Genomic DNA, 72,089 nt, shown 5'->3' on the forward strand with positions numbered 1-72,089 from the left:
ATGTTTGTATGCCCAACTTTCCATTTTCTACCATTTCAATTTAGCTCCTGCACCTTGTTTCTATGGCCTCACACATCAGCTTGTTTCTCCCCTTCTGTTCTTGTCGTGATCCCTTCATTCACTTCACTCTTTCATCGTCACTTACCTCTTTCTCTAGCTTTTCTGCTTTCTTACAAAATACTCTACAGAATTTGTGTTGTCACAGACCCAAAAAGTTCTTCCTTCTCCCCAGGAATAATCTCCTTATTGACTTGCCTCTCATCTTAAGTTAAGCTTAAATATTTCAAGGCTCTTCGGGGAAAAAAACCAACCCCATTTATATAAATGGTATGGCTTCAATAGTACTCAGAAAACAAATAAATGAGTAGAAACCTTTTTCCACAGGGAAGGCAATTTAATTCTATGCCAAGCTAATTAAGGGAACTCATGAAGATAAGGGATGCCTTCTGTTCAGATGTTGCTATATTTTTGTCTGCAGCCTATACTGCTTCTGTATGTACACTGTACATCCGCTCACCAGGTGCAAATGGAGATCAGACCTCAAGGCTTTCAATGTCCTTAGCTGATTTATTATAATGGTTCTATTGCTAATCCAGCAAAATGAGAGTAAAATTAGTTTGTAACAACAGATTATTCTGGAACTGCTAATAAAGCAATAAGGAGGACAAATGAAAGAAATTAGTGTAATGTATTTGCTTGTTAACAAACTTTTGATGCTATTGTGCACAGAGAAAATCTGGCTTGGAAAGGCAGTTGGGACTGTTCATACACATCAAGCCTTTCCCCATCTCATGCTTCACCAAACTTCTTGCAGATGCTCAAGTGACTTACGCAAACAAAGTACTACAAGGAACAAAAACATGAATGAAAAAGTTGCCTGCATTTCTGATTTTGCAATCAATGTCTGGTGCTTCAATGCAATGTCTCTCTGAATGCTTTGGTGTACTTTCCATAGCAGAATTATTAAATTTAACTCATCATAGGCTTATACAAAAGTATTTCTTCCCATATAGTCAGTATTTCCCTAGTCAAATGTGTCAGTTTCCCAAGTTCTCTCTCAAGGAAGTTTTCTCCTCTCCTTAAATCCAACTAATTACTCCTAGGTGGCCCTGCCTTGTTCCACCCTAAATAATTCCTGTTGGTATTTATATACTATAATTGTGGACATTTATCACTGGCTGTTCTCTAGGCAGTCTTGTGACTCGGATAGCAGAATGTAACTGGTGTTTAGCATTTGCTTCGCTTCCTACATTTCCAAAGCACCAAACAACCATTCATTACCTGCATTTGGCGGCTGCCCAGAAAACTTCAGCTTTTCAAGCCCTTGTGAGGATGGGAACATTATTAAAGTAGTATTCTCAGAATCCTGGATCTACATGACTCCTGCTGCAATTTAAGTATTTCTGCATATTTTCAGACAGGCAAGAGCCCCTGTTCCTTCCCCTTTCTACTGGGTATGTTGCAGTGTTGCACATCTCCAGCACTTTTGTGGATAAGTTGAAAGAACCGGAGAGCTATGGTCAGCATAGTATTGAATCCAAGGGAAGAAGGTGGGCTTAGAGGGTAGAGGTATGAGCTTAGGCTCCAGGCTGCCTTCACATGATTACACGGTCCCAATTAGAGTGAGCTCAAATCTGCCTAGAAAAGATTGAACAGGAACATCTATTGCTTACTTCATCCAAACGTGGTCAGGTGAAGAAAACCTTGCAGCACAGCTGCTGGTCAGCTGGCAAACTGGAGATGGACAGCAATACCTTCAGAAGAATCCTTTAGGTAATCAGTCAGTTTTAGAGGACAAGGTTTCCTAACGGCTTAAGGTTTTCCATTTTGCAGAATCCATGTAACATAAGTGTATTTATTGTTGTTGTTTTCCAGTGAAATAGTTTAATGCCTTCACAGGAAAAAGTGATTCTTTCGAATTAGTCATTAGAGAAGGCCACAGTCTCTGTACATTTCCAGAGATACAGGATAAATTGCAAATGCAGGGAGTTCAGTGATCTATCATTATGTTACATGTTTTTCCAAGCCCTGGCTCACTCACTGCTTAAAAAACAAACCAAACAGGTAAACAAAAACAACGCAACACACAAGAAAGCACAGAAGAACAACAGAGAGCTGGGTAAATGCCTGAAACACTTTTTGGCTTGATGTGTTTTTCTGGTTTCACACTGCTGTCGTCTCATGCCTTGAGTGAAGCGTTACTACATATTATTACCACTAATAACAATATATAATGACATTACCAAGATCAGCACATCAGAGAGAAGAAAGAAATCCTAGAATACAATCTTGTCACAAGAACAAATAAGTCTAATAAATTTGCTATGACTAAGTTTATCCTTAATTACAGATGATTTTTGCTCATCAAATCATAGGTATTTTTCTCCTATTACAAGCAGCATGGGCAATGCAACTCTTTCATTGATGTGTTTAAAGGAAAAAGGGAGGATTTTCACCCTTTTCAATTCTAATGGCTCCAAAGATACTTGCATGTGCCTTTAAAAAGCAAAGCTGATGAGGCCATTGCCTTGGAACAGTGAAAGGCCGAAATTCCCAGCTATCTGTGATGAGGGAAACTCAGATTCAAGCACCAATTCTGAATAAGAAAAAGCAAAGAAATGAACTTGCACTTCACACATCCTATAGGAAATCTTGACCACCGGGCCATTTTGTCCTGAGAAAGAAACTAATATAAAAATCATCCTGGGCTTTAGGATCTTTTCTGACACAAATTTCAACACAGTTGGTATGCTCCTAGGAAACACTTAAGTTTTGACAAGTCCACATGTTTAGTGACTGCTAATTTAGTTGAAAAATGTTCATCTTGCTCTCGTTAAAATCTCTGTAGTTCTACCTCAGTGTTTTAATTTTATGCTCTGCCACACACTTCAGTATAACTTTTGGGCATTCATTTCATTCCCACATACATGGGCTCTTGCTATGATGCTGTGATAAACTTTTCAGGGAGATGGAGTGTCTGTAACTGTGACTGTAACTCATATCTCCACCTTCACATCTCAGATTGCTACTGCAGTAAAGTTCAGGAGCACTTAATACAAGAAAGCAAGCATTTCCTGATGCCTGGAGAGAGCAGCCTTGTTCAGAGTTCTTGGTTTGAGTATTACAAAAAAGTTTTTCATACGCAATGATCCCGCGGATTGCACAATGCAGCTCCCAGTACCTTTAGGATCCCAACTGGGTCACACCCATTCATCCAGAGCCACGTATAAGTCAGCAGTAATAGTCTTCCCAATATCCATCTCATCATGAAGATGTAATAAGCTTACGTGAACTTCAGCTGTGCACATAGCCAAGCATGTGAGAACAACACACACCGTGTCAATGTCTCTTCATCCACTGAATCATAACAAACTGTTGGCTTTCAATAGCTACACGGTGCCTCAAAATTACTGCATTATTCATTCAAAGCTATGGTGCAACTTCCTTTATTGATTCCGGATTTAATACTGGCTCCAGCAGAGGGAAGGGTCAGATAACAATTACTTATGGCTCCACAGAGACCCTACAAAGCTGTGTTAGGTAACGCAATGAGTCATTCAATGCATTTGCCCCTTAATCTCTGCCTGGGGCCACCAGTAGTCTCCCACTAGCCGTGGCAACTAAATAGGGATTTTTACACCTCTAAGTGTGTGAGGGCATGTGTACATGAGAGCATGCATATAAGAAGGAAGGATGATTTTGGTTTTTTCCTATTGCTATATAGGATCTCAGCATTTTCTGGGAGAAAATGTTTAAATCAATGGTGTGTCTTAAGATGAATTTCACAGGCAGAGGCTTGTACAGTACATTTTAAAATAAAACACCACTAAAAAGTAATGACCAACAGCAAAATAATCTGCTCTGTACTTGTAATCCACTTTCACATCCTCATTTAGTGAAAACAGATGATTTAACACCTTCTTATAAACAACATTAGACCTCTTACAGAATCCAGTTTGTATTTCGTAATTTCTCACATCCCATCAGTGCAATTCTTCAGCAGTTTTCAGATGCAGAACTAAACTCCATTGGCCTCAGTACATCTTTACATACCCTCTGAGACTTCTGGTGCTGCAGACTTATTGCTGAGAGTATGAATTGCAGTGAGAACTGCCGTGACAAGAGTATAGTGTGGAATTTCTCTAGCAGGATTGTCACTTAGTGCCCAATGCATTGTAAGCTACACTGGCCAGATTTAACAAATCACAACTAAATGGCAGGCTTTTTATTAATAAATCTAGTAGATATAGTAGTTACTGAGAATTAAGCACAGACATCACTAATTGTGCATCATAACAGAGCCACATTTTAATAATAATTTGTTCTTAATCTACTGAAGAAGTCGGAACAGCAAAGCAACCTCTAAAAATCTTACTGTAAACCAGCTTTCACTTACTTTCTGCCACTTTACTCCTAAGGCAAAGCTACCAGTATAACCTTGGATTTCTTCTGTTTGAGCAGCTGCATTATTTCTCTCCTCCTAAACTTTTCATAGATTCACATCAGATTTTAATTTCTTGACCACAAAGTAGTAGTGTCCAAAAATTCACTAAAGACGCATAGGCCATCAGAACTCTTTATGACTTACCTTTTTCTGCCTATCTTTCATTAAAATGTTAGTCAAGAACTCCACATTCAGCAAGGATTTGGGACAGTCATCTAAGCAGGTTTCAATACGGGACGTGACTTAAGACGCATTTCATGGTTTATTTAGCTTTTTAAATTGAAGTGAAAAGACTAACGTCACAAAGCTAGATAAGAGTCAGGTTTCCTGATTCCTAATGTCTAGCCTAAAAACTGTCTTATTCTCTCAGATAACTACTTAAATATTCTACAACACAGTAGAAAATAGAAATAATTTTACTTGGAAGGACTTAGAGAAATCTGCAGCCTACATTACTGTAAAGTGCAGCAATAAGGGTGTTCTTCTGCAAGTTCTTGGTTCCGGTCTCTGCTCTGGCTCAGTTGGAAAGGGATTTAACTTTGCTTCTTCCACCCACAGATCCGTATTGGAACCATGAGAACAGAACTATCAGAATCAGAGAGAGCAGACCAACCTGCTCCAATTTGCTTTGGCAATTTAGCCTCTGGAAAGGAGGTGGAGGTTTCTTTACCTCTGATGGTTAATTAAAAGAAGTTTGTGCACCCATGGAATGCCTTTGGTTCCTTGGGAATGTAAGATGCAGTTGGATGTGTCAGATACTCCATAACACATTAGCTTCTTCTCTACCTATTCCATGGCACTCCTAAATGTACCTTGCCAAACAATAACAGCTTCTTGAAATGAAAACCGGACTTTGAAAGACAACCTAGTGCTCAGTGCTCCAGCTCTTGATCTATAGGCTTGATACTGAAAAAAAATAAAAGGTGAGACAACATGCATAGATGCAGGCACAAGCAACAGAGTGGGTCACCTCACACCTTCCTGTGTGCTTCAAAATGTTTGCACGCCAGCTGCCCAAGGCACCCAATCACCAGAGACAAACATCAACGGCATCCTAATCCAAACTAATCCTTGGCATTATGGATGAATGACAGCTATTAACTGTTGTGCTGATGCTTTAACTGAAATTTTGCAACTCATTGAGCACACCAGTAGAAGCAATGCTTCACTGGCCAGAATTAGAGCAGTAATATAGTAAGCTTTTCTGTTGAAAAAGGAGACGAGAACTTACTACGACAGAAAGAGAAAGCAGGAACTGTAGTCCACACTGTGAGTGCTATAACAAGTTGGTCTGCCTTCTGTATCTTAAGTGTGGTCTCTTTTTTGTATTTTTTCTCTCTGAGATACAAATGAGATAATTGAATTGTTGCTCTGCATCACTTCGTGATTCCCTAGAAACACATTAGGATAGCCTTTAGTAATTGACTCCACCGCAAAACAAATGAAAGTATCTAAGAGTTGCTATTGTATTATACAGGAACCACAATTTAGCAAGATTGGAATTATTTTATTAGACAGTAACACATAGTCTGTCTGAAATGCTACCTGTTTTAAAATTCAGTCATTATCTGAAATGGTATTTTCTTTGTTACTTAGGAGAGAGGCAGTATTTTAAAGGGTCTAAAGATAAATAAGTATTGCTTTTTCTTTTTCTTTTTTTTTTTTAGTGACACCCAAGCTGTCTGATTTTCTTCCTTACAACTTAATTGTGGGAGAAATTATAAATCTAATCCTGAAATAAAATGAAAATAAAACTTGAATATTTGCACCAGATAAGTCTACTGGATGCTTGTGACTGCAGCTCAGGCAAATACAGCTCCCTAGGATTAGCAGTATTCCCACAATTTTCTGGTTTTCTTCATTTAATGCATCTTCACATAACCTTAAACAAACTCTCTTTACAATACAGAGGGGCTCTGAACTTTTCTTACAACTTAATTGTGGGAGAAATTATAAATCTAATCCTGAAATAAAATGAAAATAAAACTTGAATATTTGCACCAGATAAGTCTACTGGATGCTTGTGACTGCAGCTCAGGCAAATACAGCTCCCTAGGATTAGCAGTATTCCCACAATTTTCTGGTTTTCTTCATTTAATGCATCTTCACATAACCTTAAACAAACTCTCTTTACAATACAGAGGGGCTCTGAACTTTTAGTGACACGTCTAAATCCTACAGCAATTTTTGTAAATAAACAATTACACACTCATTCCTCTTTGCATACACAAATCAGCTATCAGGGTGCTACCTGACAGATGGGGCACTTCAGGAGACAAAACACGTATGCTTCCACTGAAATTACAACTCTATATGCAATGTGAGCTTTATAAGTGTTGGACTAAAACCTGAAGCATATTCAGAACACAACTAAAATCCCATTAAAATGGAAATGAATTTTCTGACTCCTATTCTTTTATCAAAACTTTCTTCTTTTCAGTTTCCTTCATCTTCAAAGTTACAATTTAGTATTTGTAGCTTCTTATTTAGTCCAGTAGAACAAGCAGTGTTAGCAAGGTGAAAGCTTATATTAACACATAAAAGCCTGGGCATTTTTAATAGAGTTGGGAAGGGAAACATAAAGCTACAACAGCACAGCCTCCTTTCTAGTCAAGTAACAGCTTTTGCAGAATAACTTTTTCTGTACTGTGAGGTTCATAGAAAAAGGATGCTAAAGTATTCTGTTAATTTGAGACTCTCAACACTTTATTTGCCATACCCTGGTTCAGGTAACAAGGTCTTACAGAGAAAGAAAGCAGCAGCACAGAACCAGCAGCTCTAACTTCCCTATTCAAGCATTCATTCACCCTCTGTCTTTCTCATTATACTTACCTGTCCAAGGTAAGATGAAGTGGTTCTTGTGTGTCTAGTCTATGCTTTAGAGGTCATCACCAAGTAGCCTGGAAATTCCAGTCCTTTCTCCTGTCACAAACTTCTTATAGACTTTCAAACTTCTCACTTCTTTCTCCCTAGAAAGATTTTCTAACCTCTTTCTCACAATACATGCATAAATAAAATCACTAACAGAAGCAGGGACTTCTCAGGGCTAACCATAGATCAAGCAAGATCACTGTCAGGTTAGTTGTGCCTACCTTAACTGAAGAAAATGCATTAAATGATCTTCGGAAGTCTCTGTTTTCTGTGGCTTCTCCAGTTGTTTTTTCCTATTGAAGGAGGAGGACCACTATTGACACTGCAATCAGAAGTCACTGAAATCTGTAAACCACCAATATAGACATATCTTATTATCTACTTTCATATATGCACAAACCCACACCATCACCTAATCTGGATTCAGCTAGAAATCAATATTTCTAGTTCTTGCTCTGCCAAGAAGGTAAGAAAAAGAGACAGATGAACAGGACACATCAGCAACTAAGGGCAGAAGTTGGAACAAGCAGCATTTTGAACAAAGTGCAGTGTGAAAGGGCAGAAGTAAAACCAGTACCTTGCTCTGTAGGGTCTGATGTCCCACAGTATCTGAAGTGAATTGTCCCACTGGGGCAATTGCACAGGAGGTTGATGGTGGACTAAAGCAAGGACACAGAGGTACCGCATCTTGTCTGGGAGCAGAGGGATTTCTTTAACCTTAGCCATGAAAAAGGGAGGAAAAAAAACATAGCAAGAGAAAATTACAATGTACAGCTGAAGTTTCGTTAAAGGAAAAGGGTTACTTCAATCTGCACTACTAAACTTCCATTCAACTAGTCCTCTACTGAAAAGGAGCCTGTTATTTTCAAGTGAGGTCATACACTTCCACTTTATGCTAAAGGCTTGCCCCGGCTGACACAGTTACATGGGTGGCAGCATGTGCTTTACATATTTTTCAGTACTGGAAAGTATTGGAAACTTTCAAACATTGATAGAAGTGTTGCAGATGATGAAAGACCAAATCTAGTTGAAGATGGCCAGTTCCCACTTTGTCAGAAGACATACTTCTTCCCATAACCTCAAAGAGCTTACTTTGTAGGTCAGGACCTTTCCTAGGCATTTCATTTCTTTGACAAATCTGCTACTCATTCCAAACTTCGGAGCTTTACCCAACCGCACCTGTGTTAGGCTCCTTTCTGGAACAGGATGTTTCAGTGTTTTGCAATTCCCATTAAATCCACAAACCTGTTGTCAGCTCCCAGCACTACGACTCTGCTGCATTTTCCACCTCCATTGTGCAGACTGGATTACTGACAGACCCAGAACTGGATAAAACCATTCAAACACTTGGATGCTGCAATGAGAACAGCACAATAGATTCTCCTTTGTCAGGCATCAATATTCTTTCTCTGCATAGTGCTAGAGTACACACATAGCAAAGAAAACCATGAAATAACTGTCAAAGGTAGCTAACATTGATTATGATGGACTGCAGGTTAAATCGCACGCGACGCTTTTTCAAAGCAAATCACCTTCTCCTATAAAGAAGTTCCTGTGTCACTTTAAAATTCTAATAATTTGCTGAGAACTCAGAATCAGGAAAAAAAACCCCAAAAATCAATTATCTGCTACAGTTGGCCACTGGAATCAGATGCAGCCATGGTATGGATGGGGCAATTACAGTGACATGGCTTTTTCCCACCCTGTTAGTAGGGATTATACTGCATGAGAAGATATTAAGAGGGTGGAGAACTAGAACGCTCCTAAGACAGTGATGTATCATAGAACTTGAGCTAATTTTAGACCATTTAAGCTCAGAAACTGGCAGCAGTTTTTCTGGGAGCTCAGTTAAGTCTAATTTACCTTGAATCGTGTACTGAACTCATCCTGTGGATCACAAAAATGTAGATTTATCATGCACTTAGAGGATAGAAAAAAATTGTGCTAGTTCCTGCAGGTTGCATAATCATGCTTTTAGAAGCGGTAATGCCAAGAGGACATGACTTGCATTTTTAGACTTATGAATGCTCTTCCACAGTAATTAAAAATGACATATCCTATTAAATCACTTAGTACATACCTTAAAACATATGATGCAGAGGTTCTTGAAAAAGCCAATTACACAGTATAGCTCTGTCCAAGGCCAATGCTTCAAAGCAATTTTCAGATTTTATGAGTTGCTTGTGCTTCAGAAAGGGAGAAGCTTTATTTTTTTTTTTTTTACTGCCAATAAGATCCACCGTAAATAAGTTACAGGTTGATGGTGGACTAAAGCAAGGACACAGAGGTACCGCATCTTGTCTGGGAGCAGAGGGATTTCTTTAACCTTAGCCATGAAAAAGGGAGGAAAAAAAACATAGCAAGAGAAAATTACAATGTACAGCTGAAGTTTCGTTAAAGGAAAAGGGTTACTTCAATCTGCACTACTAAACTTCCATTCAACTAGTCCTCTACTGAAAAGGAGCCTGTTATTTTCAAGTGAGGTCATACACTTCCACTTTATGCTAAAGGCTTGCCCCGGCTGACACAGTTACATGGGTGGCAGCATGTGCTTTACATATTTTTCAGTACTGGAAAGTATTGGAAACTTTCAAACATTGATAGAAGTGTTGCAGATGATGAAAGACCAAATCTAGTTGAAGATGGCCAGTTCCCACTTTGTCAGAAGACATACTTCTTCCCATAACCTCAAAGAGCTTACTTTGTAGGTCAGGACCTTTCCTAGGCATTTCATTTCTTTGACAAATCTGCTACTCATTCCAAACTTCGGAGCTTTACCCAACCGCACCTGTGTTAGGCTCCTTTCTGGAACAGGATGTTTCAGTGTTTTGCAATTCCCATTAAATCCACAAACCTGTTGTCAGCTCGCAGCACTACGACTCTGCTGCATTTTCCACCTCCATTGTGCAGACTGGATTACTGACAGACCCAGAACTGGATAAAACCATTCAAACACTTGGATGCTGCAATGAGAACAGCACAATAGATTCTCCTTTGTCAGGCATCAATATTCTTTCTCTGCATAGTGCTAGAGTACACACATAGCAAAGAAAACCATGAAATAACTGTCAAAGGTAGCTAACATTGATTATGATGGACTGCAGGTTAAATCGCACGCGACGCTTTTTCAAAGCAAATCACCTTCTCCTATAAAGAAGTTCCTGTGTCACTTTAAAATTCTAATAATTTGCTGAGAACTCAGAATCAGGAAAAAAAACCCCAAAAATCAATTATCTGCTACAGTTGGCCACTGGAATCAGATGCAGCCATGGTATGGATGGGGCAATTACAGTGACATGGCTTTTTCCCACCCTGTTAGTAGGGATTATACTGCATGAGAAGATATTAAGAGGGTGGAGAACTAGAACGCTCCTAAGACAGTGATGTATCATAGAACTTGAGCTAATTTTAGACCATTTAAGCTCAGAAACTGGCAGCAGTTTTTCTGGGAGCTCAGTTAAGTCTAATTTACCTTGAATCGTGTACTGAACTCATCCTGTGGATCACAAAAATGTAGATTTATCATGCACTTAGAGGATAGAAAAAAATTGTGCTAGTTCCTGCAGGTTGCATAATCATGCTTTTAGAAGCGGTAATGCCAAGAGGACATGACTTGCATTTTTAGACTTATGAATGCTCTTCCACAGTAATTAAAAATGACATATCCTATTAAATCACTTAGTACATACCTTAAAACATATGATGCAGAGGTTCTTGAAAAAGCCAATTACACAGTATAGCTCTGTCCAAGGCCAATGCTTCAAAGCAATTTTCAGATTTTATGAGTTGCTTGTGCTTCAGAAAGGGAGAAGCTTTATTTTTTTTTTTTTTACTGCCAATAAGATCCACCGTAAATAAGTTACAAGCCTCTCTACTTGATTGTTGTTGCTGTAAATTTAAAGCCCGCTGCATATCTAAGCTTGAGCATAAATATTCACAAATTATTAGGGAGGTCTTTTAATGGGAGAGGCCCCTCTTTATACTGAACTTTTGTGTAAGTAAAGCAGTGGTAATGATTAAACCATGCATAGGTATGATGCAGTTTTGGTATTGCTTGCCTATTCCCAACAAAGAATATTTCTGGTAGAATTCATGGGTAGGGGGAACCTCAAGTCTTTGCCATATAGCTGTATTAATCTTGTAAGACTGCAAATTCTAACTGTATACATCATATGAAACATTTTGGGTTCTTTCCATTATCTCTGTTTAGCCAAACACTGTTGTGCTCTGCTGACAATGGAAATCAGCCCTGGAATGTCTGTCTTCCACAAAAAAAATCTGTGTTCTTTTCCAACTTTGAAACAACAGCAGTTTTAGAAAAGTAGTACACAGAAAACTCCTGTTTTATCTGGACAAGGTAGGATCAAGTAGAAGTATCTCTCAACTTCAGCACCAAATCAGACTGTAGGAGTTGAAAAGCAGACCTTGTGTTAGCATCTTAAACTCTCACTGAGCAGGGAGTACACAGCACCTCAAAACAAAATCCTCCTTTAACATCAAAACTCACAAATTCATTATATAAATATTTTCCCTTAAAGAATCACTTCCTGACCCTTGAAATTCAAGCGAATACTTCCTCACCTCACAAACACCTATAAAACATTGGCATTGTATTCTTTTATGTAATCTTACTGCCTCATCCAAGGATTCAAACAAACAGAAGTGAAGTATTTGGGTGGAAAAGATGATGTGTGAAAGCCTAGGTATGTCCATGACATGTTCAACCATTCTTTTTTATTCCAGGATTTTATTGTTTTTAATAAAAATAGTATCAAATCACATAAGTTAAGATTAAATCCCAAGGAAGATAAAGAATATTTCCATCCAATTTTTTTTCCTGATAACACCATTAGAAGACAGACAAATCACAGGATAAAGGAAAAATTAATTTTTGTAATGACAAAAAAAATAATTAGAAGTCGGCTCTTAGCCAGAGGGCTTTTAGTCCTCTAAAAAAGTTTTTTAAATGCCCAAGACCATTTTTTCCTGCTAAAGATCACAACAAAATCATAACGTTGTCATTTTTCTAGTGTTTAGCGTTAGTTTTGACAGTAACAACCAGATGTTCCTGCTTATTAGCAAATGCAAAGTCTGGGCCAGCCTACGCACAAGTTTATCAGAAACACTTCAATGCAGACATCTGAGAGGCATAAGTTTATGGGCGAGATTCTTGGGAGATGACAGGCAATTAAAAATATTGGCACCTTATAATAAGTAGTTGAGAAGATAATTGAAAAATACAAAACAAAATAACAGATATGTTAAACATGTCTGAGTTAGGGCATGCTACATTCAATTTGTTCAGTGGCCAAGTGCTTTCACTGCCTAAGATTAGTAACTTACTATTGTCCCAGAAAACGAATCCTGGATGTCCTTTTATAACAGCACTTTTGCTGGGTCAATTGTTAATATACAAAGGAGAAGAATATGACTTACTGAGCAGCTGGAGCCGAAGGAGAATTTTTAGCAACATTCATAAGAAGTGAACATCATACATCATTTGGGTTTCAAGTATTTATAGACTCATCTGATCTTTATTTCTGAAAATTAGAGGAAATACAAATGGACTGAGGATCATTGATTCCAATGCCTGTCCCTCTGCCCAGACTGTCTTGAAAAGCTGACTACAGTCTGGCATACGATAGCAGCCACCGCTGTGGTTACATTTAGAATTACAGCAGATCAATCCCAAAGAATGGTAGCTCGGTAAAATTGTGCCACTGTCACCTAATAAAAAATGTGAGGTAGATGAAAAAGTGCAACCCACAGACTCTAGCACATACCTTTTTAACTTCAGGGTCCTTGGAAAAAGACCAGAGCGTGATGAATAGGCACAGAGATGGTGTTCTGATGGGCAGAAACAAGCTGAAATAGTGTATTCCCTGTGCTTTCATAGCAGATGCGACATTCAATAGAAAACAGTAAGTTTCAATATGCTGACAGTAAACTATGTTCATACACCAGATGTTAAAGTGCTGAAATTGTGTTTTATTTAAAAATAACATTGGTAAGATCAGATCTGTGCAAACTACAGTAGAATATATAATAGCACAGTTTAAAAGGCCGTATTGATACCCTTTTATCATGGCAATAAAACTTAGTTCTGTCTCCATCAATAGTTTATCTCATCTTCCCAAATTCCAGTGAAGGACTTAGAGTACACTGTTACATGCTGAAATCACCGCATGAAAAATAGCTGTAGTACACATTATTACTCAGTCTTTGAAACCAAATACCTCATTATCAAAGGCCAACCCACAACTCTCTTTAGAGAGTTAGTTTTATAGCCATAAAACTATTTTAAACACTCATTCTGTGCTTCAGACCGCAACACCTCAGGAATTGCCAAGGCAAGTCCTTGAATTCCCTGAATATTTGGAAACATTCACTTTCCAAAGACATAAAACTAACTTGATTGTGTTTTAATAGATTTTAAACCTGGACATTTCTACGTACCAGAAGAGACAGCTTTGGTATTGTCTGTTTTATGTCTTTTTTGAGACTGTATCACTACACTATCACTCAGGTCTACTATCCCATGTCTGGGTGATCTGAGACAAGAACTGGTTTATGGCTTTTCAGAAAGCCAAGCAGGACTGGGGAAGATTTACGAAAACACAGACTGCCACTCCTTTGTTCATTCTCAGCTTTCCCAAATTCTGCATAAACAGCCCAAGTCTTAAGATGCAAGATATTGTCTTACATTTATGCCTCTAATCTGTTGTAATGAGATCATCATTAAGCTAGATTGAATACAGTAAGCATCAATACAAGTGACCATGATTTTGTATAAATAGATCTCTTCATGCTCCATATAACGTATGTTATTAAACTAAAACCTCGGGCCACAAACTCTGCCAAAAATTAGAAAAAGGGTGGGTGGTTAAGGACCTGAATCCAGTAAAGCATTTAATTCATGACAAGAGAACTGATGAAGTAGGAACATACTTCTGTAAAAATATATTCCCCAAAAAGACTTGCTACAACCCTTATTAGAAGCTTGTCTTTATGAGCAGATATACTGTTAAATCCACCACCTCCCACCAAGAGTTGAGGATAGCCTAACATTTCTAACAGGTTGTTTCCTATTTGCACAACATTTCCTATTTGTAACAACAATAGCAATTTTAATTGCTACAATGAGACTTCAGAGATGTTTTCACACCAAGATCATGCAAAGACAATAATATGTGAATCCCTAATATATCCAGTAGATGAATTTCAGTTAGCCCAGACAAGCACACCATTAGCAGTGCTACAGAAAATTTCATTATGACTTTCGTACAATTTTACTGCTTTCTTTGCCTTTAGGCTGAAAAAGAAAAGCAGCCTCTTTCTTAATTTCTCGTGTCTCCATTACTTAGTTTATCACGTTGAAAAAATAAGTTTGACTTGACTGAAGTTTAAAGAACTCTCTCTACCACAGCAGTAATCCAAGTTTCTTGCTCTTTCTTTAGTTTGTTGGACTCTGCTTTGGCACAAATGCAAATATGCAAAGCCTTTAGGATAAAGCCAGAAGTAGGACAGACAGCAGCTAGACCGGTTAATAGTATTTGTCTCCCAACAGCTATTAAAAGTTGTAAAAAAAACCAAAGAGAAGGCTTTTATCAGGAAGACTGCAGCTATTTTGCATTATTTTCCTGGTGCCTAAAGGCTGGATGCTACAGGCCTATACACAGGATTCATGGGCTTTCCCTCCATCTATAAATAATTCTTACCTTCAGAGAACACAATACAGAAAAGGAACCACCCCCCACCTCGCCACCAATCCTAGGTAACCATAAGAGATTTTACTTCAAGCAAATGATCTTGTTGCAAAATACACATCCTATTTTTCCAAGGTTATGTATCTTACGGTGTTGATTTGGCACTCGTTGAAAACCACTTCCTTTTTGCCAAATAAAACAAAAGATCGATATTCACAAGTTAATACATTTCAAGTAAGCTTGTGTTCTTTCTGAGCACAAAAGATTGTATAATCATTTAACCTAAATTTTACCTACGATTTTCCTAATTATAAAATATAGCCTATGTATCCTTTACCTTAAGAACTTGTCTCGTTTTATGGCAACGCATTCACAAAGCATTAATTCAGGATATTGGAGTTTTCCCATTGTGGTATCATCAGGGAGACAACATACACCTGACAGGCTACAGAAACCTTCACAGACACACAATCAAGAAGTTTATAGAAAGAGTAATTCTTTACAAGGAGGAGTCTAATTCTATACCCCATCAGGATTTTTCAGTCCTTCTCCTGTCCCTCTTTGGGACTATGGCATGTGTTAATCCAGGCATTATTGTTTTAATAGCAGCCATAGAAAGATACCCTTGTAAAACAAAAGTTTGCTTATGCATTTTGCTCTTGTACAGAATATTCATTTCAGTTATTGTAAACATACAGTTTGACAAGGCATAGTTGGGAAATTGGGAAAACAGTAAACACCCCTGTTTTGCTTCGAGTGAGACTAAGAGCCAAAAAAATCAGCACTGTATGTTACGATCTAGCAATCAAGTTAGACTAATTTATGCAGTCTGCTTTTTCCTGAGATCCCCTATGGCTTCGTAAGCCAGAAGGATCGATTTCTTATTCTACACTAATTCTACAAAGCTTTAAGCATGAGCGCTGTGGGTTCCATGAGAGCAGAACATTCCTTCAGGACGTCTTCTGCAGTTCAGGCATACGAGCTCTAGACTTTTCAAGCAGACTAATTCTGCCCTCTGCATTGACTGCTGAATCTCTGAGGAGAATCAGCTTGAGAGGAAAGAAGATTTTTAATGGCTACTTGAGCTCACCTAAGAAAACAGGAAAAACAAAGCAACGGCTGAGGCTAGAGGGCTCCATTCAATTTTTAATCTTTGCTTAGGCCACTGGCATCCTGATTTTAGTGTAACACAAATTAATGATAAAGAGGTATTAGACTTATCGCTTAGTTTCTTTCCTGGTAGGTAAGAACTCCTCAAATTAAAGGTTATAATTTTTCATGTTGTAATAATTAATGAATACATTTAAAGTATCATCACTCTAATAAAGGATGAATTGGGAAACCACAAGAATAAAAAAAACCAATCTAGTACAAGAGTTACCTTGACATTTTTATATTTCACTTTGAAAATCATTAAGTTTAACTGTATGTTACTATTTTTAGGGCTAGCTGGAAAAACGGGTTTGATCTTCAGGGTATTAATCATCTACTTACAGCACAGAAGCAATGAAAAAGCAGCAAGGTGAGCGCTCCGTACAGCTCAGCCCCCAGAGGAGGCAGCGATGGGCAGCTCCACGGTGCTGCCTCCACTAAGACCGTGGAAAAACCTGCAGCCCTGACGGGCGTCAGAGATGAACACGGCTTCTCCCCATTGTATATTGTATTGCTTGCTTCCTGACACAAATCAAATACCTTTGGGGGACAGATGCATTTAAATCAATCCTTTGCCATATACTTTCCCCTCCTTGCTTCTATTTCCTTCAGCTATTCCATCTCAAAAAAAACCCAAAGCGAAAAATCCAAGTAAAACAATGTAACAGAAATTTATAGGGGATGCACAAGTATGAGCGACTAATCCAGTCAGTTTATGTTAGGTTTAGAGATGAAAAAATTATTTTTTTTATCTCACATTTTGTTATACATAAAAATCACTAAAAAAAAAAAGATAGGTTTCAGCACACTTCTTGTTACTACTATCTTTTTTTTTTTTTAGGCAGAACAGAAGAAAAGAACCATAAAGAAAACACGCCCAAACTGTACTCAGCAGCTCATCTTATCTTTAGAACTTTTTGAATTTTGAGATGTATTGATTTCTCAATGTCTGAGAAATACAGCTGTCTTTCCTACTTTACGGGAAGGAAGTAGCTCAAGGCTCAACAATCTTCTGCAAGTTTTGGGAGCAATCCATGCTTGCTATCATATGCCACTAAGATGAATTGTAAAGATAATTTAATCCCTGATTACAGGTGCTGACTCTTGGAATACTGGAGCAATGCACAGATGGTGTGATACCAAACGTAATAGCTCTGCCCTACTAATACTATTTTGTGGACAGTAGCAGGACCACAAGAAAAGTGCCAAACCTTAAAATCACAACTCAAAAGCATTAACTACTTATTTGTACCTGATATTAGAAAAGAAGTGGAAGGCAAAAGTGTAAACATAAGTGTCTGTGGGAAGAACCCACGTTAGAGAAGTTTGTGAAGGACGGTATCCCCTGGGAGGAGCCACACACAGGAGCAGGGGAACAGCATGAGGAAGGAGCAGTGGAGATGAAGTGTCATGACCTGACCACAACTCCCCAGTCCTCAGCACCACTGGAGAGGAGGTGGAAGAGTTGGAAGTGAACTTAAGCCAGGGAAGAAGGCGGTTGTAGTTTTGTTTTTATTTCTCGCTATCTTACTCTGGTATCAATTGGCACTAAGTTAGTTTTCCACAAGCTGAGTCTGTTTTGCCTGTGACAGTAATCGGCGAGTGGCCTCCTTGTCCTTATCTCAACCCATGAGCTTTTTTCCTTGGCTTTTTTTCCCTTTTCCTGCTGAGGTGGTAGAGCAAGAGAGCAGCTTGGTGGGCACCTGGTGGCCAGCCAAGGTTAACCCACCTCACCTTGTTTATAAGAATTTGCATAGGGAAACCTAGGGATTCAGTTTCTCACAGGTACCCTAACAAGACCCAACACAACCACTGGTGATCAGCCAGAAACAGATCTGCACCAAACAGATCCTGTCAGTAACATTGCTCTTAACACATCTCATTTTATAACTTTTAAATGCCGTGCAAACAACAACTAATCCTCCACTCGTGCAATATGTGCTTATCCTCGGAGGCATTAAGCAACTACCACAGTCACACCACAGATGCAAGAAAAGAGAAGTCCTAACCTTTACTGTCACTGCCCTGAGAAGCAAACCTGAGTACCAGACACAAACACATTTTTAAGTGTGCATTACCTGCTGCTTGGGGTCAGGACCAGTCAGGAGAACTTAAGCCCCCTGCAGAATGTGAACTAAATTAAATGCAAACTTCTCAAAAACAGAATCTTAGGCTTCCTAATTTACAAACTAAACTCCTTTAGTAAAGGGGAGACAAATTGGAGCCTGAAGGAAAGGGGCTGGTTAATCGTGCTTCATACAAGATGGGAGGCAGGTAGCCTGTTTCCCAAGCTTTTTTTCTTCCACCTCCCTGGCCCAGCAGAGCCCTTGAATGATATGGAGATGCGGATCTGGTAATCAAGGAGCACCTTTAATCACCTTCAAGAGGAATAATTCTGCTGACGTTTGCCCCTTAGCTGGCTGGAGGGAGGAGTCAAAGGTCAATAAAATTAACATTCAAAACAACAGAAATGCAATAGGGAGACGACAGTTGTAATTGAAAGCCTGGAAAGGGATAGAGGAAGGGGAAGAGAATTAGGGCAATTTTGTAGAGGTGTTTGCTCCAGAGAAAGTAGCAACAGAAATGCAATAGGGAGACAACAGTTGTAATTGAAAGCCTGGAAAGGGACAGAGGAAGAGGAAGAGAATTAGGGCAGTTTTGTAGAGGTGTTTGCTCCAGAGAAAGTATGGGGCTTCTTATTTTGGGCAGACTAGGAAGATCTCATATCCCACAGGGTAGGTAATAATCTTTGTCAAGAGGGATACATAGGAAGAGAGTGAATCAGACTGAGGGAAGTTCTGCTTGCAAAGGGAGGGAACAGTGCATGGTAAAACCCTTTGCTTCCCAGTCCACTCACTTGCCGGTATCACTACCTACACCCAGAGAAGATGGGGTGGAAGGAGCAGACACATCACCTTGCAGCAAACCCGGCTGATCGAACCCCAGCACAGTGTTTTAACCCCATGGTGGTAGAGGCTCTATCATGATTTTTCTTCCTGTTTGAAGCATGGGAGAAAAGCAAGAATGATAGGTGAAAAATCCCAGATGAAGCCAATCCTTCCCAGCCCCACCAATTCCTTCCTCTTCTGCCCAACCTTTGCCAGCATGGGCTCCCTCCCCTGCCAGTGCACAACGCCAGCCCGTGACTTCCACTCAATCACCACCTGCAATAGTTCAGACCCCATCAGAGCTCTAAATTGTCCCCCGCCCACACGCTATGCCAGCCCCAAGTCAGAGCATGTCAAAGGGAAGGTTGCGTAAGGAAGTCAGTGCCAGGTTTCCAAGAGTCACATTTTTACAAGGCAAGGTGGTGGTGAACCATGCCAGCATCTACCCACAACTGCTAAAAGCAAACAGCAACAACAGCGTAAGTACTACTTAAAGGGAGTTTCTTGCCCAGATGCTCTCAGGCTCACAAAACCTTGGTTCTCAGTCCATTTGGGTACAACTTACATGTACCTGCAGTCAGCAGGGACACTGCTGAGAGAGGCAGAAATAGGCAAGTCCAATCAATCTCAGCTGGGGACTCTGTTGGCAGGGTGTAGTGGGAAAGGGAGACAGTGAATTGCATGAAAGACAGAATTCCTTGTAGGACACCATATATACAGAAAACCCCCTACTCTTGTATTTCAGAAAACACTAGGAGGCTGCAATAAATAATTTTTAATGAAGTTAACTATAGAAATAGCCTTTTGTTCTTTCAATAGGCAAAACAACAAAAGCTGCTAAACTGATTACAGACCTTGTTTATAACAAATTAAATCTTAAAAAAAAATTTCTTTAAGACAATTTTTTCTCTTTAGAAATCAAAGATAAACTTTTTAGATTTTCACCACCATAATGCTTGGACAGTAAGTATTGCAAGAGTAGCAAGTTATTTAAAGAAAAGATAGTAGAAAATACTATTGCTCAAACCCTTCAAACTGTTATCTCTGCTTGAATCTCTAAAGAAGACAGTCATCCTTCTTTCCTCCCTACCCATATACATCTGCTGCAGACAGATATACAGCTGGGTTTGGTAATTTGATTATTTCTCCCCTTGAGGAGCAAAAGCACCACAATACACACACAAAGTCATATTTTCTGGTCAAAAGAAAGCACAAGTAACCAGCAGACCATTGATATCGGTATTTTCTATGCAGCCTTCCAGTTAACAGGCAATCAGTGCTGCCTCTCAAACACCTTGTCATTATAACACTTTAGAGCACAGGACTGCTCCTGTTTTTTTTTATGCAAATAAATTATCTTAAAAGATGGTTGCTATTTTTAGAGGCAGTACTGGGAACTACGCAACTCAGCTCCAAATTGTGAGCTCGAATAGCTTAATGGAGGTGAGAATGTTCAATCACACATTCACATACCACACCCTCACTGTATAATGTCAGTTTAAAAAGGTCATTCAAGGAGTTCTTAACCCATCTCTTAATTTACTTGAATTACAAGCTTGAGAATAGATTATATAGTGCTGCAAACCCACAAAAAAAAAGTTATTTCCTTCATTAGATCCACTGTTTGTTTATTTGAATTAACACACTTGACAAAGCTTGAGAATAGATTATATAGCACTGCAAACCCACAAAAAAAGTAATTCCCTGTTTGTTTATTTGAATTAACACACTTGACCTTTCCTTCCTCTGCTGTTCCCACCTCTTCTAAGGCACATCCAGGAATTTTTCCCTTGCCAATATTCGGAAGAGACTTGACAAGTGCAAGATTTAAATACATGGGAACTCCAGTTTGGAGCTTAAAAAAAAAAAGTATTTATTTTTAAAGTTTTCTTTTCTTCTAGTATTTGAGATGTGCTGAAGAAAGGTAAACACTTCAAGTCTTTGTCAAAAGCTACTCTGAGGGGAATAGTGAGAATTCGAAGCTTTAAGTAGTACAGTTACTCAGGAAAAACACTTTTATGTCTTATTCTGGCATTTCAAAGCTTATTACAGAATATTCAACTCTCCCTTTTGTCTCTGACTTGCTCCCACAGTTCTTGCTCAGGCCAACTAGCTGATCATGTTACTCAAAACAAATTATAGTGCTCAAAATATAATTAAAATTCATGCTATGAGGAAAGTAATCTACTAATTTGATGATCAAGTGTTTTCCATGTTTACAAAACTATAATCATAACCACTCCTAGACCTGAAAAGGATACATTTCACCAATAAATTAAAAAACCACATGGCTTTGCTGTTTATCCACTGTCTCAAGAGCTACAGTCCAGATACAGAGTGCCCTCATTATCAGTGATATAGACACAACATTGAATCAGCTAAGAGCAGATTCAGTAAGCAACTGAGCATTTTCAACTACAGCCTATAAAAGGTTCCTGCTACTACAATATGAATAAATATCAGGGTATTTATCACCACCTGCAGAATGTGGTGAACAACATTTATGACAACAGAATTGTAAACACACCGTTTTGCCTTCCGTGTCACTGTTGGAGCGTCTGTACTACTCACACTCACTAACGATTTGGAGCAAATGAGTTTCAGGACAAGGCATCTGTTCCTTGTTAGCTGGAGGGAAGATTGTTTTAGAGCATTCTAAACCCAGCTAGACCTGCATTAGCTGAGCTTCCATCGAAGCAAGTTTGATAACGGAAGACAAACATAAGCAGATATTCATTTAAATGCTACTTATGTAGCTTAACAATCAAACACTCTTCCTGTAGTTTTGTCTACTCCTGTCGTTCAAACAAATACATAGAAAGTGCTAGTCCTTACTACCTGCAGTTACTTGGCTTATTGGGGATTATTTAATCAGCTTGTATAAACCAATGTCTGTTTCTCACAGTTCTTTTATCAAACTAACAACTCAGCTGTTATACCTCATTGCAGTGCAATGTACATCATTCCTCATTAAGTTTCTTGTCAGAGGGCAGACGAGCAGAAACTGTAGAAATTGCAACGTAATGAAATTGGCAAAAGCTGTCTCAAAGCCTTTTCAGAACTACATCAGGAAACTCTCCCCACACATGGCCACTATACTGGGCCTGCAATTAAAATTTATTTTCAGTTTTATGCATTAGCCATTACTATTAGTTTCATGCATTTTCAGTTTTATGCATTACTAAGGTACAACAAGCCTGAAAGGTGCTGGGCAAAAGAGAGCTTTGAGAATAAGAGACAATATAGCCCCAATAGTTGGTACAACTAACAGCTTGAGCATTTAGGGTCACCTAACAGCTCGACTCCAAGTGTTATAATACATAAGAAAGGATACTTTAGAAACGACTGAAGCAGGAAGCCATTCTACTTATTTAACTCAGCCACAGACCAAACAAAAAAGATTGGAAAAACAATGTCAGACTGTACATTCAGGAGTATTGGCTGTAACAGGGTTTTACTTCTCAGATTCTTTTTTCTCCAACATCTACTGTCAAGCTTAAAATTTTGGTTTTTTAACTATGTCTTGTTGTCCTGGCACCTTTTACTTTACACATGAGCCTACTGAAACACAGGCAACATGTTAACTTAAAACACTACTCTTGCTATTAGCTACTTTTTGTGTATTTTAACTGGAGACTTTAAAGCTTAAAAGACTAACAGTATAGAGTGTTCAGTGCCTGTGAAGTACCACTTAAAGAGTTGATAGCCCGGGCAAGTTTGACACAAGAAACATCTGCAATTAGTACACAGTTATAAATATGCAAGTGGTAATTACTAATCAATTAACCCAAACCTGCAAATCAAATCTGAATTTGAAATACCTTTCCTTCCTCTGCTGTTCCCACCTCTTCTAAGGCACATCCAGGAATTTTTCCCTTGCCAATATTCGGAAGAGACTTGACAAGTGCAAGATTTAAATACATGGGAACTCCAGTTTGGAGCTTAAAAAAAAAAGTATTTATTTTTCAAGTTTTCTTTTCTTCTAGTATTTGAGATGTGCTGAAGAAAGGTAAACACTTCAAGTCTTTGTCAAAAGCTACTCTGAGGGGAATAGTGAGAATTCGAAGCTTTAAGTAGTACAGTTACTCAGGAAAAACACTTTTATGTCTTATTCTGGCATTTCAAAGCTTATTACAGAATATTCAACTCTCCCTTTTGTCTCTGACTTGCTCCCACAGTTCTTGCTCAGGCCAACTAGCTGATCATGTTACTCAAAACAAATTATAGTGCTCAAAATATAATTAAAATTCATGCCATGAGGAAAGTCATCTACTAATTTGATGATCAAGTGTTTTCCATGTTTACAAAACTATAATCATAACCACTCCTAGACCTGAAAAGGATACATTTCACCAATAAATTAAAAAACCACATGGCTTTGCTGTTTATCCACTGTCTCAAGAGCTACAGTCCAGATACAGAGTGCCCTCATTATCAGTGATATAGACACAACATTGAATCAGCTAAGAGCAGATTCAGTAAGCAACTGAGCATTTTCAACTACAGCCTATAAAAGGTTCCTGGTACTACAGTATGAATAGATATCAGGGTATTTATCACCACCTGCAGAATGTGGTGAACAATTATGACAACAGAAGTGTAAACACACCATTTTGCCTTCCGTGTCACTGTTGGAGCATCTGTACTACTCACACTCACTAACGATTTGGAGCAAATGAGTTTCAGGACAAGGCATCTGTTCCTTGTTAGCTGGAGGGAAGATTGTTTTAGAGCATTCTAAACCCAGCTAGACCTGCATTAGCTGAGCTTCCATCGAAGCAAGTTTGATAACGGAAGACAAACATAAGCAGATATTAATTTAAATGCTACTTATGTAGCTTAACAATCAAACACTCTTCCTGTAGTTTGTCTACTCTTGTCTTTCAAATAAACAAATACATAGAAAGTGCTAGTCCTTACTACCTGCAGTTACTTGGCTTATTGGGGATTATTTAATCAGCTTGTGTAAACCAATGTCTGTTTCTCACAGTTCTTTTATCAAACTAACAACTCAGCTGTTATACCTCATTGCAGTGCAATGTACATCATTCCTCATTAAGTTTCTTGTCAGAGGGCAGACGAGCAGAAACTGTAGAAATTGCAACGTAATGAAATTGGCAAAAGCTGTCTCAAAGCCTTTTCAGAACTACATCAGGAAATTCTCCCCACACATGGCCACTATACTGGGCCTGCAATTAAAATTTATTTTCAGTTTTATGCATTAGCCATTACTATTAGTTTCATGCATTTTCAGTTTTATGCATTACTAAGGTACAACAAGCCTGAAAGGTGCTGGGCAAAAGAGAGCTTTGAGAATAAGAGACAATATAGCCCCAATAGTTGGTACAACTAACAGCTTGAGCATTTAGGGTCACCTAACAGCTCGACTCCAAGTGTTATAATACATAAGAAAGGATACTTTAGAAACGACTGAAGCAGGAAGCCATTCTACTTATTTAACTCAGCCACAGACCAAACAAAAAAGATTGGAAAAACAATGTCAGACTGTACATTCAGGAGTATTGGCTGTAACAGGGTTTTACTTCTCAGATTCTTTTTTCTCCAACATCTACTGTCAAGCTTAAAATTTTGGTTTTTTAACTATGTCTTGTTGTCCTGGCACCTTTTACTTTACACATGAGCCTACTGAAACACAGGCAACATGTTAACTTCAAACACTACTCTTGCTATTAGCTACTTTTTGTGTATTTTAACTGGAGACTTTAAAGCTTAAAAGACTAACAGTGTAGAGTGCTCAGTGCCTGTGAAGTACCACTTAAAGAGTTGATAGCCCGGGCAAGTTTGACACAAGAAACATCTGCAATTAGTACACAGTTATAAATATGCAAGTGGTAATTACTAATCAATTAACCCAAACCTGCAAATCAAATCTGAATTTGAAATAAAACTCAATTAGCGCTTACGAATAGTAAACCCAGGAAGTTATCATTCATTGACTTGATTTGTTTCCTCCTTCACTTCCTTCACTTCCTCTGTAACATGCTACACAAGCTAAACTTTGCCATTAGCAGTCGGTTTCTCACCATATAAAGCCTTCAGAATGTTTTGTTTACTAAGTTTCATTTCAGCTGTTGAGATTGTGCAAAAGCCTGTAACATTAACTGCTACACTAGCTGTCCACCCTAATCTCCCCTGACTTTTAAAAACAGCTCAGATGAGTCTCTGGTTCATCCGCTTCAACTTTGAGATTAAGGTCACTCCTACACTCCTATTATTCCTACTTTACTTCAAAATATAACATCTGACCTAATAAGAGGCAAACTTTCAGGCACGCAACCTCCTGGCAGTGCCACTCGAAGTCACTGCTGCAGAAGCCATTGCAGGCAGGTGGCTCTATCCAGTATTTCTCTGAGACCCAAACAAGTAACTCGCCAGAGCTCTGCAGCAAAGCAACACTAGAAGCTCAGCAAGTGTCCCCACTGTCAAGTGAAAATATTTCGCACTACTACTAGGCAGGCACAGCAAAACCTCAAAGTCTCCAAGAGGTATTATATTTGAACACCTGTGAGATTTGTTGCTAACACTCTAGCTACATTCTACTGAGCATCTTCCAGCTACATTGCGCTACAACATCTGTATTTAGGATCTCCTGGAGAATACAGGAGTGGTATAAAATTGCATTCTCATTTTGAACAGAGAGAATTCTACATACTGAAATAGAATCATGTTAGATTTCTCAAGCAAGTCCCCAGATGTGGCAAGAAAACTTGTTTCTCCGTTTGAAAGATTACAGCATGCACAACTCTATGCGGGTTTTAGTATTGCGTGTGATAAACAATATAATTGAAGCACAACAAAATTCCAAGTGTGCAATAACATAAACCATGAGGTCAGACACCACAAAATGTTGCATGAGTTGTTTATTGAACTTCAAATTCCATGATACATCATAGATTAAATAGTTAAAAACTGTTTACTATGATACAATGTTCAGAGTAGTCTTTCAAAACATCTCTTCGGACAAAACTAAGAGCCAAATTCAAGCACAATTTCCCAGAGCAGAATGCTATGGGTGGAAGAAAGCGTCAGAGAACTGGCTGTACACAACACTACACAAATTATAATAGCACACCAAGTCATTGCTCTCCGCTGTGACACACGCTCCAAAGAAATTCTATACAATGCTTATTACTATCACGGGCTGGCACCTATTCTCACACCCTGCTCCTCTCAGACTTCACTACTCCACGTAGGAGCACAGACTTACAGTGCTGGGTTGTGTGCTGTTTCACACTGCAGAGCTGAAACCAGACTTGAGACTATTAGCACTAAATATAGTCATAAACAGCAAGAGCAAATTGACAAGGTCTTGCACTTATGCTCTTCAACCCTGACACAAAAGATGCTTGCAACTGAAATTATTATCTTAGAGACAGGATATCACCCGAGGTCAATCAACTATGAATGTGAACAACATTGTCGTCTTAGATTACTTTAAAGTTTTAGATCGGTTGAGGTGGGAAACTAGTGCTTGAACAGCACTACTCAACATTGCATCCTATTTGTGCCATCCTGCCTCAACTGATTACACGATTAAGTAAAACAAAATGCATCAAAAAAGGTAAATCAGTCAACTGTAAACTGTTGGCAAGAATCATTCAGTCATACATTTGTCTTCTATCTCAGGCATTTGTACAAGACACTGGAGCCTAGAAGCATTAGCTTTAATTTGTGCAACTTAAGAATTTCCTTCAGGAGGAGTTCAGTCATCTGACTGGACAAAGAGATCTCCCAGCCTTGCATGGTAGCCATCAGTCGTAGCTCACCTCACAATAAGGTTCCGAGCTAGAACGTCAAAAAAGCACAGTAGTGCTGATTCCAAGCAAAGTCAGGATTTAGAGTTCAAGGTTTCCCTGCTGTATTACTGTTTCCATTTGCAACACTATTTACTGAGGAAGCCTCACAAAGACACCAGTCCCAGCTGCAGGATGTACAGTGGTACTGATGCAAAGGCTTATTTCGCTGCAAAGCTGTTGGATGTAGTAGGGCTTCCACAGAACCAAGTGTGCACAACATGAAAACATGTAAAACAGCAGTCTTAACCTCAGCAGCCCCTTTGACTGATGTCTTGTCCTGAGGCTTTTGTAATATCCATCGTAGTGAACACCTGGAAGACAACAAAAGAACAGCTCTGTATCATCATCCACATGGCTATTAGTCTCATCCTGTAAAGTAACAATACTTGATTCTTTGGACTCTTACAATGGAAAACAAGGTGCAGTGCACAATTAACACCTTTCCTATCACATAGGTTAGAAGTGGTTAGAAGTTCTAACCATGTTATGGTTAGAAGTTAAGCAACTACTAAATAAATCTCATAATACAATGTAGCATTCTTTCCTTGCATCTAGGTAACCAAAAGCAGGTTTTAAATCAAGTTGTACCCTCGCCTTTCCTTACCTCTGCACAAGTTGGATGGATACCAATTGTTTCATCAAGTAATTCTTTGGTGATACCACATTTTATTGCGGCAGCAAAACCTTGGGTAACTTCACCAGCATTAGGTCCGAGAACATGAAATCCTACCACACGATTCTTTAAGACAGGTGAGAACAAAACAAGAGTTAATACCTCTGTACTCTGGAAATGAGTAAGTTTACTTCCTCTTAGCTTAAAAGCCACGCTATTTCATCATATCATTCCTTCTCTCCAAAGTAATTTTAAACACCAAAAATCTTCCTTTGTTCATCTGTTCTCTCAAGTGGCTTCGGGGGAAAACACTGGACAGCATCTGCACTTATTTTTTGCAACAGCAAGAACCTTCTGATCACTAAAAATTCCCATTTCTCATCATTGAGTTTTCTAGGACCAAACACACGTATTCCAAATTTCTACTAAACTCCGCACTTTCCAAAAGGCAAAACCAACAAGGTCCAGAAACCTAAAGCAAGACATCAGATCGTACAGATACTCAAAACCCACTTGGAGGAAAAATCGTGCCGAATTTCTTCACAAGTCTATCCTTAATATAGGAATTCAGGATGAGGTTTCAAAATGTATAAAGCTACCATTTGCTCAAACAGCTGTTACACTAAAAAAACTCCACCCAAACAAAACAATCAGCTTTCTCCAAACTGATCAGACCTCTTAAAACAAATACTTATGTTAAAAGAATGGGTACAGCTGGCCTCAGACAGGCAAAATAAAAAAGATAATAGTCTTTTGGCTAGTCTAAAAAGACATTTCCAAGAATACAGACAGCGTACCCATTCCAGCTTGCTACTTACGTTGTCATGTTTACTGCAGATAATCTTTGCATAACAAGTATTGTTATCTCTGCCTGGTACTGTCCATTCAAGGGGCCAGAACAAACTGTGATAAACCTGGGAGGATGACAAGAAAAAGAGCATTAGAAATTGATGAATTAATTCAGTCAGACATAAATCTAATTTTTAATGTTTTTACAAATAGGTAGTTTCACACTTTACTCACTAGATTTTCATATCATATACTAGTGAAGCTGGTGATTTTTGTTCCCCCCCGGCCCAAAGAGTCCATCTCTAAAAGTCAGTAGAGGAAGACTTGACTCAAAACCACATGCCTCTGATTTAAATACTTGATTAAAACAGCAACAACTATAAGACATAGCATTTTAAGATTGTACTTTCAGAAAGAAGTGCTTTAGTCATACAAAAATGCCTAGTTACTATAATATTATACCTATTTGGCAAGACAGTAACAGCAGAAGCTAAATAATGCCAAGCGTATTTGAAAGATTTAAGGAGTTAAACACAAAGCATGCTAACAGCTTTAATGAAATTCTTCAGAGAGGTGCAGAAGCCAGAAATTACCACAGAACAGGGAAGTTATGCCCGATACTCCTACTGCCATAAGAAAAGGTTAGGAAGAAATTAATTCCCAATTCAAGTACAGTGAATAAGCAGAGAATAGACAGTTCTTCCCAAGAGTTTGGTATACTTCAGCAATAAGTCTTATCCAGGACAAAACAAAAAGTACCCCACACCTACAGTTTTGCAATCTGAGTTTGGCCTCCTGAAGTCAAATTCTTCTTGGCAGCATGCAAATAGCTACACACAATTCTTAACATTATCAACTCCAGTCCTGGATTTCCGGGAATCTAATACCTTGTTAGGTGGATGACAACACTTCTACAATCAAAGACCTACCTAGCTAACCTTCTAACAGTGTTCTAACACTATGCCTTGAGTGTAAAACAGCAAGGCCCAAGAAAAACATTCTCAAGCTACAAATTTAACAAATCTTGAGTGCTCTTACCTCCAAATTTTGCTTTCCGTATACTTCTATGGCTCTTTCTTCTGCTAACCCACAGCAGCCATACTCTAAAGGAGTAAACACTGTCGTTGGTACATTGATATAGTCACACTAAAAATAAAAAACAAAATTTATATTTAGATTATGCAAGTTCTATACAGTATACAAACAGAAAAAGTTGTAATAGCACTTTTTTTTCTTACAAAACACTTGCAGTGCCCACAATCAAGTGGATGAATCAACTTGTGTTATTGCAATTCTCAGGCAAAATGCATAGAAATAAGTTGTATTTTTATAGCTTTACCTTTATGGAACTACCACCATAAAGCCTGCGGGCTAGCAGTTTCCCTGCTTGAATAGCAACTGGAGTAAGTTCAAGCTTTCCATCCAATATATCTCCAATAGCGTAAACATAAGGCACATTGGTTTGTTCTTCATCATTTACAGGTACTTTCCCATTTCTGTAAAACAAACGGGAAAGACAACAGAGTACAGAATCATAACCTTCCTCAGAGCTCAGGAAATTACAAGGGAGAAGTTCTACTAGAAAGATGTTATTCTAACTACTGAACACATTTTATTAAATAAGCTTATGCCTTTTTTACTTTGACTGCAAACTCTTCAGAGCCGAGACCTCCAATTTTGACACATGGCTGAAGTCAGGATTCAGTGAGCCAGTTTTGACCTGAGCAACAGCGTGTTCAATGATAAGGAAGTTACTCAGACATCTTTGGACTTACGATCTTTTACTTGATTATTATACAGCTTGCAATGTACACTTTCCCCTATGGGGAAAAAGAGCTGCAGTATCACTCACATGTTTAAGTAAGTTGGCTTAATATGCTGTTAGCTGCTGCAACCTGATCTTAATTTTTCTTTCTGCTGAACAACATAATCCTGCCTCTTATTTTGCATGAGTTTTGCACTGACAGCAGGCAGAAACAAGAAAAAAAGCTATGCAGGAAGCAAGTAGTTTGCTGCCTCTTTAAACCCCTAGATAAACTTGCCACATGAGCTTGTTAAATCATTTAATTTAACAGAATATTAAACTGTAGTTTCTAAGTAAATATATTAAATCATTCCTTAAGCACAGTGGTCAACAAGTAGGTATTAACTCATTCAGAATAGTTCTTTTATGAAATACGCATTAAAGAAATGAAGTTAACAGACAACAGTACTCAAATCCAGGAGAGAAAAGGTTTAAAGGTTCACAAAACTGCCAGGTATAAGAGGATTTTAAAAAAAAAGCACCAGTGTCATTAGGTATTGTTAAAGAAGTAAAAAAAAAAAATAAATCATCACATTCAGTGGTTTAAGGGAGTTGAGCAATACTCACTTCTCGTTGATGTTGACACCAATTGTCTCTAAACCAATATTTCTGGTACATGCATCACGACCAATGGCTATCAAAACCTAAAAAAACCAAAATTAATTACAATAATTTTATGCAAGAGAGGTGTAATCAATACAAGACTTCCTTTTGGTCTTGTTTTGGAAGAAACCGAAGCATATGATTGACGTGACTTTTCCAAAGTTTTTTAAAAAGCCACCAACAGTTCAGGCTTATCCATGTGCAACTTCAGAGGTGCAACAAACAGTAAAACGTTAATATCACAACAAAAATAGAAGCAACAATACTGTTCATATGAACTAAGTTCCAGGCACATACAGTTTCACCCATTCTGATTACGGGGCTCAGTTGAAAATGAATATTGAGTTTTCATATATTTTCTTCTGCCAATAATTTATGTGAACAATTTTTCAAGAAATATTTCCTTTTACTTTTTTTCCTGAACAACTTATAAAGTATTTTAATACATTTTCACGTGCTGCTATACTCGGTTATTTCAAATCCAGAAATGCTTACAGTGTTATATTCTTCTTCAAAGATTTCTTGTCCCTCAGTAGACTTTGCTGTCACTTTCAGTCTTCCAGGCATGCCTTCTTCCAGCTGTTCAACCTGTAGAAATATTTGCAAGCTTAGAACGACCTTAAGCAGCAGAGCTTGCTCACATTGTCACTTCAAACCTTGACTATTGTATCATTCAGCAGTACAGAGTCAAAGCCTTCCCAGACAGCATGTGCATTTGCATTCTACATGTGCTGTTTAACGTACCTTTGCATGGAGAGAAGAAATCTAAAGGTTCTACACGTGCTGTTTAATGTACCTTTGCATGGAGAGAAGAAATCTAAAGAAAGCACTTGCCTGAACAGGTACAAACTTCCTGATGAACTTTACGCCGTGTGTTTCCATGTGAGCACCTATTTTTTCTGCCATTTCTTGGTCAAAGCCCCGAAGGAGTATGGAACGCACCATCACTGTGACATCCAGACCCAGACCAGCAAGAAATCCTGCACACTCCAGAGCCACATAGGAAGCACCCACAACTAGAGTTTTGCCAGGGCAGTAAGGCAGGGAGAAGAGGTCATCGCTAAAAAGAAAAGAAGTACAAGTTAAAGGGTACTTTCAACACAAGCTTGTTTGTCTTTGTAAACACTGGAGGAGACAAAAATTCAGTCTATTTTACCTTTTCATCTCACCTTGTAATACAGAATTCTTTATCTCCAGGGATACCCAGATATCTAGGCCTTTCTCCTGTTGCCAGGACATAAGTCTCTGCTGTGTGATAGGTCACTTGTCCTTTCCTATTAGTTGCCTGTGTACATAGAAATAGTTAAGGAAGTTTTTACTATAAGAATAGGTTTTAAGATTAAAAAAATAAGTAATCCTCTCTTTAAATATTGTGGATTTGTTTAAGAACCAAGAACACGCAGTTTCAGTCAAGAACTAACGCATTTAGAGAAGTCATGCAAGTCACTGACAAATAACAGGTTTAAATCACAAACTATCAGGCTTTTCCCATATTAGTTAGAACATTTAAAACATTTACTCTTTGAATCTTGCCCATTTCAACTATTCATTTGGATTTAATTGTTTGTAACAACGTTACTTTCAAGTTATAAAAAAGCTACAACAAATTAAGCCCCTCCCACCTCTCACTTCCCATAGAAGGCCAACACAATGCTACTGATGCACTAACATCAATTAGTTCTAAGGCCGCCAATGTAGAAATTTAAAAAAAAAAAAAAGTATCTAGTTAGATGATTTCAGAGGGCCTAGGACCCAATCTTAAATAAACTCAAACTAATATGACCTTTAGAGGCCCTTGGTCTTGGGAAATTTTATCTTCCCAATGCATCTTTCTTGAAAGCTGACATTTAATCTTGCTCTTTAGTTATTTTCCAATACACATGATGGAAACTTCCTCCCTTTGAATCATCAGGTAATTCAAGTTGGAAGGGATCTCAGGAGGTCACCTAGTCCAGACATGATGGAAACTTCCTCCCTATTGAATCATCAGGTAATTCAGGTTGGAAGGGATCTCAGGAGGTCACCTAGTCCAACTTCCTGCTGAAAGTCTTTTTGTTCTACTTCATTCATAGACTAAGGACACTTCAGTAGATGACCTGCATACCTGTACACTAGAACAGTTGGTAGACAAGGTAAGTTGAGCATACTACTATCTTTTCGGTGCTAGTCTCTTGGTTTGAAAAACACGTAGCTCAGCTTTCATAAACTCATACTGAAAACAATTACACCCACTGAACCTAACAGTTGTCTTCAATATGCACTTCTTCTAAGTTAACCTTGCTACAATATGATCACTAACAGCAAGATTGCCAACACGTGTTTGGTCTTGCAAAACTGACAGTTTAATTCTTATGCTGATACAGCATAAGGTTCCAGCAGCGCTGTTACACAAGTGCTTAATCGAATTTAATTTCAATAGGTTTTATGCTTTAGTGTGATGATTTTCCAAGTTGTAAAATCTTACAGCTAAAGCTTTTTTTTCCCCCCCCTTTTCCCCCTCCTCACTCAGGCTGCTGACCTCAGTCATGAAGTTAGCAACTGAGACCACTTCATTTGTGAAAGGCCTAAGTTTACACATATTCACATCACTCTTACGTAACAGTTACTAGGTTTGCAGACACTGTGGCATGTACCAAAGTACAACAATAATTTGAATCAATAAGTTACTTCACAAATGAGGTTTTAACTTCAATTGACTTGGCAATGTAAAGATGAAGCCTTTTCCTTGTTGGATTTTAAAAGGCAGTTTTAGAAAAAAAGTTTTCTCTCCCAACTAGATGTTTTAAATACAGTACATACCTTAATTTTGTGTGGTTCAACGAATTCTGCATAAGAATTGAGGTATGTCACAGTCTTCTCTCTTAAGGACACTCGATAGCCCCAGTTTAAAGAACCAATGTAGTTTTGAATTGCTTCTACCATGACCCCCCAGTTGTGTTTAACTGAAACAAGATATTAATTTTATATTTAAATAAATCAAAGTGCAATGAACCATTAAAGAAAAACTTAAATTTTATTCATTGTACACCATGCTAAGAAAACATAATCATCATCAGTAATGAGGATACATATTAAAGTCTTGTTTCACTATGCTAATATTTATCTGACTTGTTACCATCTGAAATAAACCCATTCTAGAAGTTTTTTTATTTAATTCAGATAATATAGGGAACAAAACACAATCAGTTTTTAATCCTAAAGGTTTCTATGACTCAAGGAGGAAGATGCCTTCTGATTCACCTAAGAAAGCTACTGAATTCTGCCTCTAGATTGCTAACTCTAAAGTACAAGAACAATCTTAAGCTCAGAGACTCACTGCACATTGTTTTGGTCTGTCCTCTGTGTTCTCACTAACCTTGTTCTTCATACTGCCACCCGTATTTCCTTGAGTCTTGGAGTGCCTGACCCAGAAGTGCTGCTTGATGCATTAGCTTCTTAGGAATGCAACCTACATTTACACATGTGCCACCAAGTCCTAAGATGGAAAGAACCACGTTATTACCTGCTTGAACAGAATATGCATCTTTTCCTATCACATATATAACCTCCCATGTATCAGTCGGTGATGTCTGCTATAGTCACATAAGTAACATGAAATTTCTGTTGTAAGAGACATTTTAAAATACAATGAACACACTAAACTCACAAGCTTGTATTCCATTTAAGAGGTTACTTCACTCACTGAATGAAGACGACTACAGAGTGTTATCTTAAACATAGACCCAGGATACCTGCCCCAGAGGGCTACAGATTTTAGTTAGATTGGCAAGTAAGCAAGGCAAAAAGCCCGGAGTTCCTAGAGTTTAGTATCACCCATTATGTGGAATGTGATATATGGATTTGTTTGAAATCTCAGCTATGAAAAGACATTCATACCTCAACTCAATAAAATTTGACCAATGAAGTTTCTTACTCATTCTCAACTGCCAATAGCATTAATAAGGTCAGAGAGCAGCTGCCTTTAATTACGTAAAGGTGAGGCATGTTTAGCCATATAGTCACACTGTTCTAAAGGTAGCCTAGATCAGTTGTCCACAAAATAGAACTACATGAACTAAAAGGCAAAAAAAACCCCACAAGCATGAGAATGTGAACATACAGACACACTATCTGGACACGATCTGAAAGTGAACAGATCTAGAACACGGACATTTGATATAGAACTGAGAGTTAGCAACGCATAAAACAAAAAACTGTCCAGAAAAGCAGGCATGCCAGGAAAACTATTCCTTTGTTATTTGTGTTCCAGAACTATAGGAATTCAGCCACAGCTTCTAAGAATACAAATCCATAATATCTAATGACTCGGTGTGTATCACTGGCACTCACACATCATAAAATACAAGTTAACAGAAGCTTACCCCATGAGGTTCCAAGAGGCGTTGGAACAACATAATCTAATACCATTACTTTCTTTCCCAAGACAGCAGCTTCCTATAAAAGATGGAGAGACAAGTCAGCACTACTGAACCCTTGCCTAACCAAGAAAGACTGTGCTCATTTATGGTCACGATATACTCCGTACTAATAGAAAGCTCCTTTGCTAGTTAGCCTCATTATCATATACGGCTCTTCTACCTCCTTCACTAGATAAAAATTGAAAACCCTCAAAAACTATTATTTTCTTCCAAATTTTGAATGGATGCTTATGTTGAATGCTGCACCCATATCATCCCACACTGTCAAAAGCCATGATCTGAAGAGGGTATGAGATGGGCACCATGAGGACACAAGCAGTGAAACCAGTTTCTGAAGAGGGTATGAGATGGGCTTATCAGCCTATGATCCTCTTCTACCTCACCCAAGGAAATATTGATGCTGTCAGCTCTCCTTTTCTCTCATGAGGGCAGGACTGACTTGGCATTTTCATGAATGACAAAACAAAAAACATCACATGATGTTAATAAACTGGAGACAGTTCAATGGAGGACCATCAAGATGTTCTGGGGGCTGGAGCACATGCCTTGCGAGAAGAGTGAGGGAACTTGACACATTCAGCCAGGAGAAAAGGTAGATTTGGAAGGGACCAAACAGCAACTTTCCATTACCTATGAGGAGGTCATGAACATGACTGCACCAAGTTTTTCACACTGTTGAGTTGTGGAGGGACAAAAGATAATGGCCGTAAGATGAAACAAGAGAGTTTCAGACTGGATACAAGGAACTTTCACACCATGAGGACACAAGCAGTGAAACCAGTTTCCCAGAAATGTTCTGCCATCTTCACCCCTGGTTATTTTCAAGGCCCAAATGGATGTGATTCTGCATAATCTTGTTCGATCTCACAGTTCATCCTGCTTGGAGCAGGAACTTTGACTAGACATCATCCTAATGTCAATTCCAACCTGAATAATCCTAGGATATTCTGTCCAAGGAATTACCAGGCACTTTATTGAATCTATCCATTGTTTGATCTCTGAAAGGCTTGGATCAAACCTTTAGGTGCCTCAAATCCTTTTAAGGACTACTGTACAACTACTGCAATCCTGGGGCAAACAAGGTTTAGCCAGCTATTTTGTATTCTGTGAATGCCTGACATCTCCCACTATGAACAATTTGGTAATTATCACCAAGTTTATAACTGATATCCCAGAAGGCACTGTGAAGAAAAATCTGGAGAATGCTAAAAGAGTGTATTATAACAATTGAAGAATTCAATGTCACCTTCTTCTGCCTGCATTTATTTTTCTAGTGAAAGTTGCACCCTTAATTGTCTTCTGCAACTGTCACCAAGGCTGTCAAGAATAACATCACTTTGCCCAAACCATAAGCTGATGGTTAGGACACCTGGCTGAGAGATGGGAAGTGTGTATTCAAATCCCTCAAGTAGAAGAGAAAACTGAATCCTACAGCACTCTAAACATCAGCTGTGTAAGAGGTACATATTCTCTTTTACTATTTCTGAAAAAAAACAGCTAGAAAGAACTGAAGAAAAATCTGGAGAATGCTAAAAGTGCCCAACTGGCCAATTGAAGAATTCAATGTCACCTTCTTCTGCCTGCATTTATTTTTCTAGTGAAAGTTGCACCCTTAATTGTCTTCCGCAACTGTCACCAAGGCTGTCAAGAATAACATCACTTTGCCCAAACCATAAGCTGATGGTTAGGACACCTGGCTGAGAGATGGGAAGTGTGTATTCAAATCCCTCAAGTAGAAGAGAAAACTGAATCCTACAGCACTCTAAACATCAGCTGTGTAAGAGGTACATATTCTCTTTTACTATTTCTGAAAAAAAACAGCTAGAAAGAGAACTAAAGTGCGAACCTGTCCCTTGAGAGAAGAGCTGAAAGCACTTCATTTTAGATGACTGGTGATCCCAAATCCTGAACAGTCTGAAGTACTTCAAGAGTCACCTTTAACTTTTCCAGATGACTTTTCGGAAGTGTTAAAGTGCCTGTGTACTACACATGAAGTGGAGATATTTGAAAAACTTTTGGTTCCACTCTCAGCCAGAAACCTAAAACCTATTATTAGGATTGAGACTTGAATAGGCATTGGCTAGAAACTGGTCCACACAGACCATGATATCCTGAGTGACCACATAACTAGACCACTACTGATTCATTAATTAACAAGTTGAACAGTAATAATCATCAAAATATAGACTGTTTTATGCTATTATGATTAATAGACTAACTTTTGAAGACATTTTGTACACAACCTGCTCTTTAATGTAATTTTCTCGCCATACCTTGGAACATGCAAGTCCACCTGAGCCACCACCAATAACAATTAGGTCATACTCATAGGCTTCTGTAACTTTGCTATCCCCAAGAAGTTTCTGCAGGGATCCATCTTGATAAGCCTGGATGGAAAACAAAAATTATAAGAAATCAACAACACATATTTCTGAGTAAACAAAAACTGAATGACATTGCTTTCTCTGACCTAGATCACTCAGTGTAATATGTCACACAAAATTTAATTACAATCAAGCAGCAATTTCACTCAATAGTCCTGTCTATTTCCAGATGATTTTTAAAGAAAAATTACCTGGTAAGTTGAGTCACAGCCACCTATGTGAGTTCCGTTCACAAATACATTAGGCACTGTCCTCTGATTAGTTAGCTCTGCTAACACTTGCTGAATACTGGGGCCATCAGCTAAGAATAAAAGAAACAGGTACATTATAGAACAATTTTCAAGAAGGGAGCTTTTAAAACAACCCGAAGTATTAAAGGTTTGGACTACAATATACTATAGACCTGCCAAGAAAACAACTCTAATATAAACATCACATTTGTAGATTTCCTGAACTTAAGCAAGTCTTCAGAAACTACTTCTCAAAAGAGCATGCTTAAAATACTAAGGATAAATTGGTGCTTCAAGCCATAGTTCTCCAGCACAGAGTAAAATAATAGACTTTAGTGCCTGTATTTCATGGATTCCAATCAGTCTCTTGCTGACAGCATTACACGCAGTATTACACAAAAATTCCTTTCCAGGTATCACAGGAGATCATACAGACAGCTTTTCTTTCATGAGAATGTCTGGTATTGGAGTATGTGCTGTGTTAGTGCATATAGTTTTGCCCAACAGCTTTGTATTATGAGAATATAGGGATAGGAAAAAAGAACATGCTCCTCTACTTACTCTAAAGCTACCTTCATATTTCTACTCACCATATTGTCTCAAACCTTCCAGTTTTAAGATTGTTATTGCTTGATCTGACCTGTCATCTGAATCATCAGCACCTACACACAGGCTCAAGTTGGATCTCTCAGCAGTAAATGTGGATATGAGAATTTCCAGTAATCCCTTTGACTAAAATATTTTTACTCCAAGTCATCAGAGCAATTGCAAGGGAAATACATTATTAATTATTATTAATCATTCCAGAAAAAAATGACTGTGTATTGTACTTCAGATATCCTGGGCTATAATTAGCTCACAGCACCACAACTTTAATTAAAAGTATAAATAAGTAAGAAGAGATGCTCTGGAACAATAAATAAATACATTTTTCCCAAACACTCTTACACACAAACACTTCAAAAAAGTATTAGCACTTTAAAAAAACATATTGGGAAGCACGTCTTGTACAGAATATAATTGATAATACACATTCAACGGCCTACCAATAATTTCATTCAGACTTTACTGTTAGAAACTACTTGTTCTTAGAACTACATTAAAAACTACATGCATTACGGACATACATGCAAAACGTGCTACATGTATTAAAATTAAAGCAGCTTTGACTTTAAAAAAAAACAAACAAACACACTAACAAACTAGCAACAGCCAAGGAAGGAATTTACCCTTCCTTCCAATGACTCAGCAACTTTCCCTGTGAAGGTCACCCATATAACAAGTCAAACATTAACAATTCACCTAAAGCCACAAAAGAACCTAAGTAGGAGTGAAATATCATGGGCTTTTTCACAAAAGATAGAGCTCCTCGGAGAGAAATCTGATCTCACATCCTGTATCACTTGATTTGTACAGGAATCAAAGCCTTCAGTTATAATAAAAACACATCCTGTATTAAAGTCTACACTGAAGCTTAATTGATTTTGTCTCTGAATATATTAAGATTTACTTTGTTTTATATATTCTCCAATTAGTTCAAGACAACTTAGAGAGGCATGCACAGTCATCCCTTTTTAGTTACAATAAGCACCATGTGATAGGTTTTCTTTCTTATACTTACGAGTTACATCAAGTTCCAAAGCATAGTACTCCACATGCATAGAGCGGAAGAGTTCTTTCACCTACAACAGAAACAGACACAATGCAGTGCAAAGCTTTCACAAGGTCTGATACACAACTCAGGGTAAAACTTGGTTGTTGGACACACACAGCTAACATTTAAGTCTCAGTCGTTATGCTTTGAGGGTGTAGCTCTACATGCCTTTGGTAAAGTTTGGCATTACTTCTATGTCTTGCATGTTCCTCACTTAAAGCCAGGCTATTTAACAGCATCCATATTAAGCATTCCACATCACAGCCATCTTCCAATACAAATTTCATTACCTGAAGAAAAAGTTTCTATATACCATTTGCTTAGCTGCAGACTTATCCATCCCTGTGAGATACCAAAAGCCATGAGACTAACTGCCATATGGAAAAACATCAAGAAGAGAGACAAAGTAGCAGCCAGATTCTTGAGAGTACTAAGGGAAAAAAGAAAAAAAGGGAATAGAGTATAATATGCAAAGCAAAATACTGTCAAGTAAATGCAAAAAAAAAAGTGTATTATAAGAAGCTGCAAAAAGAGTAGTACTCTCCAGTGTACTCAGCACTGGCACTAGGACAGCTCGTGCCTCCCAGCACTGCCTTTGTTTTGGTTGCTGTACTTCAGAAAAGTTTTAGAACAAGCAGAGCACAATTACCGTAAGGAGTCAGTGCATTGGGTTTAACAAAGAAAACATGGGGAAAGAAATAACCGTGTTTAAGTGAATAATGGACTACCTCAAGGAAGAAGAGAAGTGGTGATGGATGGAATAAGAAGTAAAGGTCTTGAACTGCATTGAACAATTGAGATTGGACTTGAGGAAAAGCTTTTCCTAATAACAACACATGGAACACCTCGCCTACATAGATGATAATCTTTATCAGTAAATGGCCTCAAAGTACATTTCAAAAGTGTTTGAACTATCACTTCTCCTACCCTGAGCCAGGGCACAAGGCTAGACAATCTCCTGAATTTTTTTTTTTCCCAGCTCTTATTTCTGGTTTGCTGTTTAACAACATCTGCCTCAGCCTCCAGAATCAGGCAGGAGTGGTTCCAACTTGTTTGCCATTGTTTTACTACACTAGTCTTATCTTGCTTGTGAATTATCATGAGATTTAATACCAGAATGTAACAGTTACATTTTTTAACGTTTTAAATTGCTATTCTTCTCCATTAAGTAGGAGAAGCAATCTAAAGATGCTTGGTCATTAAAAGGCTGCTTTTCTGCTGTACTGCCATGAATAAACCCAGATACAGTATCACTGGAACATGTCCTAGAAACATTGTTCATGCATCCAGAAGCCAGCAATAAATTAAAAAGGGAGAGGAGGAAGGAGACAAAAAAAAAAAAAAAAAAAAAAATACAAGCCTAGGCTTAAAAAGAAAAAAAAAAAAATCACACTCTGAATGACTTAGTGGAGATTCTCCACAGCCTGGACAGAGTTTTGGGTGTGTCTTCTAATTTCAGTTCTGGCTGGACAGAGTGCACAATTACCAAATTCAAATCAGGTAGCATTTTAGAACTGAGATTTTTTTTATAGCAACACCTAGTTGAAAAACTGGCAGTATTGATATTGTGAACTGTCCTTCCAATTGGACGACAACATACCTCACTGCACAGGAGGTAGTCTTACATCTGTCAGTATTTACTCCTTTGAAATACAATTTGGAAACTTAGTCATGCAAATAGATATTGTAAGGCAATGGGTAAAATATCTGCTTTTAATCATAACTGTCTTGATGTGAAAACAGCTCTAGCAAAAAGCCCTAAATGTCTGTGTGATGGATCCCCTTGCCAGCATGGAGTCTGAACAATGAAGCACGCTAAGTTCCTGCCAATTCAGAAGAAATCTTTTACAACCAGCTTTGTGACGAACCTCAAATTTATTGACAGCATTTCATGAAGAGTAAGTTGAGTCACATCTAATAAGCTTACAGATGTCAAACACATGATGAATAAAACGTTTTTATTGTTGCTGTTACTGTGCCAAAAGCCAAGTATTCCAGTGCTTTCTACTGGAGTTTCATCTTTATGCAGAAAAACAAAGCTTTTGTAATCTGTACCAACTACATGGTCTGTTTCTTATCACATCACAGAATACCAGGTTGGAAGGGATCTCAAGGATCATCTGATCCAACATTTCTCAGCAAAAGCACAGTCTAGATGAGATGGCCCAGCACCCTGTCCAGCTGAATCTTAAAAGTGTCCAAAAACAGGGAATCCACCACTTCCCTCAGGGGATTATTCCAATGGCTGAGTGTTCTCGTGAAAAATTTTCCTTGTGTCCAATCGCAACCTCCCCAGGAGTAACTTGTACCGATTACCCCTGTCTTTTCCATGTGACTCCTTCTAAAAAGGGAGTTTCCATCTTCTTTGCGGCCACCCTTTAAATACTGGAACACAGTGATAAAGTTTCCTCTAAGCCTTTTTTTCCCCAAGGTTGAGCAAACCCAACTCTCTCAGCCTTTCCTCCCACTGTGTGTATATACATAATATACAAAAATAAGTTCTGTTTGTATAACTGATTACATTAGTTCTATTATTATAGAATTATTTAAGTTGTGAGGGACCTTTGGAGATCATCTCATCCACCCACCTGCTCAAAGCAGGGCCAAATATTGCTCCATCACAAGGATTAAGTTGCTCCAGCACTGTCCATTCCAGTTCTGAATTTCTACAAGTATGGAGATACCATAACCTCTCTGGGCTGTTCCAATGTCTGACCATTCTCACAGCAAAGAATTTCTTTTTTATCTCACTAGGGTATCTCTTGTTACAATCTGTATTTATTGGTCCTTATCCTTTTACTCTGCAATCCTGAGAAGAGTCTGGTTGTCTTCCCACTCGGTAGCTGAAGGCAAAACTAAAATCCCTCCTTAGCCTTTGCAAGGTTAAACCAACTGAGCTCCTTCTTCACACATCCTGTGCTCCAGTCCTCTAGCCATCTAGGTGGCCTTAAAAACTTTTGCACTAAACTCACCTTTACCTTCCAGGCTTGCTTACTGGAATGACTATGGCTATGGACTGAATGAAAGGGAAATGACAGTGGCACTGTTCCAGGTTTCCCAGCTCTGCAACTGCTGTTACAAAGGGCCAAGCTGAATGCCATGAAAGATCTAAAAACAAAGTTTAAAGGGATTGCTACTATGAAGTGGTAAGCTAAGAACCTAGAGGGAAGTCACAGCTACTTGGCTACTGTTTTAGTTTGCAGCAAAGCAGCAGAGTAAAAGGCAAGTTTTCATTAGTGCTCTTTTAAAAAAATAAATAATAAATGCTAAAACATTGCAACAGCAGCTGGCAGGGGGGATGACAGAACATAGAACATTAGTAGAACAAGAAACGATTACACTCAAGAAAGGATAGATTTAAGACAATGTATTTAGGCAACTTTTATTCTTGACTGAATATATGCAGTAGAGGGTAAAAAAAAAAAAATCAGACAAATGTCAGCATCCTAATTAGAAGTAGCACTTTTACTTATGAATAGATCATACTTGTGTTGTGCTAATGAAACAGGAAGAAAGAAAAGTAACAACTATATGATCAGTGTTACAAAATCTTCAATAGAGGCAAGAGATAATAGATTGTTTCAGTTTGGAAAAGAAAATGATTAGGAGGAGTAGAAAGATAACATACACTAATCATGAGTAATATCTAGATAAGGCGAACAGGAAATGATTTCTCAGAAATACTCATTGGAGCAAACAGCAGCAATTGCATTTCCCAGAAAACAGTTTTGAAATGAAAAGTAGATTTCCATACAATACATAAACCGGAGAACTTACTGCCACCTGACATTGTAAAAGCCAAAGTTAAAATGAAATCCAAAGAGCTGTTAGACCAACTAATTAAAGAAAGATCCACTGAAAACTTTTAACTCAATACAACTAATACAGACTCAGGTCAAGAAATTCTGAGCCACAAAGCACTGGGCAATGGCCTCACTTACCTACTAGACCCTTCCAGTTTTCACAAATAGAGAGAGAGACTAGAAAAATTTCCAGATATTACTAAACAGTATGTAAGTTTCTCTGGAACTGAGAATTTGGTCTAACACTTCAAAAACTCTTCCTGAAGATGCTTTCTGTCACTAGAGTAGCTAAGCAGGTTTGAAATAAGCTTTCTACAGTAAAGTTAAGTAATAATGGTATGTCTTAAGTCTGCTGTTTCACATATAAGCTAACACTCTATAATAGTTACAACTGAATTGACCAGAAACCCCTATGGATACAGAACTTAATCAGTAATAGCACAACCTACAGATAAAATAACTGGTAACTTCTATGCGCCCCAGTTGTTGCTCTTAAAATAGTTTCAACATATCACAGTGTTCAGACTCGGCAATTTTTCATGCTAAAGAACTATGTTTTCTTTATGTATGTCTATCTTAATATTAATCTTTTCAGGGTGGTAAGATATTAAAGAACAGTCAAGTTCAGTTATGACAAGGAAGCCATTCGAACACCACCCCCTCTCCACTAGTGCCTTGCTAAAGCAATTGAAAAATAAATTGCATTTGCAGAAAAAGAACTGCACAATTGCCTACTCATGCTACTAGCTAAACTGAACAGAATCAACTACTTAATTCATTTAGAGAATTTATTTGCAGTGCTTTTCTAAAGGAAAGCACAACCTTAATTTTCTTCCAGCATGGCTACATCCATTTGAAATAAAGAATTCTTCCCATCCCTCAAATCAGGTCCTTCTAGAGTATGAGTGTTCTCTGCACTAGTGCTAAACGTCATCAGTTTTTCAATTAATTCTACCAAAAGCACATTGCTAACAACCATCCACAGTAAAAGTCAGACACTATTCATATCCATCTGTCTTTAAAAACTCAAAACTATGTGATTACAGGCTAACTACCCAAGCTGTAACTACACTTTCAAATTATATCCACTTCATTAATTCTACAGACTAGATCAGCTAGCAAGAATGCTGGACTATCCATTGTTCTCCCACTCCTTCCACTATTTTTTAAGTCTTCGGTGGAAGGGATTGTTAATACAATGTTGCAGATACTTCTGTTTTATTACTTGATGTCTCATGTGCGGCTTCCTTCTCTCGTAAGTTGTCTTCCTCTAATTATCCCTTTGCAGCATATGCCTCTCTACATGTTTAGTTCATCATATTACCTTTCTCTTCTGTTCTAAACAGGAAAGCAAACCTGCCTGCTATAGCAACCGCCTCTTCCTCCCAGCCCCTTCCAGTTTATCACCTGTTCCTTCACAAAGATTCATTGAGGGTCTTTCAACCCTCCCTCCTAGGAAGGACAATCAGAGAGGGTCCTCCTACCCCCTATATTCACTCTTTCCTTCTCAAGACAATAAAGAGAACATTCCTTGGACCTGATTGTTTCCTTAAAGCAAGTAATCCTGCCTAATGGAGAAACCCTGAACAAATGCAGGAAAGACCATTAAACTAGACTTTAATTACCGGACTATAGTCAAATCTATTTTTCATTTAAGTTCCTTTTACTAGTATAGGCCCACTGCAATACCAGCAACAGATGAAGCAAAAGGTTGCAAAGCTTAGAAAGCTACTAAGCCCTTCTATGATCTCAAAAATGCTGGACTGAGTGCCATATATATCAACACTTGATCACTCATGATCACTGAAAGCACACAGAGCAACAGAGACAGGCACAAGTATTTCTCAATGGACAGCACTGAAATTCTCAAAAAAAAAGGATTTCTCCTCAACAGAAGATACCATTTTTGTCAACTGGACTAGACTTGAGCAAGACTCTCACCCTATCGTTACTTCATTTGCTAAAACTTCAATTGGTTAAGTTTATAAGTAAGCAAATTTTAGAAGTATTTGAGCTGCCTACTATGCTACACTATCTTTCTGCCAAAACGTTACTAGAGAAAAGGTGTTGGTTTTGCCTACCCTGTCATACACAGAAGCTTCATTTCACAAAACCTCAATTAAGTAGCAAGTGAAAGATGCTATATTAATGTAAGTTTTCTACAACAGGGTGACAATATCTCCTCCCTCACAAGGGCTGCTGGAACTAAACCTAGCCTACACATGGGAGTGTAGCTTCTGAGTGTTTTCCCAACTGTCAATTTCACTGAAGAACAACAGGACTCAATCTCACAGTTCCAATTGTTTTTCCACCATGGCCACATCAAATACAATATCATGAGGTTTAACTGACACTTCGTAACATGCTCTTTGTAAACATCCAAGAATCACACTGCCTACAAACATCCAGATTCTATATGGGCTATGACTACAGTGTGTTGGTATCATAAAATTCTAATGAAGATCCTGTTTTTCTTTAATGACTCTGTCTCACTAGTTACAGGTGCCCTGTGATATTGACGCATACCCAGGGCTAGAAAATTTTTTACTAAACTTCACAATTAATCAATAGTGTTTGTTGGTTGTTTTTTTTAAACACACCAAGGCCAGCATTTAAAACTTACACCCTTGCTATAGGTAAACCTCCTACTTCAAGTTTCAAAGCCAGCAAAAAACTTAGCTTCCTTTCTAAGGATACAATTTTGTACAACTTGAACATGAACGTGGTGCTCAAATTTTCAGTAAGAAAGCAGCACAATCTGCACCCTGACCTTCAAGTAACAGGTAGAAAAACTGCTTAGCTGAGGAAACGCCATGTGGGACTTCCCACGCGTTCATCTTCCCCTTCACTCGCATGGCAAAGGGAAAAACCTGCTAAGGGACGCCCCTCTGGATCTTTTCTTTGCTTCAAGCTTGGTAAGGGGGTTTCCAAGGGGTGGCACCTGGTGCTTAACTGAAGCGGGATGGACACTGCAATACTCCCGCACTGTCTAAACCCCGAGGGTGCCGTCACAAGGAGCACCACCATCCCCACAGTGTTCGCTTTCCAACCCGCTTCCCCCGCCCGGGGCGGGCCGCCAGCCCCGCGAGCCGGGAGCCCTCAGGGGATGCCTCTGGCCTCACAAGCGGGCCGCGCCAGGCCTCCCTCCTCCCCGCCCGCCGGCAAAGAGCGGGAAGCGGCTCCGAGAGGCCCCACTCCGGGGGCTGCCGGGCCGCGGGGAGGGAGGGAGGGCGGGCGGGCGGAGGCCGCCGAGGCTGAATCCCGCCGACTCACCTTATTGCAGTAAGGGCAGTAGCTCTTGCTGAAGATCATGACGCGGTGGGAGGCGATGAGGGTCCGGACGCGGAGCTTGAGGCCGTCCCAGTCCGGGAGCTGGGTCTGGCCCGGCGGCGGCATGGCTGCGCTGGGCTGAGGCGGGATGCGACCGACCGGCACGCGCCCGACTCACCCGACGGCGGCGGCGCGCGCCCGACGCCCTGACTGACCCTCAGCCTTCCCCCCGCCCCTTCCGGAGCGGGCAGCCGGACCGACCTATCCGCGGGGAGGGGGAGGAGAACATATCAAAGAGCTCTTCCCGCCCCTTCTTTCAGCCACACTCACTGTGACTCATCGTAAAGCAATAAAACGCACTTTGGCATCACTTGTAGTAGAGTCGCTATTTACCAAAAAGTGATGTATAGAGGGATAAAGTTGCGGTGTTTTTAAGGCACCCTTCCCCTCCGAGAGGCGGTGTGGAACAACCCAAGAGGCGGGAGGGGAGAGGGCGCATGCGCTGTGGGCGCTGCGCTGACCAGGCGACAGCGGGGCCGCGGGGCCTTTGCTGGGGACGGGGGTGTCGCCGTCTCTCCTGCAGCCGCCTGTGGGTCCCGCGGTGCCTCCAGAGGCCGGGGAGGGCAAATGGTTGCGGCGGGGAGCGACTGTGAAGGGACGGATGGGAGCTGGGGCTGGCCCAGGGGTCTCTGGCCTTCCTCCCGGCCACCCCTCACCGGCCGTTCGGCCCCGTGATGGCGGCCATAGCCCCGTGACGCGGCGTGGAACAAATAGCCGCAGCGGGGGCCGGGGGCGCCGGTTTTGTGCCCCTGGGTGCCTTATATGATAAAGCAAAGTCTTGGGGGGTGAAGCTGCCTTCTACAGGGGAGAGCAAGTTCCCCCATGTGCTTTCACCTGCTGCTCAGGTGGCCTGTGCGCGGGATGGAGAACAGGGGTACAGGTGGAGCTTCTGTAATAAAATTAATTACTGCTTGAGAACACGTTAGCCAAGACAGCATTAAAAAAAGCTCCCTTATGCATTACAGGGTTAAAGGAGTAGGATGCTGAAGGATCTGATACTGCTTATTGTTACACACGTCTGGTTAGATTGATTACTCTCTTCCTAAGAATTGTAAATGTCAGTACTGAAAGGTGGAAGGGGACATTGTCCTGGCCTGAACAGTGGAAAGGGCTGACAGTTTTCCTCCTGCTCTGTGCCCTGATACAGGCTTTTTCCACTGCTTCCAGGATACTAATGTGATGGTCCTTTCCTCTCTAGAGCTGAGCAGTTGTCTTCCTACTTCTTTCTCCAGTATTCAATCCTCTCCTTTTCTCTCAGCCATCTGACTGCTTTGGTGGTTTTTTGGCTGGGGAACGGCAGGCTGCGTGCCGATGTCCCAAGAACTTGGTCATCTCCCTGCAGGGCAAGCCAATGTTTACCAATTGCAGCAACAGCTTTCTGTAAACAATCATAAGGGGTTGCCCTGGTTTAACATCTAAGAACTTCACTAATGTTACAAAGTCAAACCCTGCAAGCTTCTGAGTGGCAGGAATTATTGTCCGTAGCTGAGGAAAGCACAGAGACAGAACAATTTAGGAAGGTTCACTAGGAAGTTTGCAGCAAAGCAGGTAATAAAGTCCAGTGCTCCCTCCCACGCCTGCCACAGACCAGCCCTACTGCTATTTACTGATGCTAAAAATAATCACATATAAAGCTGTAATGCCACCGATGATGAAAATGGGCCTGATGGGAGACAACTGAATTAACTTGCTTAATTCCTTTTTGATCACATGTGTCTGTGGTGTTCACTGCCCAGTGAAAAATGCATATATTACATTTATTTCAGTGTTGGCGATGAAAGAGTTCTAGACTAAGTGTTCCTTCAATCCCCACAGAGAAAACCACATCTAAGTTTTACAGCCTCTTATTTCCATATCAGCACGTAGGAAGGCAGATACGGTACTTGCAGCTACTAAGGTTTGACATAACACACCGGGGCCAGAACTATCCACTGTACTTTGTTCGTAGTCCAGCCAAAACTGCTTGTTTGGTTCCTAGCTTTGGCTAATTGTTCTCCCTCCTCAGGCTCCTTTTACCTGATGAGAAACTTCATTACCCTTATTATTCTTACAGCAATTAATATTACAAGCTCAAGGGTTTGTGTGACTGTCTGAAGGCTGGTGGGTTTTCATATTGAACTTGGTATCCATCAGCTCCAGAAAGGTCAGAGAATGTAATAAATATTCAAAATAGCTTTTTTCTGTTGAAACGCTCCACACTTATGGCAATGTGCCAAATCCCATGAGGAATAAATGTCCAAAGCAAATTTTGTCACTTGAGGTTTTTTTTTTCCCCTGCTCACTCTGCTGTTCATTATTATTACCACTCTTACCTTAGATAGAGCAAGAATGAGGTAATGGTTTTAAACTAAAGGAGAGTAGATTCAGACTAGATATAAAGAAGAACTTTTTTACAATGAGGGTGGTGAGTCACTGGAACAGGTTGCCCAGACAGGTGGTAGATGCCTCATCCCTGGAAACATTCAAGGTCAGGTTGGACGGGGCTCTGAGAAACCTGATCTAGTTAGAGATGTTCCTGATTATTGCAGGGGGGGTGGTGGACTAGATGGCCTTTAAAAGTCCTTTCCAACCCAAACCATTCTATGATTCTATGTAGAATGGATAAGGGGGATGATGTCAACTCAGAACACAAATGGGCGGTCTGGAAGAACTCTAATGGCAGTATCTTGTTTAGCTTTACTTTTCTCAAAGCTGGAATGGAGGAGAGAACAGGGAGGTAAGGTTTTGCCATGTTGGCAGTTGCTGTTGGTGGTTGAGAGGAAAGGAAAGGATTGAACTCCAGAGAAAGAAGAGGGAAGACAACTGCTCAGTTCTAGAGAAGAAGGGACCACCACATAGGTATCCTGCCTGTGCACCTCAATAGAGCTTATAGTAGCTCTGATTATTGTTAACAGTATTGGCCCTGAATCTGTCTTCCGTTCTGTGGGTTTTTTTCTTCCTTAGAATAACAGATCATGTTCAGCTCTCAAGATCTTACTTATCAGCTGTATTTGGGGGTAGACCTAAGGGTTGACTAGAGCTCTTTGAGCAGCCATTCCTCTCACTAGGATACTATGTCAAAATGTTTGAAACAGCAGAAGCATTGTAAACATTTCTGAATGAAGTGGTTTGCAATAAGAGATTCTGAGGAAGGGGCAAGTGGCTTGTGGAAAGAACCAGCAAACTGTTTTAAATATAGGATTGTGAAAGTCTTGTTTAATAAAGGTTTTAGCATGCTTGAACTGTGGCTCCCTGCAGGCCACTCAGCAGCTATACAAAGAGCTTATAGGATGATAGTAAGCTTCTCCACCTTCCACATGAAAGGCCTTGGTCTACTTTCTCTAATATAAACAGAGTAAAATCAACTGGGCTTATTAAGACACTCTTCTCCTATGCATTACTCACCTAAGTCTGAGGATTAGTAAAAAACAAAACACATAAAGTAGTTCTTAATGATGTAGCATAATGTGCTATGGGAAGGCATTGAGGTAGAAACTGGTAGGGGAGGTTTATGAATAGAATAGAATAGAATAGAATAGAATAGAATAGAATATGTATCATTTCCACAGCTCTTGCACAGAACTGGAGAGGTCTTATCACAATAGATGTCTGATCCCATATTTAAAAATGTAAAGTTACACACCATTCTGAAAAACATGGAGTAAGACAGTCTCTGCCATAAAAAAGGCTCCAAAAGACAAATTCACACAGACAGCAGATGTTGTAAACATTTCTAAATGAAGTTGTTTGCAAGAAGAAGGAGCAAATGACTGGTAGAAACGAACCAGGGAACAGTTCTGAACATAGCCATGTAAAAGTCTTTAACCATCTTTTAATCTAAAATCTAATTTGTGTGTCACTTGGGCTCACCCCCGCTCCTCAGGTGTGTTCCAATTGCTGTGAGCCATGAAGCTGCCGAAGGGAGTCAATTTAACAGTGACGAATAGCCAGAGAGTTCCCTCCCAGACACATCTCTTTGTTCCGTGACTCAGTCCTTGTGTCACAGCACAGGAAATAGCACGACATATTCCCACCTTTATATTCCATTGCAGATCTGTCTATGAAGTGGTATTCCTAAGTGGGTGAGCGGATGATGCAGGCAGGATGCAGGAACAACCACAAAACCATGGATTAAAGGCAAAGAACAGATGTAATATCAATACCTCATGGATCGAGGAACCTCCGAAGCAGCACCTAGGCAAAGGCAGGCAAGAAGGGAACGCAGGCTCCACAGAGCAAGAGAGTTCTTATTAGCAAGAGAGTCCTTGTTAGCAAGGGAGTGGGAGAGTGAGAGCTCACACTTGCTGTTCTGACCTGTATTTCAAGGGTTCAGTCAGGCAGAGTTTTCCACTGTGCTTTGATCTCTTCAACAGCAGGGCAGGAATGCTGGGCATGTTTGATAAGGTGCCCCTGAGTCCATCCCAGGCCTACGTTATCTGAGTGCAGATGTTCCACTTGTTGAGCACACAAAACTAAACAACAATTAGTGTGATATATATGTTTTCCAGCACCCTCCATGCGAGTCACTTGAGTGTGTTTACAGTCCTCCTTGCCAACCTTCTGTTACTTCCCGCACTAAGGTTGCTGCCTCTTTTTTATATCCAGAATGCTGTAACACAGCATTGAGAGAGTAGATAATGTGTCTTACAGATCAAGTAGGTGACAAAAGCTCTAAACTGCAGCCTAACTCTTTCTCACATTATTCCAGTGCTTTCCCTGACCTTCTGGGAACTTACTCTATCTGCACCAGGAGAAGAATAAGGGTGCTGTGTTTTAGGACTGCATTTTCTGTTTTGGAGAAGGAGCTCCAGATCTCCCCAAAGCCACAAGCATTTCATAGGTAGAAGAAAGAAAGAGAGGCCGGTTGTTTCTTCAGAAAAAATAACAACTGTCTGTTCTTGAATAACTGTAGAAATCAGTCATAAGCCAGGAGACAACCAAAGTCCTTAGCCATGAGCATAGTTACACCCTTTGTCAACAATGGAGACTTAATGGAGACTGAGCCATGCTGGAGGCTGTTGAAAACCTGATTTGATAGCCAGTCATTGGGGTGACATGGAGACGGCCTGCAGCTCAGGGTTTATGGATTAGCGCTCGCGGCAAATGATGTCAAAAGCCTGGCACATTCACATATTTTGGCACCGTTAAGTATATTATCATCAGCTCGTTGGAGTGCTGATGGTGCACGTAATACAGAGCGTGTAATAACCCTGTGCTCCAAGTCTGAGACTGGGAGAGTCTTTCAGATCATAAGAGACTTTGGCCAGGGAGGGAGGGAGGGGGAAGAGCTTAGGGAGAAATGATTATTCTTCCTTCACTGAAGAAAGAGGAAAATAAGCTCTTCAGCTGAATAGCAGCACTCTCCAGGAAGGACTGGGCATATCAATAACTTCTGTTAGCAGTGGTAGTGCTAAAATACAGTGAGCATACACACAGCAGAGGGCAATCACATCTTCATTGTTGTAAAGATTCAACATCCCACCCAGAAAAGCTTGTCTGGACAGTGGCGGAGCATTGAAATGAGGCCTCGATGGTAGCTGCTATTGAGAAGTCAATGGGGGGAGCTCAAGACCCACCAGGAATAATTTTTCTTCAAGATCTTGAATAAATAGCAAGAAGCCGTTGTGCTCCTTTTTAAAGGGCATCAGAAACAACGAATTAAAAAAGAAATAATCAAAGTGGAAGAGTTAGGACCTGCATCTGTTAATGATGTACACATGTATCTTTTCCATGCAAAACTCATGCTTGTGAAGTCATAAAAGACAGAATGTGTGCTTTAAGTTCGCTTTCCTGGTTTCACAAACCATCTGCTAGCTTGTGCCTGCAAATGAGAGATGGCTGTATATCTGCTTTTCTGTAGCCATGATGTTGGTGGTCCTCTGTTTCAGACTCCTGGGAGTTTGCTGAACGAGTCTCATCTAATCTTACCCATCACACTTGCAGTCTGAAGAGTATGGTTAGTGTCCCTTGAACGATGTTTAATTTTGATTAATGTAATTATTATAAAGTGTTAAGGTGAGCATGAGGTATTCTGAATGCATCATAATTAGGTTGCCAGCACTTAGACTCAGGGAACGTCTCCTCCCATAGAGGCACAAGGTTTGTTGATGATGTTGTATGTATTTTACAATAAACAGCAGTATAAAGAGTGCCAGGTCTTCTTCCTCAGGCGGCTGCAGCAAGAGGGAAAGCAATGGGGCTGTCAGGCTCCAAGGATTTGTGCGGACCAGGGTCTCCCTTTGCCCAGGTGAAGCTTTAATGAAATCAGAGAGACTTGGGCTGGATCTAAACCTGCAAAATAATGGTCTGCGGAGTTCAGTTGTGCTAAGTCCTGCAAGCCAGAAGCTTTTCTAGAGCTGACAGAAAGTGCTGGTGCTCAGCTACTGTACAGGATGAGCCCTTTATTTGTCTGCTTTAACAAACGGCATGGTGTCCGCCTCCTGTGCACTGAAGTCACCTTTCCATCCTAAGTTTCTTATGAGGGCTTTTTAAAAGAAAAAGGAAAAGAAAAGAAATGTAGAGATAAAGGATAAAAAAGTCTTTAATCTTTTAGAAATACGGGAACTTGGCTGTATTTCTAAGAAAAACCAGTTCCTTTAAGTAGTCATATGCTGCACATTTCCCAGGGGAGTATTTTAATGAAGGTTCTTTTTTTTTCTAAATTCTAGTCAGCTTTAGGAAGACAACATTTGGCACTTGCAGTGCAGGAGTCTTGGCCTGGGGTCTACTCCCCTTTGCATTCCTCACTTCCAGTGAAATTCCTAGTGTCTTGATCTGTCCACTGTGACTGTGCTGTTCTCCACTTGAGAGAGAGATAGTCAGAAGCATCACAGGTTAATATTTCAGAACAGGGAATATTCAAATGTTTCCTACAGTTTCTTTAGCTAGACCAATTTATTTTATCCTGCAGCTGCACAGGAAGGCTCAGCAGGGAGGTCAGATAATAAATTCAAAAGCACAGATTTCTACATTGCCTTTTGTCATAGATTTATTATCAAGTGTGTCTCTTAAAGTCTATTTACATGGTTTTTCCTTTAGGTAATTAAATATTGTGCTGAACAGAGCAGGGATTCTCCCAGTTTTTCACCCTTGGAGTAGCTGCATCAGAGAGGGGACCTTTCTGTGCATCCAGATTCCCACCCAGTTTGTAGTTGCCCTCTCAGTTTTGTCTTCCATTCTGCAGACAAGCATGCTGGACATCTTTGTATCCTTCAAGTTGAGAGCTCTGCCCTTTGTGCCTTATGGTTCATGCATACTGTGCTCTCTGCTGATCAGAGTAGCGTTGCTAACTGCATATGTCAAAAGGAGCCATCCTTTTAGGATTTTCACTGCTTCAGTGGAGTGAGTTGATTCTTACCACTGGCTGATGCTGACGAGGATAAGCTGTTGGCAGAATTTCTGGATCCATTCAAGGTTTCACGCCTGCTAAGTAGGGTGGTTCCTTCAGTAAAAACAGGCCCGCCCAAAAGGCTTATAATATTTCCTGCTCCTGGGTGGTGATCTCAAAGAGCAATCTTTCTTGTGGTTATTTGGTGCTTCCAGGCCTGGCTGGGGCCCAGGAAAATGCAGGAAGCACAAGAGAAGGTATTGTGGAAAGGAGAAGACATAGCAGACCTGCGTTTTCTAAAAGTTTAGAGGTGGACAAAGCTCAAATTTCAGGGAAGGATCAAATAAAGCCATATTTGTGCTGGAATAGGTATCGTGGCCTTGCTAGATAACAGCATAACCTAGACACAAATCCAGACTGTTGTCAAATCTCAGCATTTTGAGACACTTCTCTCAACTTTTGGGTTTTGCATAACACAGTGGTGGGGATAGAAACTCTACATTCTTTTTCAGGTTCTGTTGCAAACAGTGGCTTGGAATCAGGGGTCTGACAGTCTCAAGCAGCAGGCCAACTATGGAAAGAACTAAACACTTTTTAATGGCAAAATTTTAGAGCCAATTGATTTTGTATGCTTTCATAGCAAGACTCAACAATTGTGTATTTAAAGATTGTGATCTGATTGACTCTTGATTCAGTTTGGAGGTAGTTCCTATTTTTCTAGAAGGTTAACCCAGAAACCATAATGAAACATTCTCAAACACTGGTGTTTGATTTGGTCTGAACATAGTCCTTTGGAGTGTCTGAAATGCTTTTGTTCTTCAGCCACAGCAGCAGCAGGGTGCTGCCTTAAAATACTAATGCCTGGGCACTCCCTGGGGTCCCTGTGTTCAGAGGTACCTTGCATTGCCAAGACAATATTCACAGTATGTCTAGCTAATTTTAAATTATTGACTTTATCATCGGTGAATCTGTGAAAGAAAGCCTTAGTACTGTTCAGTGAAGGCCTAAAATCCAAATAAAAGCAAATGCATTTATTGATTTTAATTAACTGAGCCCAAAGTGACAGTAGCTCAAAGTAAGAATTGCCGAAGTGCTGTCATTGGCCTTGAGGATTCCCAGGGCTGCCTTGTGTTTGTCCTTCTCTTCTGCAGTAATCCACAAAGATACGTGTCCCCAGGAATGTCAACAGCTAGCAGTGCTGTCAAAATCAAGAGTGGGATGACAGAAATGACTTCTTCCCAGTCTGTCCTTCTCTCCTGAGATGGTGCTGCTTGCAGCCAGCTCCATTTGATGTAGATTACCTGGGATCAGGACTGCGCAGATGGTGTGGTCTTTGGTCTTCCCCATCTTGCATGTCCTTGGTTTTGTTCACATAGTTCTTAGAAGTGTTTTGTCACAGGAGGATGAGGAGGATGTGGCTGAGGGTGGTGGAAGGGACAAAGCAATGAGACTATAGCAACTAACTTAAATAATTGGGTTTGGAGCTCCTCTTGAAGAGGAAGGACAGCTGGGCTAAGGCGTGGAGCTGCTAGCACTTCTGCACTCCCTACTTGATTTTTCAATTGCTTTTGCTCTCCCTCGTAAGGAATCCATTTTGTTATTTTGACTTCTCTCCGGCTAAAGTGTTTTATGTAGTACCTTGGATGTTACTGAGTCATTGATAAGTACTAACAAACCATCTGCTTATCTCAATTTGAGCCAGAGGATAGGCTGCAAAGCACGGCGGGGTTGTGGTTTTTTTCTCCTTTTAATATGTCAGAGAAAAATGCAGCAGAGGGCACTGTGTTGTTAGGTTTCAGGGGAACATTAACCGAATTGCACTGGGTGGCTGGGAGTAGCCTCCTTCTGAATGCCTGTACAACTAAATAACAGAATATTAAAAGCACTTCCACTGAACATGAGGGTTCTAGGGTTTAGAAAGCAGTCTTTTTTATGCTGTAAGGACTTGGCTGTTTTAATTTTAGAGTACCTGGGAAGTGCTAGCATCAGGATCTTTTTCTATTATGTACAGGATCTGAAAGACAGCCTCATTAAAGGAGCAGCGTAGAACACAGATGACATCGAGTAGGCAGGCTACCTATAATAATGTCATGTTTTGTCATTTATAATAGATAGTTCTTCCAAACCTTTGGGATTCCCACAGCACTTGGCAAATTAAATATTTGAATGTTGTTAAAGGGAAGACGTTCAAGGAGACCGGGCAGCGGTGAAGTGGGACATGGATGCCGTTGCAGGAAGAGGTGGAGTGGTGAAATTTCATTTGAGGAAAATCCCCCTCCACACAAAGCATTTTTAAGTGTCTCTTCAATAAAAATGGCCTTGTTTAAGGCATGATTGGAGAGAACTGGATACAGTAAATAACTTGCAGTGTTTTCACAGCACTGAGCTCTGCCACATGGCTCATTGCACAGAAAGCTGGGTGTAGCCCCATTTACCTTTGGCTGATGGCAAGAAGATGGATCTGATGCATCTGGAAATGGAGTCCATGGTTTTAAGAGGCTCTGTTTGCCCAGACTGGAACGTGGCAATACAAAGCCATCTCCCCATGCCAGCCTTTGCTGTTAAGATAGTGTTGAAGATAATGTTAAGTTAATTAATTGTAGATGTTTCAGGTCAGCGGTGGAAGCTCATGAAGTCAACTAGATTGTTCTTGTGCTTGAAGTTAAGCATGTGCTTAGATACATGATAATAGAATAGAATCATAGAATAGTTTGGGTTGGAAGGGACCTTTAAAAGCCATCTGATCCAACCTCCCCTGCAATGAGCAGGGACATAGAATCATAGAATTTTCTAGGTTCTTCAACTAGATCAGGTTGCTCAGAGCCCTGTGCAACCTGACCTTGAGTGTTTCCAGGGATGAGGCATCTACCACCTCTCTGGGCAACCTGTTCCAGTGTTTTACCACCTGAGGTTAATATAAGCTATTACAATGTAATAGGTTATATTTTATTTAATGCATAAAGCTGGATTACTGGAAGAGGGGAAGAGACCCGAGGACGTGGATGGACTGCTCTGACACTGTCCTGTCATGGGACTGCCAGCATATGCTAAGGATGAGGAGCAGGTAGAGCCTTGGAGAATGCAGTTTGATCTCATTGGAGCAAGAAGTTCAGTCTGTCCAGTTTTGAGTCAAAATTAGGATATCCCATTTCAATGTAAGTTCATGACCTTTCCTATGGGATATTAAGGGAAATGAGCAGTGTAGAAGCAGCCATAAAAATGAACAGAATTAAAATCTCCAAAAATTAGAAGAGTATAAAAGGAATGAGTGGAAAGCCTTCCCCTCTCTCCCTCACATAAATGATGTTCTTATCCTAGTAATGGTGACAGGAGGTGGTCAGATGGCATTATTTAGCTGAATGGTCTGCGTCTCCATGTGTGCTCAGATAAAGTTCAAAATGACCTTTAAAAAAATCCATTTTTAAAGATTCTTTTTACTTCAGAAAGGTCCAACTTTAGTAGCTTAAATTTAATTTTGTTCTTCAGGGAACTGGCAGTAGGGAGGGAAGGCAGCGCTAGAGATGCTCGCAGTAAACTAATAGCAGGTAAAATGTCACTTAAAAAAAGTGAGTGGAAAGCATGTGTCATTGCAAGGAGGATATGAATGAATTCTCTTCCCCTAATTCATTTCCTCAAGTTTGATTTCTGATGTCTGTTCTTCTGACTGCCACTGCTACTGCCTCTGCTTATGTCAACACAAACCTATTAGCTGGCTCATTGGTTAGACTGAACCCAAGGTCACCAGAACAGGGATGCCGTAGTGGTCAGCTGCACACACTTACAGTCATAGTCATGGGAACACAAGTGTCTGCAGCTCTAGAAACACACAGCTCACAGGACAATCCCAATCAGTAAGCACAGACTGTGCTTTTTTTTCCCCCTGTAAATCTCCAGCAACAGAAGGATAAATTGACTGCAAGCGTTCCACGGCTGTACCCCAAAGGAACAACAGTGACATATAAGCAGCAGCAGACATGTTGTACAAGGCCAGAGACTTCAGCACTTTTTAAGAAGTAGTAGTTGCTCTCCCTAGTTCCCACACTAAGGAAATTGGTCTTCCAGTTAGTAGCAACGTAAGGCCAAGGAGCGATCACAGGGCAACTCTTGCCAGGACTGACTGAATGAGGCATTCTGGTGCTGGCCTGTTGCACAGGATTGGAGCCACCTGTCTGACCCTGAGGTGGTCTTTGCTTTCATGGAAATTTGATTTTGGGCTCCTTTCAGTGCTTGTTGCTGTTTTGTAGAACACGGATAATCATGCCAGTTTGCCTCACTAAGAATTACAAAATGCACCATTGCAGCAACTGGTAAGCAACCAAAGGAGTGGGAAAATATCTGTTGCAACCAACAGAAGAAAATGGCCATCTAAGTCATTGAGGTAAGCAAAAAAATCATCTGGATTTATCATTACTGTTCATAGAGAAGCATCCATTCTTCCTTTTGCTGCCTGGAGGACCCTGGCTGGATGCTGCAACAGCTTAACACCTTCATGCTCTGAATTTGAGATTTCTCATAAAATGTACCCACTGGATGGTTTCATGCCAAACCTCCTTTCCCCACAACACATGAACCTCTTGGTCTGAGCATTTCTTATGTCAAACAAAGACTGGTTGCAGAGCTTCCCAGTATACATTAATTTTCTTGCACTTGAAGTATCCAGCTGCCTGTTGAGGCAAAGCTGGAATTAGCTGTGCTGGTGGTGTTGATTTGGCTGACAAGCTAATTCATGCTGCTTCATTTTCCCTGTAGATCCCAGCCCCTGCAGGCTTGTTGGGAAGTATAGAAGAGATTGGGCTTGGGATGGGCAGGCAAGGCTACCTATATGTAAGAACAAAATGGACAGGCCAATGTGGGAGGATCATGCAGGACTGGCTGGGTCTACTACTGGCTTGGGATGGAGGCATAAGCAGCTCACTGTGGACTGATGACTACATGGTGCTTTGGATGAGTTTTTGCACAGTTCCCTCTCTACCTGGCTGTCACCGCAGGATGATGCCTGGTGGCTTGGCTGCATTGGCAAGGTAGCAGCCTGGCTCCCTTCTCTCAGCCCTGGTGTGTCTCAGAGATAATGTCCACAGGAGATACAAATAGAAGCTTGACTGGCTAACTAAAAACAGCAACTGGAGGCTGAAGTCGGTGTGCCTGTTGTGGATAAAACTACCTGTAAATCCATCTAAAAACTGCTATTGGAAATTACTGTGTCTTGCTTCTTTATTGCTAAGGAATAGCCTATCTGCTTCTAGGCCTCTGATGCAGTGACTCATTCACAGGAGTCCAGTAGCTCTTTGGTTTTTCTCTTCCTGCCACCAAACACAGTAGATCTCTCTCTAGCAGCAGTTTCTGTTAGAGCTAATTTGCTACTGAGCCATTACTATGGCAAACAAGGAATTCAAATATAATCCCATCAGCCTTTCTCTTCAGGAGGAACTCAGACCTCAACATACTGCCTTCCTGGGAACATCTGCGAGTTCAACTGTTTTTGTATTATATAGCTGAGAGTCTGGGCTGTCTGAATGACCCCAGGCAGATAGTCAAAGATGACTTTAAAGGCTGGATAATGTATTTCACAACTGTATAATCCTGCAGTAGCCTGGGGGTTTAGAGTTGTTTTGTACTGTTTTTGATGTAGGGCTTATTTTAGGTTTTATGAAGAGATGTTGCTTTCTTAACTAACACCGCAGTAGCTTACCAGCTGCTCTGCACAGAACTCTTGTGCTTTAGGCTCCCTGCAGACAAACCAGTGCTTTTGGGGGGGGCTATGTTAGACATGCACATGGGTGGAGGCATGTTGGCCTATGGACCCCTGCACATACGTGGAGTTACTGTACTGAAACTGCCACGTGAAGATAGTCACGTGGTCACGATAGTCACGAAGATAATGTCAGACTTATGTATATGTGCAAATGTGTGCTCCTACATGCAGAGAGAGAACTGCCCGTCAGACACTTACACAGAGGCATGTGTGTCTCTACAGAGATGTGCAGGAACAGTCATAAGTGCACTTGAATTGAGGCATCTTTCTATAACATTTGTGCCTGTGATGGCTGTGCACATATTATTGCCTGCATCCTGGCTCTACTCAGACCTCTCTTAAGTGACAGATTCACCTTAGCCTCAGCGTGCATGAACTAGTGATGAAATTGAGAGAAAAAAAGTGGGGCTGTAATATAACAGAACATTGTAGGAAACCATTTTGAGTTACTTTCCTCTTCCTATTCCTCCCAATCCTTCTAGTCTAGTCATAAAAGGTGCTCCTCCTAGTTTTCTCTTCCAACATTTTTCCTTATAAACTTTAATAAGTAATCAGGTGTGATCAATGCCAGCTACTACTCTCCTGCTCCTCTGCTTGCTGTTCGAGTGCAGAGCGATTCTGTAAAAACGACCTCCTGGGGATCCTGCATTGATTTATTCTCAGCTGATCTGAAACTTCAGCCATTTTCCTTCTCGCATTGTCCCTGGTAGAGACTATTCTGGAAACAGAAGGATGCTGTGAAGGCAACTGCTGGTGTGTGATCTGGCTCTGAAGCCTTAGCTTCTCTGGTGACATGGGTGCGTCAGGACAGACACGGCTCAGGTTCAGGCAGGGGACAGAGAGGGAGGCTCAAAAGGGGCACTTAAATGTTTTCTTTTTTGCATGCATTTGCCAGCCATGAGTAAAAAGGCACCATATGTTTTCCTACCATCAGAGCTCACAAGTGAAGTGGTATGAAATAAGGAGTGAGTTGGGAAGGTAAAGCTCTCTTCACCCGTCCTCAATTAAGCACAGGAGTTTCACCAGTGCAACATGAGAGACAGAGCACAAGGGTGGCTGCACAAGGTCATATCAAATATCCATCTAACCCAGGTCTCTGATATTGGCCAGTAATGGGGGGGTCTGGAAAGACACATTTGATGGACAGAGTGGCTCTCTTCTGCTGCTTCTCCCCAGCAGCTGACAAGCTACAGGGCAAGGGACAATCTTGGAGCTAGCATATGTGCTAATGGAGGAATTTTGCAAACAAGCTGGGTTTGCTGCCCTGGTGGACCAAACGGAGGGGCCTGAGCAGGAGTTCAGACTATGATCCTCCCTGTGCTGCAAGCACAGTACGCAAATGGTGTGCAATAAAGTATGGCAATCTCTCCAACAGGAAGCTCAGGAGATATTAGCATCATCCTTGCTCTTTTCCCCACTTAGAGAAATAAAAGGCAGGGACTATAGACCTATGCTTATGGTGCCAGTGATCACCCTCTCTTCTTTCTAGCTGAGAGAGATGAAAGAAAGGAAGTTTTGGATGCGATGAAAAAGCACCAGAACTCTGGCAACGCTGACAACAGTGACAACTCTCCCCCTGCCAAATCAAAGGAGTTTGGGTTAAAGCCTTGACATCAGGGCTCTACATAGGATCACAAGATGTGTAAGGTTAACAAAAGGTTAAAGCACCAAGTATCAGAATGCCTGCGTTTTCAGCACATCTGTGTTTTCAGTTTGGATTATGGCACCCTTTGATAGAGGAGCCACCTTACAGCCTGTCTGTAGCCAAAACCAACAGAGGCTGCTTCTTTTTGCTCCCTCTTCCCTTTTGTACACAGCCCGTCGCATCACTGGAGTAGGATGAGGATACGGAAACCCTCTGACCCCAGCGTGCAGCCCCCCTGCATCTGGGAGAATAAAATCTGCTTCTCCCCTCAAGCAATTATAAGCGATAGCTATTTTGCTATTCAAGGATTGTGATTTCAACACTCGAGGGGTTAATGCACCAGGGAGGCAGCTGATGCTTTCATGCCGGTATGCTGTATCAAACAGCACAGTTTCCAGGAAGATGAATATCCGTAACCAAGTAGCACAGCAGAGCCCAAAGCCTGTTCAAAAGAATTCTTTTTGATGATCTGGTTTTATTACTTTCAATGAACTGGAGTCTCCAAGGTACCAGTGAATAAGGGATGCTGTAAAGCGGCATCTTGTATACATGTTTCAAGCTGCGTCTGCTGGTGCTAAAAAGGATGAAAGAGAAACTGCTTAGCAATGACCCTAGGGCCTAAACCCAGCTCAAGCTTCCACGGGGCATTTGCTGAGACAAAAAGAAGATCTTAACCGTTTGCACTGGGACATGACAACCGGGACACAGCCTACACCATTCACTTTCCCCACTGGGAAAACTAATCCATTTCCAGGACAGAGCGTGTGGCTTGTGTTATTTGTTTCATAAAAGCTCTTTGCCAACTGGAACAAAAAATATGAAACATCAAATCGGGAACAGGTAGATGTGAATTATGGGGCTCTGTGCTATCCAGAGATTCTAGGTGGTTTAAGGATTTGAGTGTAAAACACAGCTTGGAACATGAGTACATGGACCCACCTGGGAATATGGTTCAACATAACCCCCACCAGACAAGGGAGGTAAAAAAGAGTGAAACCTGATCAAAATCAGCAGAAGGAGCACCCAGTCATGGTTTCTTCTTTAGGCACCATCTTGCTGTTTCTGTAACAGCACTAAGGAGAAATTTTGTAGCTGTAGATTGGAGCTCAACTTCTAAATGGACAGGGGCTGAACTGTACAGAAACTGTACAGTTTCTGTACCCTGAGAGTTTGAAAGTCCTCTTATCATTAAAGGACATGAGCTAGTGCCCTTTCTTCCTAAGCTCTGCATACACCAATAACAATATTAGCCTGAGCATTGCCTCTCAGTGCTTTTGCTTTGGAATTCAAATCATGTGTATGTTTTATAAAAGGCTCTCTAGTGTGAGCCTCAGAAATACATATGCACTCTCCAACTGTGTGGGTTTTCTCTTTCCTGCCTAGTGCACAAATTACTCATTGTAACATGATAAATGAATGGGACTGTGTAACCCTCTTTATAGTTTACAGTTTTTCTAGTGCTTTGCCACCATATGTTATAAATTCATGAAGCAGTTGTAGCGTGTAACAGGTTTTTCTGTTTGTTTATTTAGTTATTTGCTAATTCTTACAGCTGTATATACATGTATAGATATGTGTAAATATATATAGATATTTATCTGGTGGACTGAAGACTAGGAGAAAAGATCAGCTGCATCTGGAGAGCACTTGAGGGGCAGAAAACAAGAAGGATAAAAAAATTGCCTTGATATCTGGTGAGAAGTGAGGAGATTGAATAGAAAGTCACTTCACAGGGAAAATTCACATTTCATGGTCTGCAACATTTTGGGGCAATTTGTGCTAAAATCAACTATATTGTACAGTCGAGGAAATACAGAATATAACATTGAGTTGTGAAAAGCCTAGGGAATCTTCTTGTGATCCTGTAGCTTGCAGACAGAGAACTGGAGTTGTGAGCCAAGGAATGAGGAAAAACAGCTCTTAATAAATTTCTGGCATTTCTGATAAGCATTGTCATGGGATCCTGTATGCTGCTCTGCTCGAGGGGTGGAAATCGTGGGGAAGCAGCCAAAAGGAGTGGATGATGGGGAGAGCATCTGGATTCCCAGGTACAGATGTGAAGGCATTTTCTGCTTCAACCTGCAGTGCAATAGGCTGCCCTGATGCACCCATAGAGCTCGATAAACTTCTGTGTGGTGCAATTACCGCAGAAGCAAACCCAGCTGGCCCTTTGGGGAGGTAGGTTGGGAAGGGGCTATTAGTGAACGGGGCTCTTCTTGCCTATTATGCTGTTCCTCTTCCTTCTCTCTTGTGACTTTTGTGCAAGTACTGTTTGGTTAGGCCTATCTGTTTGATTCATCAATTGTGAATAGGGAATTATATTCATCGAGTTCCCAGACAGGTTGATTTAATTTCCCCACGTTTCCTGGTGGGAAATCAAGCTGGTGCTTTAGTGGAAATCCCTAGACATTAAGCCTACTTGCAGTCAAGGCCTGACAGAAGGAATACATATAACTGCCTATATATCTCTATCTGTGTAAGCACGCATTTTTTTTCGTATGTACAAACACAGCTACACGGATAGGTGTATATATGTGTGATTGTGTGTATTTATTCTGTGCCTCGCCAGTTTCAGTATCTTTCTTAGCAATTCCACTAGCATTCCCATGTGTCTCACTGTTTAACAGAGTTGGACAGGACGTGTTTACACTTTATTTAAGAAACACTGTAAAAACAAGAGGATCTTAATCATCACTAACCATGGTAGCTGCAAATCAAATATCTGAGCTCTTGGAAGCTCATTCATCATAAATATCCTATGTGACTCTAAAAGGAGGACTTAAGGCATCATTGCTAGTTCTACCTGAGGGAGATTATTAGGAGGACATATATAGCATACATAAACTGGAATAATGTCTATAATGATGGATCTAGTACTTCTTATAAGAATAGTTCCTATTTTTTGTATGTCTTAGATTACCTATATCATATATCTTTTCCATTTAGAAAACAGCTTCAAGACAGGACCCTGTCTTTAAAGCCATAAGTCAAACTGAGGAAGGCAGGAGGGAATCAGGGAGAACATACAGAAAAGGGTCAAACAGGATGGTGGATAGAAGCTGTCATAAAATTACAACAATAATTTGCAATATCCTTTCTCTGGCCACACCATATCAACCATGGCACCCTTTTGTCCGGTAATAATTACAACATAGCTGATGATTCAGAGAAAGAAGACTAGCTTAATTAGTAGTTACATTAAGCCAATTTTCTAATAGCTCAGACTGAAGGAAAATTCGTTCTTTACTCTCCTAGAAGAGTGAATTATGATGAGTATTTTCCCATCGGGCTGTTTTATTTACCTACTAATGTTATGTTTGTGTGTATATTCCGGAAGAAAGCTAAACTCTGCCTCCAATACTACTGAATTTTGGCAGATGGAAGTTTTATACTGTCTTGGAGTGCAAACTTGGCTTCACCGTTGTCCTGACAGGCTGAAGAGACCTCTCCATAGGTCTAATAAAAACTGCACTTCATCTGAAGAGTGTGATTTCCAGTCCTTGATTTTACATCAGACGTGCCAGGTACTCAGCCCCTCCTGGAAGCTAGACCACTTCATTAGGCTCCTAAGCAAAGTTTCAGAGGGCTTGCTTCATCCTTCTGCAATGTTCACAGTAAACTGCAGATTTACAAGCTGTGGATATTAGCTTCACCAAGACAAGGCAGGCCAGTAACACCTTGTTCGCTGCAGATGCTCCTTTAAGTGTGCATAAACTGCACTCAACATACAGCTAAACTGCATCTCCAGAAGTTTACATGCTGTGCTTCAGCGTGGAGTTAGGAAATGGACAGCAACAGTTGGGAATTTTTAAAAAGAAACATGCAAGACTGCTTTAGCCATCTGGAGATGCAACCTTTCTTTATATTGTGCAAATGCCTTGCAAGTTTTTTGGGTTTTTTTTTGGTAGGCAGTTGGGCAGGATATGGAGGAACTCTGGCAGCTCATCAGCTTGCACTTTACCCAAACTAAAAGCAAATGACTCGTTTGCTCTATAAAGGGTCACTGTCTCCCAGACATTTTTGTTCAGAGATGTTATCCACCAGCAGCGATACAACACCCAGTCTGTACCAGGGAAAGCTGGCACTGAGGTCTTGGGTGAGTGTGTGCATGTGAGTGCTGGAAGAGCTGAGAGAGGAAGAACTCACTCTTAAAGGAGCTTAGAGAAAAAGGAGATAAAAAATAAATCAACTGTCTCATTTCTCTCTCTGTGAATCGATTGAGAAAGATTAAACAATTTATTGAATCATTGCCAATCCAACGAAGCATTTACCAGCACAGCCCAAAGAGATCCTTCAAATAACAATGGAGATTCCTCAACTCTGATAGGACTTGAAAGGATCAGGCCTATTCTGAAAAGTGGTCTTGAAAGCAAGATCTGAGTTGTGCTTTTGCCTGAGGAGTGGTGCTGGGCGCATCTTGGCTTCCCTGACTAGCAAAATAAGTGTTTGCAGTGCTGCAGGATTTCACAACTGCCTTCTGCTTGGGATGTAATCTGATGGTGACACCTGGGGGAATGCAGTTGTTCTATGATCAGTGAGATAATAATTGTGATGTTGGTCTGTACCGTGGTGTTGCAGAGGCTGGTCTTGAACCCGACCCACTCGTGGTTTTGTTGGGTCTCTGAGCTGTGCTAAGGAATTTAGCTAGATAGAATATCTTTATGCAGGCATCTCTATTCTTGTTTACACCCAGGCTTCATGAGGCCATCTCATCACCCTGCTTGGCTCTGTCTCCATTTATTCACTTAATGAAGGCAGAACTTAGCCCTCCCTCATCTGCTCCAAAGGCATTCACACCTCCTCTCTCTATAAAGCCCTTCTTCTGAAGACATCACCTGGCACTGCTCCTGCTCTTTTCCTCACCTTACTTCAGCCAGATCAGGATTTCAAGGTAAAGTCTTGGAAGCAAGAACAAAATAGAAGTGGATATAACTTGCAATATTTGCAGATCTTAGATCTGCATTCACCAATTGTAATTGGTCTAGCCTAAGGTCCTGTTTGAGCCAGAGAATCTCTCTCAGTAATTCCTGAAGAATTCCTTTGATTGCTTTGATGTTATTTGACTTCCCCTTTGGCAAGTCATGGTCTCCTGTAAAATTCAATCTCACAATTACCTGATCTCCCACTGTTAAGTACGGAATAGTCCTAACTCCCATGGAGTCCGTTGAAATCAGCTCCGGGCAAGATCAAGCCACTGAGTCTATTCTCCCTCCTCCCCTCCTCCTCCCCTACACATGCAGTTTTGTTGCTTGTTAATTGTGAAGTCCTGCCTTTAAGAGTCACTGGGTACAGCATTTGTACTGCTGTCTGCCCCCTTGCAACACCTCTGAGGTGAGTCTGTGCTCAAATGGCGGATCCTGTATTGTAGAATGTTTTATGCCAAGCACACTGAATGCCATCACCAGATGAAATGAAGCTGATATTGGTAGTACATGCAAATTCAGCCAGAGATCCACATCCCAAACTGCCATGTAAATCCACATTCTGACATCTGCAGGCACATGCCCTTGGTTCAGGATCTTAAGTATGTCAGAGAAGGTGACTGCCAGGCATTGACTTCTGGATCTGATGTACAAGGAAAATTTGCACCACAGAGGCATAACCTTTTCATTGCCTTTGCTCTGAGCAGAGAAATGGATTGTTTTAGACAACTCAGGACATGTTTCCAGGACTGAAAGTGATAAAACTGAGACACAACTGGCTATCAGCAGAACCAGAGTTTCTGCCTGTGCACCTGCTCTTAAGCCCACCCCAACGGCAAGAGAAAATGGTGTTGCTTCAGCTCTCACGTTTGTGCAGTCAACAGAAGGAATCAGGTTGGGCTAGAATAGTGATGTGGGACTTAAGAAATCCCATTGAGGCTGCTCAGGTGATTCAGTGTGTGGCTATGGGCACTTGCACCTTGATAATCAAACTTTCACAAAACACGTGGACTTTGTGTCTGGTATGGCATAGCCATGAGGTAGATTTATTATGTTCTTCCCATCTGCTGCAGAGGCACACGGTCAGGGTTTGGTCACATCCATCCCTGTGTCCATATGTCCATGTGAAGGTATCTCTAGCTTCCTGCCTCCTTCTCTGTGCCAGGGTAGAACAGCTCATTCCATAATAAAGATTCGGAAGGCAAACAGCCCCATGCTGTACCAGGCAGCATCAGTGGCAGGTGAGCACAGACCTTCTTCCTGTCCCTGGGGAGATCTGTGCTATTTATCTCATTCTGAATCTCTGTCTTAATATCTGCAGCTTCTTGTTTCAAGTGATTAGTGATCTGATGACTAGCATTAACAATGATTAACAGAAACTCTGCAGAGGAAGAAGCACTGAGTGTGTATACACAGTCTGGACTGGGCCAGTCAGTAAGTAGACTCAAGAGAGATTTATTCTGCATCACTCCCAGCCCTAGAAGAATGATGCTAAACTCTATCCCTGCTTTATGAAGCCTCTTATGGCACCCCACTGCTAGATTCAACAAACCATTTTGCATATATTTACTGTCTTCCTAGCCCATAAAAGCTGGCTTTCCTTTATTAACTACAGTTTACTGCCACTCTCAGCAGAAGCAAATAATAATGGAAATGAAACTGTACTCACTTTGAAGATCCCAGTATACTTCCAGATGTTGTTCATGTTGGCAGTGTCTTGTCAAACTGCAAGTGCCTGTATTGTGATTACAAAATGGTTAATAAATAAGTGTCCTCCAGATATTATCACTTCCTCCACCCTGTATTACCATTGCAATGCAGGAATCCTTTGGAGACTCCTGCTGTTTCTGTATCCCTGATTCCAGTAAAGTCTCAGTGCCAGGAAGTACTGAGTATCCAACCCCCGTCCTCCCCTCCCTGTAGGAGCTAAGAACACCTAGAGGAGGAGACGGGAACAGTTCCTAGGAGCCTGGCTGTAGTACAAGAGAAGGAGCAAGCAGAGCAGGCTTGTCATGCAAATGTCATGACCCTCACTGTGGCTATTCACCTTACTTTGTTCACCTTAGACTGAAGCAGGCTGGGCTGTAACGCACTTTCCTTGTGTTAAAGTGCTAACACTGAAGTATTTTTAGGCTTTCCCTCTCCACAAATGGAAATATTAGTTCAGGGCATAAGAATGTGCTCAGCATCATGGGCACTGACTGTAGAAAGAATATCAGGAAGATGCTTTCCTTAATGCTTTGGTGTCCACTTGACCAGCCATACTTAATCTTCCTGATATTTGGACATAGTAGATCAGGGCTACAAATATTTGTTACTGCACCTTTCCAGAGCAGCCAAAATTATTTTGGAGGGCTGATAGTCAGGATGAAATTCTGAAGACTTGCAAATGGCATGTTTCCCCTAGCCTGCTGGAGGAGACCTCATGAAAGAATGTCCTCATGAAAAATCATGGCTGGGATGTAGAACAGAGCCAGCCTACCCAGAGCCCCTTTGCAAGATAAAATGGCCTCACTGAACTCTTCCGTTATGGGTCAGAAGTAAGGACTAAGTTCAGTCCCCTGTGTGGAATAAAAGAACAATATTCAGTGCTACTTTTTGATGGGTCATGGGAAGTGGCTTTCAGTGGACTCATTGCCCCAAAGAACTACCAAGTATTTTTCTGTTTCCTTGAGCAGCCTTATAAGCTTGATGAAGTTTGCTGGTTGCTCTTTTGCCAAACACCCTTGAGGTCACAAATATGGGTCACGTCACCCCCTTTGGTTGAAAGGGGGTGTGTGTTGCTCTGCTTGAAAGCTCAGCACACAGTTGTTGGCAGGACTTTGAGTAAATCCAACTTCACTGTTTAGTAATTTAATTATAATCTCTGTGCCTATGGCACCTTCCATCCAAGAATTACAGAGCTCTTTATAGGCATGAATTCATTCTCAAAGGTAATCTGGTGAGTTAGCTAAAAATCTTATCCATTTCTAAATGTGTGTAGGGAGAGGGGAATGGAAAAGGAAGTGAAGACACAGGGGCATAAAAGGCACAAGTTTCATTTATACACATGTACATTTATGACTCCAAATGTATAGGTGTGATTTTTTAGCTAAATTGCACACCACAACCCAGGTGTACGCTTGATAGGCATTACCCACCTGAGCTACACCACTATAGTTTTTAGGCTAAGTTGAGTTGTGTGGGCATTTTCACACGTGCAACTGCACAATTGGAAAAATCTTGATCCAGACAGCCTGACACAGTTATCAAAAGCTGTTAGAAGAGCTGGGACCAAAACCTGTGTATCTCATCTCTTACCAGACTGTCTTTGCACCTCTCCTTCCCATTCTGAGAGAAAGCTTCTGAAGGTGGTCCTGCCATGGTGCTGCAGAACGTCGTCTTGATGCCAATGACTATAATGCGTGTCTGAAACTAATTTGGCACCTCAGAGGAGAAAATCGAAGCAGATCTTTGCACTGCATCTACTGTACTGTGTGTGGTCACTCTGGTGATGAGTTCTGACAGCATAATCTTATTAAAGTTCATTCCTGACAAACAATATAGATATGGGTTTAGGGGGGAAATCACATACTGTTAGCAGTGACAGGGTAACCTTTATCAGGGTACAGTCCTATTAATTGCTGCAAAATTCCTACTTTAGAGAGGTTCATTGGGCTCACAGTTGGCTCTGCCTCCACTTGCTTTTGTTCCAGTCTAACTTTGACATTGTAATTAATTTGCTCTCCTTGCCTTCCCTTGAGGCCATTGCCTCTGTCAGTCCACAAAGCATCTCACAGAAATTCTTCAGGAGCAGCTCATAGGCTAGACAAACCTATCTAGCTCTGGATTCCAAAATTTGGGGCTGTTTCCTCTCCTTCTGTGCTCTTGGCCTCAAGAAACAAAATGGTTTTTATGATTTAGCGTCTGATTTCTGTGCTGAGGGTAGAATGATGCAATCACTACCATTTGTTTTTGTGGTAGCATCATTTATACAAACGCATCTCTGATGATTCATAGGCAATTTCAGTTGGTAGGTACCAGGATGTATGTATTGAATGGGTTTTTAGTAATGTATTCACTAGAAATTAAGCTGAAACTTAGCAGCTCATTTTCCAGATGCCACTGATGCAACTGTCAGACAGGAACAACTTCCAGTGCCTGCTTGCCTGAGCCAGAATTGAACTGGAGATTTGCAAGTAAAAAGCTTTGGCTTACATTTTCAATCACCAGGAGTGATTTTTTTGTCATTCAGCTTTACAAAAAGTGCCGAGAAGCTACTGTCTCTAAATCAGGTCACCTTAACCTTTCTTAGATTAGATATCCATAAGCAGAGGCACTGAAACCCACCAGCAAGTTGAGATAATATTAGTTCTTGTTTGTAGCTACAAAACATTGAGGCTTCTGTAACTCCTACTTTTACATAAAAGGTGACAATTACAGGTCCTAATGGAAAGCCCATCACCCTAAGCAACTTACAGGCATAAAATGAGAAAAACAGCCTATGCCTTGAATAGCACACAACCCAGAGCAAACTTACACTGTTTCAAGGTTAGAGGTAAAAGCACAGAGAGGTAAAAGGTAAAGACTTGTAAACCAGCCATCTACAGTTGGGAGTCCAGCTCCCATTGCCCAAGTTGAAGAGTACGTCCCACTGAAAGTCAACAGCATTCCATCCATCTTGAAAGTTTCATTAATTTGCTCAAGGTCACCTAGGGCATATAGACCAGAGATAGAAGCTGTGTCCAGCACTCAGAAATCCTTGGCCAAAACCTAAATGACACTTCTCCTGCTCCACAACTGTTCCCATCCACAGAAGTTTATAATGAAGATTATTTGGTGAACATGCTCGTGCAACATATTTAGCATAGTTTTCTTTTTCCTTTTTTTTTCTTTTCTGTCTGTGGAGGAGATAATATTAATTACTCTGTATTCTGGAAAGCAATAAATAAATAAATAGATTGAGATCCGGAGGAAAAAATATCCTCTGTACATTAGAAAGTGATGATTTACGAGACGCCACCTGAGGAAGATTCTCCATCTCTTTTATGCTTGGCTATTTCAGTGCTGCTGAGAGAATGAATCCTAATATGCAGATGAGGCTGTGATAATGATTTTGTGCTGCCTGGATTACAGAAGCGTGTTTTTGATGCAGACGTATTTAAAACATCTTAGCAGAGCTCTGAGTTCCCTGCATAATTTGATGAGCAATAAGTAAGACACAGGTATGCCATGCAAGCAGCAAAATGTTGAAAGGTTATAGAACTGTATTACATCCAGTCATGTGAGAGAGCAAATTAACAGTGCTGTTCTTCCAAAGAGACATAGGCTGTAGAGGGAAGCTCATCACTGATCTCACTGGGAGAGTTTAAAAAAAAAAAAAGAAAAAAGAGACTTGTTTCTTCTATGGACTTGCCAGCTCTTGCTGGTGGGCTGCAGGGACTCAGCTGTTCTTTCAGCTGAGTTTCAGTTTACTTTCAATTTTCTTATATATTTATTTAAATACATGGGAGAGATATATTTATTCATGCAGTGGCATTTCCTGTGCTTTTTTGAGACATCACTAAAGAGCCTTGGGCACCAAAATCAGCCACTTTGGAATATTTTCCCATTAGTTTGCTCTTTCAGTAAAGTGGGAAGCATGACTCCCCAGCATACAATTCCTACTGACATTCAATCAAAACATCTGACCTAACTTTTTAGTACTGACACCCAAATTACAGGGCACCTTCTGAATAGCTAACCATTCCTTTCTTTTTTTCTTTTTCTTTTTCTCCCATTCTCTTCTCTACCTCTTTTCCTCTCTCCTCCTTGTCCCCTTTTTCCCTTTAATGCAATGTGTGATTGTTCCTTGTCAGGCTGGAGCACGTTCCCATCCTGCTAAGTGTCAGTGTGCCGCTATCGGCTTGCAGCAAATTGTGCTTTCCCTGAGCAGTGGCTGATGGGATGAATGGCAGCCCAGAGATAGTCCTGTCCTTC

General features: G+C 40.4%; 1 protein-coding gene across 1 annotated transcript; it reads right to left on the minus strand.

Moving 5' to 3' along the window:
• Positions 1-25,924: 25,924 nt before the first annotated feature.
• TXNRD3 (thioredoxin reductase 3) lies at positions 25,925-46,675 on the minus strand. The gene is made up of 16 exons (XM_014946819.1): positions 46,450-46,675; positions 39,341-39,401; positions 37,681-37,790; positions 37,379-37,492; positions 35,049-35,121; positions 34,043-34,162; positions 33,487-33,629; positions 31,857-31,972; positions 31,522-31,747; positions 31,183-31,275; positions 30,652-30,728; positions 29,620-29,776; positions 29,319-29,426; positions 28,310-28,405; positions 27,483-27,617; positions 25,925-27,189 (listed from the first exon to the last, which is right to left on the minus strand). Exons 1-16 carry the CDS (start codon positions 46,570-46,572, stop codon positions 27,127-27,129), a joined length of 1,815 nt encoding a protein of 604 aa, XP_014802305.1. The 5' UTR covers positions 46,573-46,675; the 3' UTR covers positions 25,925-27,126.
• Positions 46,676-72,089: the final 25,414 nt, after the last annotated feature.

Source organism: Calidris pugnax, unplaced genomic scaffold (genome assembly GCF_001431845.1).
Source record: "Calidris pugnax isolate Ruff unplaced genomic scaffold, ASM143184v1 scaffold81, whole genome shotgun sequence".
NCBI classification, from domain to species: Eukaryota; Metazoa; Chordata; class Aves; order Charadriiformes; family Scolopacidae; genus Calidris; species Calidris pugnax.

Bases quoted from the DNA above. Each gene is read 5' to 3' on its own strand.
- TXNRD3 (XM_014946819.1), bottom strand. From the start codon at position 46,572: ATGCCGCCGCCGGGCCAGACCCAGCTCCCGGACTGGGACGGCCTCAAG. The intron at 28,406-29,318 runs GTAAGAGCACTC...TCATCCTCCCAG, and splicing joins ACGGAAAGCAAAATTTGGAG to GTTTATCACAGTTTGTTCTG. The intron at 27,618-28,309 runs GTAAGTAGCAAG...CCTGTCTTAAAG, and splicing joins TCTGCAGTAAACATGACAAC to AATCGTGTGGTAGGATTTCA.